This window comes from Stegodyphus dumicola, chromosome 1 (assembly GCF_044657685.1).
Source record: "Stegodyphus dumicola isolate Sdum_Otavi_A_Nest chromosome 1, ASM4465768v1".
In the NCBI taxonomy this organism is placed as follows: Eukaryota; Metazoa; Arthropoda; class Arachnida; order Araneae; family Eresidae; genus Stegodyphus; species Stegodyphus dumicola.
Window position 1 is genome coordinate 139,998,823 of NC_140768.1, and position 55,647 is coordinate 140,054,469.

At 37.2% G+C, this 55,647-nt stretch overlaps 1 long non-coding RNA gene across 1 annotated transcript; it reads right to left on the reverse strand.

Moving 5' to 3' along the window:
• Positions 1–28,081: 28,081 nt before the first annotated feature.
• On the reverse strand, positions 28,082–53,236 carry LOC146999276 (uncharacterized). The gene is made up of 2 exons (XR_015042384.1): positions 53,023–53,236; positions 28,082–29,654 (listed from the first exon to the last, which is right to left on the reverse strand). It is a non-coding gene; the product is annotated as an uncharacterized LOC146999276 (long non-coding RNA).
• Between the last annotated feature and the right edge of the window lie 2,411 nt (positions 53,237–55,647).

The window sequence follows — 55,647 nt, forward strand, 5'->3', positions numbered from 1 at the left end:
CGTTTATAAAATTTCGTAAAAGGGTATACAAACGCAAGATTCAAAAATAAAAGCAATCAAGAATTTCCCACCGCCCAACACCGCCAAGAAACTTTCTTCTTTCCTTGGGTTATATTCTTACTATCGGGCTTTCATAAAAGATTTCGCTAATATTGTTGAACCACTGTTAGTAATTAAAAGAAAGAAAAGTAAATTTACGTGGACAGCGGAAGCAAATACCGCATTCGAAAGATTAAAAGAAGCGCTCATCAATGCCCCTGTTTTGAAATTCCCGGAGGGGGACGAATACCTGGAAATTGCAGCAGATGCGTCGGACTATGCGGTGGGTGCGGTTCTTATGCAAAATAGCCATCCTCTGGCATTTTTTAGTAAAACGTTGAATCAGACACAAAGGAATTATACAGCTACAGAAAGAGAAACATTAGCCGTATTAATGGCTGTACACAAATTTCGAGTTTATTTCAGCAAAGCCCCAGTAACAGTCTTTTCGGATCATGCGGCTGTTGGTAGACTTTACTCGGGGAAAAACCTAACGCCCAGGTTATTAAGATGGGCTTTAAAACTCCAAGAATATAATCTAATAATAAAATATAAACCGGGTGAGGAAAACAATGTAGCTGACGCACTTATTATTATTTCTTTTCAGGTTCTTATTTTTATTTTACCGCCGGGTCGGCGTAGTTTGTGAGCGTCAAGAGCACGCAATTGTAATTTCTTAAGTTGAATAAAAAGGGACTTAGACCCTTAGCAAGACTCTGTCTAAATTCCAGTTTCAACAGTCACCTCTTGGTTGCGTGCAGGTTGGAGGCGCGCAACTCTACATTGCCGCGCGAACACTTGTCGAACGGAAATGGCCGAAAATCGGATGGAAGCCGCGGAACAACACCAAGAAATGGCAAGCCAATTGGAAGGATTTGGATACCTGGTCCAGACTTTGAGAGCGTCAATCAAGCCAAACGTCCATTTCGACGGAAAAAATTCGGTGGCGATATTTCTAAAAGGCCTAGAAAATCACTTTCAGCTCTACCCTGTGCCTGAAAGACAAAAAAATTCCATCGCCACATCTGCACTAAAAGGACAGGCCGCGCTATGGTGGAAGAATATAGGCAAATTTTTATTAGGGGAATTTGGAAGCCAGACATATACTTTTGAAAATTTCAAAAAATCGTTATTAAAGGCCTTCCCCATAGTGAAAGATCGAGCAAGGCTGGAAGCCGAACTATATAGTTTCTATCAACGGGATATAGAAGAGTTGACGGACTTTATTCTGCGAAAAATTAAGCTGACGGATATGCTGTATGGGAAGAAACCAGACGCGGAGATTATTGAAATAATCTTACCAAGATTGTTACCTGCTGTTCAAGACTACTTCGAAATTAGAAACCCAAGCACATTGCAGGAGCTCTTCGAATTGGCGGTGAAGTTTCAAAATCGCAGAATAGCGGAAAAAGCTAGAGGGGCATCGTATTCTCAAAGTACCCGAAGGAAATCTTCAAATGAGCAAACCAGAAATGCAAACCGCTCTTATAGGGAAAAGAGCTATCAAGCTAACTCATCGAACCTCGAAGGTCAAGGCCAAAAAAAGAAATTCGAAAACAAACATCCGCGTACCCAGAAGGCAGAAGTTGAAAGGAAAGCTTTAAACGAGTAGAGGGGCCTGTGAAAGCGAGGGTCCAGACCCCGGAAGTTTTAAAAAACCCCTTAAAAAGACATTTAAATACGGTCATCGTAAAAAACTCACGTATACCAATTATACAAGTCCTGGTTGGCGATGTACCAGTAGAAGCCCTCATCGATACAGGAGCAGAAGGTAATTTTATGAGCGATACATTCTTCAAAAAAAATTTTTATAGGTTACGATTATTTAAAAACAAAAACACAGAAATTATAGCGGCGCAGGGAAAAACCTGTCACTGCATCGGGAAATTATCATTAAACATACAGGTAAAAGAGGAAAGCCTCAAAGTATTAATTTTTGTAGTAAAACATTTGCAAAATCCTCTTATTTTAGGTATGGAGTTTTTAAGGGCCGCGAGGGTCAAATTGAATTGGTAGCTGTCATATAGTTACGCATGAGATACAGTTAACTGCCGACAAACCTTGTAGGACTTAACCGTATCGTTATGATGAACAAAAAGACCTAATCATCGAAGAACATATTCAGGAAATGTTAAAGAACAAAATAATAACGCCCATAAATAGTGAGTACGCGAGTCCAGTCGTACTATGTAGGAAAAAGAACGAGTTTCCTCCTTCGGATAAAAGGGCTTGGAGGTTTGCTATTGATTACAGAAAACTGAATAGTATTACTAAATTCCCAGTTTACCCTTTGCCGCTTATAAAGGAAATTATTAGAAAGATCAAATCTACTAGATATATGACTACTTTGGACTTAACGTCTGGCTACTATCAAATAGCTATGAGACCCGAAGACATACATAAAACCACGTTTATAACAAAATCGGGCACTTATGCATTTTTACGCATGCCCTTTGGGTTGTGTGGGGCCCCATCAACATTTCAGAGAGCTATGGACATTGTTCTAAAGCCTGTCCTAGGAAAATCGACTTTAATCTATCTAGATGATATAATTATAACGAGTAGTACGTTGGAACAACATATTAAAGATCTAGAAGAAGTTTTTAAATTATTAAAAGAGGCCGGTCTTACAATTAACGCCTCAAAATGCAAGTTCGCAACTAAAGAACTTAAATATCTCGTTTATAAAATTTCGTAAAAGGGTATAGAAACGCAAGATTCAAAAATAAAAGCAATCAAGAATTTCCCACCGCCCAACACCGCCAAGAAACTTTCTTCTTTCCTTGGGTTATATTCTTACTATCGGGCTTTCATAAAAGATTTCGCTAATATTGTTGAACCACTGTTAGTAATTAAAAGAAAGAAAAGTAAATTTACGTGGACAGCGGAAGCAAATACCGCATTCGAAAGATTAAAAGAAGCGCTCATCAATGCCCCTGTTTTGAAATTCCCGGAGGGGGACGAATACCTGGAAATTGCAGCAGATGCGTCGGACTATGCGGTGGGTGCGGTTCTTATGCAAAATAGCCATCCTCTGGCATTTTTTAGTAAAACGTTGAATCAGACACAAAGGAATTATACAGCTACAGAAAGAGAAACATTAGCCGTATTAATGGCTGTACACAAATTTCGAGTTTATTTCAGCAAAGCCCCAGTAACAGTCTTTTCGGATCATGCGGCTGTTGGTAGACTTTACTCGGGGAAAAACCTAACGCCCAGGTTATTAAGATGGGCTTTAAAACTCCAAGAATATAATCTAATAATAAAATATAAACCGGGTGAGGAAAACAATGTAGCTGACGCACTTATTATTATTTCTTTTCAGGTTCTTATTTTTATTTTACCGCCGGGTCGGCGTAGTTTGTGAGCGTCAAGAGCACGCAATTGTAATTTCTTAAGTTGAATAAAAAGGGACTTAGACCCTTAGCAAGACTCTGTCTAAATTCCACTTTCAACAGTCACCTCTTGGTTGCGTGCAGGTTGGAGGCGCGCAACTCTACATTGCCGCGCGAACACTTGTCGAACGGAAATGGCCGAAAATCGGATGGAAGCCGCGGAACAACACCAAGAAATGGCAAGCCAATTGGAAGGATTTGGATACCTGGTCCAGACTTTGAGAGCGTCAATCAAGCCAAACGTCCATTTCGACGGAAAAAATTCGGTGGCGATATTTCTAAAAGGCCTAGAAAATCACTTTCAGCTCTACCCTGTGCCTGAAAGACAAAAAAATTCCATCGCCACATCTGCACTAAAAGGACAGGCCGCGCTATGGTGGAAGAATATAGGCAAATTTTTATTAGGGGAATTTGGAAGCCAGACATATACTTTTGAAAATTTCAAAAAATCGTTATTAAAGGCCTTCCCCATAGTGAAAGATCGAGCAAGGCTGGAAGCCGAACTATATAGTTTCTATCAACGGGATATAGAAGAGTTGACGGACTTTATTCTGCGAAAAATTAAGCTGACGGATATGCTGTATGGGAAGAAACCAGACGCGGAGATTATTGAAATAATCTTACCAAGATTGTTACCTGCTGTTCAAGACTACTTCGAAATTAGAAACCCAAGCACATTGCAGGAGCTCTTCGAATTGGCGGTGAAGTTTCAAAATCGCAGAATAGCGGAAAAAGCTAGAGGGGCATCGTATTCTCAAAGTACCCGAAGGAAATCTTCAAATGAGCAAACCAGAAATGCAAACCGCTCTTATAGGGAAAAGAGCTATCAAGCTAACTCATCGAACCTCGAAGGTCAAGGCCAAAAAAAGAAATTCGAAAACAAACATCCGCGTACCCAGAAGGCAGAAGTTGAAAGGAAAGCTTTAAACGAGTAGAGGGGCCTGTGAAAGCGAGGGTCCAGACCCCGGAAGTTTTAAAAAACCCCTTAAAAAGACATTTAAATACGGTCATCGTAAAAAACTCACGTATACCAATTATACAAGTCCTGGTTGGCGATGTACCAGTAGAAGCCCTCATCGATACAGGAGCAGAAGGTAATTTTATGAGCGATACATTCTTCAAAAAAAATTTTTATAGGTTACGATTATTTAAAAACAAAAACACAGAAATTATAGCGGCTCAGGGAAAAACCTGTCACTGCATCGGGAAATTATCATTAAACATACAGGTAAAAGAGGAAAGCCTCAAAGTATTAATTTTTGTAGTAAAACATTTGCAAAATCCTCTTATTTTAGGTATGGAGTTTTTAAGGGCCGCGAGGGCCAAATTGAATTTTCAGGACAGTTCTATTGTGCTGGAGATGGACCAGAGGGTGGTGGAACCTGTGGAACAACCGCTTAGCCATTTGAATGACCATGAAAGTCAAGCCATCCAACAAGTGGTGAGTACTTTTTCAAATTTGTTTTCAGAAAGGCCTGGTAGCTGTCATATAGTTACGCATGAGATACAGTTAACTGCCGACAAACCTTGTAGGACTTAACCGTATCGTTATGATGAACAAAAAGACCTAATCATCGAAGAACATATTCAGGAAATGTTAAAGAACAAAATAATAACGCCCATAAATAGTGAGTACGCGAGTCCAGTCGTACTATGTAGGAAAAAGAACGAGTTTCCTCCTTCGGATAAAAGGGCTTGGAGGTTTGCTATTGATTACAGAAAACTGAATAGTATTACTAAATTCCCAGTTTACCCTTTGCCGCTTATAAAGGAAATTATTAGAAAGATCAAATCTACTAGATATATGACTACTTTGGACTTAACGTCTGGCTACTATCAAATAGCTATGAGACCCGAAGACATACATAAAACCACGTTTATAACAAAATCGGGCACTTATGCATTTTTACGCATGCCCTTTGGGTTGTGTGGGGCCCCATCAACATTTCAGAGAGCTATGGACATTGTTCTAAAGCCTGTCCTAGGAAAATCGACTTTAATCTATCTAGATGATATAATTATAACGAGTAGTACGTTGGAACAACATATTAAAGATCTAGAAGAAGTTTTTAAATTATTAAAAGAGGCCGGTCTTACAATTAACGCCTCAAAATGCAAGTTCGCAACTAAAGAACTTAAATATCTCGTTTATAAAATTTCGTAAAAGGGTATACAAACGCAAGATTCAAAAATAAAAGCAATCAAGAATTTCCCACCGCCCAACACCGCCAAGAAACTTTCTTCTTTCCTTGGGTTATATTCTTACTATCGGGCTTTCATAAAAGATTTCGCTAATATTGTTGAACCACTGTTAGTAATTAAAAGAAAGAAAAGTAAATTTACGTGGACAGCGGAAGCAAATACCGCATTCGAAAGATTAAAAGAAGCGCTCATCAATGCCCCTGTTTTGAAATTCCCGGAGGGGGACGAATACCTGGAAATTGCAGCAGATGCGTCGGACTATGCGGTGGGTGCGGTTCTTATGCAAAATAGCCATCCTCTGGCATTTTTTAGTAAAACGTTGAATCAGACACAAAGGAATTATACAGCTACAGAAAGAGAAACATTAGCCGTATTAATGGCTGTACACAAATTTCGAGTTTATTTCAGCAAAGCCCCAGTAACAGTCTTTTCGGATCATGCGGCTGTTGGTAGACTTTACTCGGGGAAAAACCTAACGCCCAGGTTATTAAGATGGGCTTTAAAACTCCAAGAATATAATCTAATAATAAAATATAAACCGGGTGAGGAAAACAATGTAGCTGACGCACTTTCTCGTATAAAACTGGACATTGAAGGAAATGAACTTAAATGCGCTGTGTTGACTTCAAAAATTTTAGATTCTAGAGATATGATTATCACTGAACTGAAAGCTGATCCTGAATTTGGAAATATCTATGCATATTTGAAAGACCCCGAAAGCTTTGAGCACACAGATATCGATGCGATAAGAAATAGAGCAGAAAACTATGAAATAATAGATAATTTATTATTTTATACGAAAACAACAAACGAAAATCTCGAGTACAAACCAGTCATCCCAGCCTCGCTTCGATTAAGCATTTTGAAGGAATTACACGACGCGAAAACAGCGGGTCATTTAGGGGTCAGAAAGACTTTAAAAAGGGTACGCGAGGCGGTATATTTCCCGCAATTATACAAAATAGTAACTGCTTATGTCAGGTCCTGCAATCAATGTCAGTTAATAAATGATATTAATTACAGCCCGGCTGGGTACTTAAATAGCATTCGCGCTACATTTCCGAATGAAATTTTAGGCATAGATCTTCTTGGTCCCTTACCCCAGAGCGAGTTAAATAAAAATCGTTTTCTTTTAGTAATTGTAGATCACTTTTCAAAATGGACAAAAATTGTTCCACTTAAACGCGCGTCAGCCAAAACAGTCGCAGATGCATTCTTACACAGATACATTTTAAAATACGGTGCACCGATAAAAGTCATTAGCGATAACGGAAAACAATTCATTAGTCAAATATTTGAAAACATATGCACTGGACTTGGCATACGCCATATCAAAATGGTTCCGTATAGACCACAGGCAAACATAGCAGAAAGAGTGAATAAAAACATTGTAAAAATAATTCGCAGTTACGTTAGCACACATCACAAGCGCTGGGATGGCTACATAAAATCAATTAGCTTATGCTTTAAGAACGGCAAATCACGATACTACGGGAAAAACCCCAGCAGAATTGTTTTTAGGCCGAAAGTTAATTACGCCTTTAGATAAATTATTCTTTGTGCAACAAAGAGAGCAAGAGTTTAAACAGAAAGATGTGCAAAAACTTATTGATCAGGCGCTTAAAAGCTCGGATACGGCAATAAATAAGCAAAAAATATATTACGATAGAAAACGCCGTGAAGCAGATTTTAAAGTTGGGGATAAAGTATTGAAGCGGAAATTTTCTTTATCAAGTGCCCCAGACAATTTTACTGCAAAGTTAGCTCCAAAATTTGAAGGCCCCTATGTAATTCAGGAAATCAAAGGGGTCGTATTGTACCTTAAGAACGAGAGAGGGGAAATCTGTAAAGCAAGTCCCGACCAGGTGAAAAAATACTATAATCAAAATGATTTTGAAATCCTTAAAAGTTTCTTGCAGGACTCAAGCCTAAAAAAAGTAGAAGGTCCAGAAATAACGACAACCTTTCCACCACCCAAGAAGCAGAGAACTGAAGAGAGACCTAGCCCTCGTACAAACCAGGCGACGGTACCGAAAAGAAAAAACGAAAATTTTCAGACTCCAGCATTTAAGAAAAACAAGAATGCAAAGCCACCACGTAAACAAACCTTGGTAAAGAGGAAAACACCACCTACAACGTATCGCAGTAGAAATTATACATCAAGGAGAACGCTCCCAGGGCCAGAGAGTCAGGTGCAAACAAGGCCGCCGTTCCGGAAACTAAAAAGACAGCAGGAGGAACGAAAATACCAGCAACAACAGAAGAAATTCAAGAAGGACTCCTGACCGGAGGACGTCAAGACCAGCCGTACAAGGGCAAAACGAAAAAGACAGCAACCCGACGATTGCTACGCCAAGAGGCCAGCATGCAGAGGACGCAAAAGAAAAACTAATGTGGACGACACTCGGAGGTCAGTAAGGAGAAGATTGATGTCCATGAAACCTATAACGTGGGAACAGTTTTGCCAGAAAAGAATGACGGAGTTTCAATCATCGAAAACTCAAAGATAAGTTAAAATCTTCTATAATTTTTTTTTCTTTTGTTCCGAAATGTTATGCGTAAGTACGAAGTTCTATGTTTTGACGAAAGTCAATATGTCTCGGTTGAGACTTAGTTTTGTTTTACTTTATTTAGCTAAGGCAAAAGTATTATTTTCTTTCAGTATAAAATCTAAGAACAAGCATTTTCTGTTGGTCGAAAGACTAATTCTGTTATGTTAAAGCCAAAATTTGGCCGAAGATAAAAATAACTTCGTATTCTTGTATTAATAAGAATTTTAGTTTCAGTGCCGCTAGCTTGGCGAAGAATGAGTAAAGTAAAAATTTATTTTCTCCTATTTATTTTACGTAAATACTTGAAAGTTATGTAAAAGTAGAATGTAGTCTAGAAGCATAAAATTTTAGATGCTAAAAGTAAATGCTCAAAAGCAATAAATTCAAAATTTAAGTATTAAACTGTAGATAAAATCATGATTTAGAGCGAAAGCCTGCATGTTTAAAGATGAATGAGGGGGGAGTTAGAATGAATGTGTTTTGTAGGGTTCTCAACCTACACTTGAATTTTTAAGAATGTTAAAGTAGTAATCGAGTTGTAGAATGTCGAGTAAGGTGTGTCTATTTGGTCGTTGAATTCTAACAAATCATGGTGGTTAGGGGAAGTGTTGTAAGACTAAAACACGAATATTGCCGTTTGACACCACAAATGGTGGAGAGCCAGGGTAAAATTAAATTAATGTTTGAATAATTCAGTGAATGTGAATTAAGCAGTAACTAAGGAAAACGAATCGTTTAAAAACAAAAATTTATTCAGTGTCAAGAAAGTGTAAATTATAATGTATTTAGAAAGATACTGATACTTATTCCTTCCAGATGCTGGAAGGAAAAGAACAAGATTGATTGCTGAAGTCCAGGAAATGTTGCTGCAAGAAGAGAGATTTATATAAGTATCTACAGAAATTTAGTATACCTTTTGTTACATAAGATTTTTTTTGTGTAAACGAGGCTCTTAAGAGTTAGTTCAGAATTGTAGAAACCTTACAACAGGTCGTTTGTAGGACCTGCTTCCAAGTTTTCCAAATTCTGGCAGCGGCAAATGTAGGGTTTATATTTATTTTAACTAACATTTATTTTAAGTTTAAACTATTTTTCCTGTCAAGCCTTACTTTCCCCTGGAACTGCCAATGCCAGAGTATGTAAATTTTAGTAGAACGCGCAAGGATTCAAATTATCAGCGGAAGTATTCTGAGTTAAATAGAAAGGAAACGAGTTCGATGTGTGCTTTTCTTACATCACGAGCGCGGAGGTAGTTAGCCAGAAATTGAAGAACCCCGCGTTTCGGCCTGTGTGCTTGCCTCGGAGAATTGGTAATCGCTCAACGTGATATTCAAAGTTTGCTGAATTAGCAGCGGTATTGTAAAACGCGGTGAGGTTAGTTACGTTTAGAGAGCCTCGTAGTTAGAGTTTTGTTATTATTTCTTCTCAGGTTCTTATTTTTATTTGACCGCCGGGTCGGCGTAGTTTTTGAGCGTCAAGAGCACGCAATTGTAATTTCTTAAGTTGAATAAAAAGGGACTTAGACCCTTAGAAGACTCTGTCTAAATTCCAGTTTCAACAGTCACCTCTTGGTTGCGTGCAGGTTGGAGGCGCGCAACTCTACAACCTTCTAGTGTACTGTGTAGATGGCATGACGATAACAAGTATCTGACGACGTCGATCCTGTGACAGTAGCATTCTTTTAGGTAACGGTAAATTCCCTTCATACCTAAATAGATTTAAAATGCAAGAAAACGCAATCTGTTTACTATGCGAAAAGCTGGGAAATAACAAGCACTATGTGGAAGAGTGTGAATTATCAAAAGACCTTAGGAATAGCAAGAAGGACTTTAAAGACCTGGTTTCTAATGGAAATGAAGCAAAAAACATAGCAAAAGAGATCATGGAAATAATTACTAAAAACCTGGTTGCAACTGGAATAGAACAATAACAAAGAACACCTAACACGGCTGCTGCTGGAGACTTCGTTTATTTATGTTGTGTTGCCCTATTTGTTTTTTCTTCGTGGCCGGTTTAGAAAAGCCATAAGGCGAGTTTGGGCTTGCCAGGAGGGTGAATCGCGCCCTGCCTACCTACCTATACCTATGCTCTGTAACATACCTACCTATACCTATACCCTGCGCCTGTGACAGGGTATTGGTATAGGTAGGTATACTCTGTGACAATAACGACCATTCCAAGGTTTTATGCACTGTAGACCCTCTGAACGTAAGTAGAGTTTTATACGAAGAAGCTTGATGACTGCGATTCTTACTGTGAAGCAGTCAGTCTTTCATAGCCCCGGAAAGTCAATCTGATGATGCAGTTTGGAAACGGAGATTCTGCAAAGACATTTCTAAACGCTATACCTCCCATGCTGGCATGTCACACACAAATGTTTCAGGCATCAAAAATCAAAACTGAGGGGCAAAAATGCTTGCTCCTGATATACTAGCCAGATTTCAGTAGAAATGGAGCAATGTATCTAGTGGCCACATTGTGCAAAAAATAGCATTTAATCAGGAAATCCCATTTCCATGAAAGCATAAACTATGCAATGCCATTTTTAAAGTTCTGAAATATTCACTTTATATGGGAGCACGAACATGCCTTCCTATAGTTAATGACTGATGTGCTCTAACAGCTGGGGTTGTAATTAGTTAGTACTTTTTCGATACGGAGACAGTGACTGCTGATGCCTATTCTCACATGTTGAAATCACTGATCACATTTCTCTTGATGACATTTCGCTTTCAACAGATTAGTGCAAGCGCATTTTGCTTGTACTGCACTAATTTCTAAGAAAGTTTTATTCTTTTCCGCTTGGCAAACTTGTTTGTTAATTTTTAGTTTTAGTCTTGTTCGATTTGGGAGCAATTCCGGTGCTCTGGCTAGGCCAATAGCTAGACAGACCCGACTTCGGGGGAAAATAAACAGTCTTCAAGAAGACTAGAACCATTGTTTATTCGGTGGTAGGTTTAGGCTCGGCAGGGACCATCTGGTGCTGTCTTGTCTCTCCCTTGGTTGTGGGGCGCTACATGGTTTGATATCGAAGGTTGTACTTAGAGGTTTGGCTCCCCTTGGTCAACGCTGGGGGACGATCGATGTCAAACAAGCGGACTTTGATGCTAGATGGATGCGCAGCCATCCACCGCTGACTTTGTGTACAAACCCAAGGGGATAATTTTTGTGAATCAAAACTTTGTGTATCCCTGACTTTGTGTACAGAAACCCAGAAGAATTGTCCCCCTGGGCTGACCGGGGGGTTATGCCTCCTTGGATCGCCTCTATGGGTTGGGGCGATGTAAGGCTGCCTCGTATACCTGCCAGGTCTGGGTGTTCCTTCCTCCTATTGCACCGTGTCTAAACATTACCGATTTCAACTTGAGACAAGAGATTTCTAGGAAAGAGCATTAGGTTGATACTTCTCTTTCGATATCATTTCAATAGTTGCTTTCATAAATATTTTCTTTTATTTTTTAGCTATATATGCTATTTCAATCTCTTGACGAATCTGTGTCAAGTAACCATTGAGAAACGTTATTTTCCAATTTAAAAACTTTATTATTCTAGTAATTTCAAAATATGTTCTTCAAAAGATGCAAAATGTCTCATTGAAAGCTTGATTCGAATCTTAACGTGTTCACTTTGAAAAATTAGGAGAAACCTTTTTGTATAGTAAAATTTCTGGAAAAAAAATGTGCCTAACATTCGTGAATTATTCTTCTTATTGAGAAGTGATTTTCTGGAATTGAATCGCCTGTAATGAATTCTGCTGCATTATTTATTATAGAATAGAAATGAATCTATGGCTTTTGGAAGAGGTCTCCATCGTCTTGTAAAATGCCCGTAAAATCATTGGGTTTTACGACTCAAAATCATTTGTACTCTAAACATTTGTATAATTACCAAGTCTTTTCCTTAAAAAAGCTCTATCCTTGTCTTTAAAGAAAAAAAAATTCATTCTTTTCAGCATGTTATAAGGTATTTCTCCCGCCTTCTTAGCTTGCTTTTGTAGTGTAGTGGTCTGCACGCTGGGCGTGTAATCCAGAGCTCCGTGGTTCGATTCTCGACGACAGCATTGCTCATTTTTCATCTCTCATGCTTCCAATTAACCTGATGTCTCTACAATGTTACTTTCTTTTATAGAATATACTCCTGATAATATTGCCTAATAGGTAAGCCTGAAGCTATTTAAAACTTACAAATGAATCTCTTGTAAGCTCTTTATTTCAACACTTCGATTTACATGTTTGTAAAGACGATGAACTTTAATTTGTATTCTATTTGTGTTCTATCTGATTTAAGCAAACTCTCTAACTTGTTAAATAAAGATATCATAGTTGTTCTAACTTATGATTCTTTAATAAAACTGTGCTGAATAGAGGATAGTGTGCTCAAATGCCTTAACAGTGTTGAATACACGACATATTACTAAAATATGCATTATATATTTTTTATTTGAATCACGATGTTATTATTTTAAACACTCAGAGCTCTGGCTTATAATTATTTATCAAGAGTCTTTATCCTCACATGGTTCTAAACGATTTCTGTCTTTTCTTTAGAAGAACCACAAGACTTTACTGCTTGTATACTCAGCCTTTCCGACTTGAATTATAAGGTCTTAACCCCATTTGCGTTTGTTTTGGTTTATGCCAGAAAGCTTATATTGCCAAACGATTTTTTTCTTCTTAACGAATATGACTATCGTCCAGTATGCAGGTTTATTTATGTGCTATTAGAAATATTGTACAGTTTTAAAAGGGGTAACTAGGAGATATTTTATTTCAGTTATTATCAAAATGTACGCTGTGTCCCTGCAATTGTTCCCAGGAAGCGGTATTCAGTTATCGTTCTTACACATTTGAAATAAACACGGTGTAGGGTTTATATTTATTTTAACTAACATTTATTTTAAGTTTAAACTATCTTTCCTGTCAAGCCTCACTTTTCCCTGGAACTGCCAATGCCAGAGTTTGTAAATTTTAGTAGAACGCACAAGGATTCAAATTATCAGCGGAAGTATTCTGATTTAAATAGAAAGGAAACGAGTTCGAGGTGTGCTGTTCTTACTTCACGAGCGCGGAGGTAGTTAGCCAGAAATTGAAGAACCCCGCGTTTCGGCCTGTGTGCTTGCCTGGAAGTATTGTTAATCGTTCAACGTGATATTCAAAGTTTGCTGAATTAGCAGCGGTATTGCAAAATGCGGTGAGGTTAGTTACGTTTAGAGAGCCTCGTAGTTAGAGTCTTGTCTTTAGTTTCTTTTCAGGTTATTATTTTTATTTGACCGACGAGTTGGCGTAGTTTGTGAGCGTCAAGAGCACGCACTTGTAATTTATTACGTTGAATAAAAAGGGACTTAAACCCTTAACAAGGTCTTTTATCCAGTTTCAACAGTCACCTCTTGGTTGCGTGCAAGTTGGAGGCGCGCAACGCTACATTGGCGCCCGAACACTTATCGAACTGAAATGGCCGAAAATTGGATGGAAGCCGCTGGACAACACCAAGAAATGACAAGCCAATTGGAAGGATTTGGATACCTGGTCCAGACTTTGAGAGCGTCAATCAAGCCAAACGTCAATTTCGACGGAAAAAATTCGGTGGCGATATTTCTAGAAGGCCTAGAAAATCACTTTCAGCTCTACCCTGTGCCTGAAAGACAAAAAGTTGCCATCGCCATATCAGCACTAAGAGGACAGGCCGCGCTATGGTGGAAAAATATAGGCAAATTTTTATTAGGGGAATTTGGGAGCCAGACATATACATTTGAAAATTTCAAAAATCGTTAGTAAAGGCCTTCCCCATAGTGAAAGATCGAGCAAGGCTGGAAGCCGAACTATATAGTTTCTATCAACGGGATATAGAAGAACTGACGGACTTTATTCTACGAAAAATTAAGCTGACGGATATGCTGTATGGGAAGAAACCCGATGCGGAGATTATTGAAATAATCTTACCAAGATTGTTACCCGCTGTTCAAGACTATTTCGAAATTAGAAACCCAAGCACATTGCAGGAGCTCTTCGAATTGGCGGTGAAGTTTCAAAATCGCAGAATAGCGGAAAAAGCTAGAGGGGCAACGTATTCTCAAAGTACCCGAAGGTTATCTTCAAATGAGGAAACCAGAAATGGAAATCGCTCTTATGGGGGAAAGAGCTATCAAGCTAACTCATCGAAACTCGAAGGTCAAGGCCCAAAAAGAAAATTCGAAAATAAACATCCGCGTACCCAGAAGGCACAGATTGAAAGGAAAGCTTTAAACGAGTAGAGGAGCCTGTGAAAGGGAGGGTCCAGACCCCGGAAGTTTTAAAAAAACCCTCAAAAAGATATTTAAATACGGTCATCGTAAAAACTCACATCTACCAATTATACAAGTCCCAGGTTGGCGATGTACCAGTAGAAGCCCTCATCGATACAGGAGCAGAAGGAAATTTTATGAGCGAAAATTTCTTCAAAAAGAATTTTTATAGGGTACGATTATTTAAAACCAAAAATACGGAAATTATGGCAGCGCAAGGAAAAACATGTCACTGCATCGGGAAATTATCATTAAACATACAGGTAAAAGAGGAAAGCCTCAAACTATTAATTTTTGTAGTGAAGAATCTGCAAAATCCTCTTATTTTAGGTATGGAGTTTTTAAGATCCGCGAGGGCCAAATTGAATTTTCAAGACAGTTCCGTGGTGCTGGAGATGGACCAGAGGGTGGTGGAACCTGTGGAGAAACCGCAAGTGGACCTTAGCCATTTGAATGACTATGAAAGGCAAGCAATACAGCAAGTGGTGAGTAATTTTTCTAACTTGTTTTCAGAAAAGCCGGGAAATTGTCAAATAATTGCGCATAAGATACAATTAACTGCCGAAAAACCTTGTAGGAGTAAACCTTATCGGTACGACAAACAAAAAGACGTAATCATCGAAGAACATATTCAGGAGATGTTAAAGAATAAAATAATAACGCCCATAAATAGTGAGTACGCGAGTCCAGTCGTACTATGTAGGAAAAAGAACGAGTTTCCTCCTTCGGATAAAGGGGCTTGGAGGTTTGCTATCGATTACAGAAAACTAAATAGTATTACTAAATTCCCAGTTTACCCTTTGCCGGTTATAGAGGAAATTATTAGACAGATCAAATCGATAAGATACATGTCTACTTTGGACTTAACGTCTGGCTACTATCAAATAGTTATGAGACCCGAAGACATACATAAAACCACGTTTATAACAAAATCGGGCACTTATGCATTTTTACGCATGCCCTTTGGGTTGTGTGGGGCCCCATCAACATTTCAGAGAGCTATGGACATTGTTCTAAAGCCTGTCCTAGGAAAATCGACTTTAATCTATCTAGATGATATAATTATAACGAGTAGTACGTTGGAACAACATATTAAAGATCTAGAAGAAGTTTTTAAATTATTAAAAGAGGCCGGTCTTACAATTAACGCCTCAAAATGCAAGTTCGCAACTAAAGAACTTAAATATCTCGTTTATAAAATTTCGTAAAAGGGTATACAAACGCAAGATTCAAAAATAAAAGCAATCAAGAATTTCCCACCGCCCAACACCGCCAAGAAACTTTCTTCTTTCCTTGGGTTATATTCTTACTATCGGGCTTTCATAAAAGATTTCGCTAATATTGTTGAACCACTGTTAGTAATTAAAAGAAAGAAAAGTAAATTTACGTGAACAGCGGAAGCAAATACCGCATTCGAAAGATTAAAAGAAGCGCTCATCAATGCCCCTGTTTTGAAATTCCCGGAGGGGGACGAATACCTGGAAATTGCAGCAGATGCGTCGGACTATGCGGTGGGTGCGGTTCTTATGCAAAATAGCCATCCTCTGGCATTTTTTAGTAAAACGTTGAATCAGACACAAAGGAATTATACAGCTACAGAAAGAGAAACATTAGCCGTATTAATGGCTGTACACAAATTTCGAGTTTATTTCAGCAAAGCCCCAGTAACAGTCTTTTCGGATCATGCGGCTGTTGGTAGACTTTACTCGGGGAAAAACCTAACGCCCAGGTTATTAAGATGGGCTTTAAAACTCCAAGAATATAATCTAATAATAAAATATAAACCGGGTGAGGAAAACAATGTAGCTGACGCACTTTCTCGTATAAAACTGGACATTGAAGGAAATGAACTTAAATGCGCTGTGTTGACTTCAAAAATTTTAGATTCTAGAGATACGATTATCACTGAACTGAAAGCTGATCCTGAATTTGGAAATATCTATGCATATTTGAACGACCCCGAAAGCTTTGAGCACACAGATATCGATGCGATAAGAAATAGAGCAGAAAACTATGAAATAATAGATAATTTGTTATTTTATACGAAAACAACAAACGAAAATCTCGAGTACAAACCAGTCATCCCAGCCTCGCTTCGATTAAGCATTTTGAAGGAATTACACGACGCGAAAACAGCGGGTCATTTAGGGGTCAGAAAGACTTTAAAAAGGGTACGCGAGGCGGTATATTTCCCGCAATTATACAAAATAGTAACTGCTTATGTCAGGTCCTGCAATCAATGTCAGTTAATAAATGATATTAATTACAGCCCGGCTGGGTACTTAAATAGCATTCGCGCTACATTTCCGAATGAAATTTTAGGCATAGATCTTCTTGGTCCCTTACCCCAGAGCGAGTTAAATAAAAATCGTTTTCTTTTAGTAATTGTAGATCACTTTTCAAAATGGACAAAAATTGTTCCACTTAAACGCGCGTCAGCCAAAACAGTCGCAGATGCATTCTTACACAGATACATTTTAAAATACGGTGCACCGATAAAAGTCATTAGCGATAACGGAAAACAATTCATTAGTCAAATATTTGAAAACATATGCACTGGACTTGGCATACGCCATATCAAAATGGTTCCGTATAGACCACAGGCAAACATAGCAGAAAGAGTGAATAAAAACATTGTAAAAATAATTCGCAGTTACGTTAGCACACATCACAAGCGCTGGGATGGCTACATAAAATGAATTAGCTTATGCTTTAAGAACGGCAAATCACGATACTACGGGAAGAACCCCAGCAGAATTGTTTTTAGGCCGAAAGTTAATTACGCCTTTAGATAAATTATTCTTTGTGCAACAAAGAGAGCAAGAGTTTAAACAGAAAGATGTGCAAAAACTTATTGATCAGGCGCTTAAAAGCTCGGATACGGCAATAAATAAGCAAAAAATATATTACGATAGAAAACGCCGTGAAGCAGATTTTAAAGTTGGGGATAAAGTATTGAAACGGAAATTTTCTTTATCAAGTGCCCCAGACAATTTTACTGCAAAGTTAGCTCCAAAATTTGAAGGCCCCTATGTAATTCAGGAAATCAAAGGGGTCGTATTGTACCTTAAGAACGAGAGAGGGGAAATCTGTAAAGCAAGTCCCGACCAGGTGAAAAAATACTATAATCAAAATGATTTTGAAATCCTTAAAAGTTTCTTGCAGGACTCAAGCCTAAAAAAAGTAGAAGGTCCAGAAATAACGACAACCGTTCCACCACCCAAGAAGCTGAGAACTGAAGAGAGACCTAGCCCTCGTACAAACCAGGCGACGGTACCGAAAAGAAAAAACGAAAATTTTCAGACTCCAGCATTTAAGAAAAACAAGAATGCAAAGCCACCACGTAAACAAACCTTGGTAAAGAGGAAAACACCACCTACAACGTATCGCAGTAGAAATTATACATCAAGGAGAACGCTCCCAGGGCCAGAGAGTCAGGTGCAAACAAGGCCGCCGTTCCGGAAACTAAAAAGACAGCAGGAGGAACGAAAATACCAGCAACAACAGAAGAAATTCAAGAAGGATTCCAGACCGGAGGACGTCAAGACCAGCCCTACAAGGGCAAAACGAAAAAGACAGCAACCCGACGATTGCTACGCCAAGAGGCCAGCATGCAGAGGACGCAAAAGAAAAACTAATGTGGACGACACTCGGAGGTCAGTAAGGAGAAGATTGATGTCCATGAAACCTATAACGTGGGAACAGTTTTGCCAGAAAAGAATGACGGAGTTTCAATCATCGAAAACTCAAAGATAAGTTAAAATCTTCTATAATTTTTTTTTCTTTTGTTCCGAAATGTTATGCGTAAGTACGGAGTTCTATGTTTTGACGAAAGTCAATATGTCTCGGTTGAGACTTAGTTTTGTTTTACTTTATTTAGCTAAGGCAAAAGTATTATTTTCTTTCAGTATAAAATCTAAGAACAAGCATTTTCTGTTGGTCGAAAGACTAATTCTGTTATGTTAAAGCCAAAATTTGGCCGAAGATAAAAATAACTTCGTATTCTTGTATTAATAAGAATTTTAGTTTCAGTGCCGCTAGCTTGGCGAAGAATGAGTAAAGTAAAAATTTATTTTCTCCTATTTATTTTATGGTAAATTGTAAAAATCATATGTATTAAAATTTTGTAAATATACGTAAATACTTGAAAGTTATGTAAAAGTAGAATGTAGTCTAGAAGCATAAAATTTTAGATGCTAAAAGTAAATGCTCAAAAGCAATAAATTCAAAATTTAAGTATTAAACTGTAGATAAAATCATGATTTAGAGCGAAAGCCTGCATGTTTAAAGATGAATTAAGGGGGAGTTAGAATGAATGTGTTTTGTAGGGTTCTCAACCTACACTTGAATTTTTAAGAATGTTAAAGTAGTAATCGAGTTGTAGAATGTCGAGTAAGGTGTGTCTATTTGGTCGTTGAATTCTAACAAATCATGGTGGTTAGGGGAAGTGTTGTAAGACTAAAACACGAATATTGCCGTTTGACACCACACATGGTGGAGAGCCAGGGTAAAGTTAAATTAATGTTTGAATAATTCAATGAATGTGAATTAAGCAGTAACTAAGGAAAACGAATCGTTTAAAAACAAAAATTTATTCAGTGTCAAGAAAGTGTAAATTATAATGTATTTAGAAAGATACTGATACTTATTCCTTCCAGATGCTGGAAGGAAAAGAACAAGATTGATTGCTGAAGTCCAGGAAATGTTGCTGTAAGAAGAGAGATTTATATAAGTATCTACAGAAATTTAGTATACCTTTTGTTACATAAGATTTTTTTTGTGTAAACGAGGCTCTTAAGAGTTAGTTCAGAATTGTAGAAACCTTACAACAGGTCGTTTGTAGGACCTGCTTCCAAGTTTTCCAAATTCTGGCAGCGGCAAATGTAGGGTTTATATTTATTTTAACTAACATTTATTTTAAGTTTAAACTATTTTTCCTGTCAAGCCTTACTTTCCCCTGGAACTGCCAATGCCAGAGTATGTAAATTTTAGTAGAACGCGCAAGGATTCAAATTATCAGCGGAAGTATTCTGAGTTAAATAGAAAGGAAACGAGTTCGATGTGTGCTTTTCTTACTTCACGAGCGCGGAGGTAGTTAGCCAGAAATTGAAGAACCCCGCGTTTCGGCCTGTGTGCTTGCCTCGGAGAATTGGTAATCGCTCAACGTGATATTCAAAGTTTGCTGAATTAGCAGCGGTATTGTAAAACGCGGTGAGGTTAGTTACGTTTAGAGAGCCTCGTAGTTAGAGTTTTGTTATTATTTCTTTTCAGGTTCTTATTTTTATTTGACCGCCGGGTCGGCGTAGTTTTTGAGCGTCAAGAGCACGCAATTATAATTTCTTAAGTTGAATAAAAAGGGACTTAGACCCTTAGAAGACTCTGTCTAAATTCCAGTTTCAACAGTCACCTCTTGGTTGCGTGCAGGTTGGAGGCGCGCAACTCTACAACCTTCTAGTGTACTGTGTAGATGGCATGACGATAACAAGTATCTGACGACGTCGATCCTGTGACAGTAGCATTCTTTTAGGTAACGGTAAATTCCCTTCATACCTAAATAGATTTAAAATGCAAGAAAACGCAATCTGTTTACTATGCGAAAAGCTGGGAAATAACAAGCACTATGTGGAAGAGTGTGAATTATCAAAAGACCTTAGGAATAGCAAGAAGGACTTTAAAGACCTGGTTTCTAATGGAAATGAAGCAAAAAACATAGCAAAAGAGATCATGGAAATAATTACTAAAAACCTGGTTGCAACTGGAATAGAACAATAACAAAGAACACCTAACACGGCTGCTGCTGGAGACTTCGTTTATTTATGTTGTGTTGCCCTATTTGTTTTTTCTTCGTGGCCGGTTTAGAAAAGCCATAAGGCGAGTTTGGGCTTGCCAGGAGGGTGAATCGCGCCCTGCCTACCTACCTATACCTATGCTCTGTAACATACCTACCTATACCTATACCCTGCGCCTGTGACAGGGTATTGGTATAGGTAGGTATACTCTGTGACAATAACGACCATTCCAAGGTTTTATGCACTGTAGACCCTCTGAACGTAAGTAGAGTTTTATACGAAGAAGCTTGATGACTGCGATTCTTACTGTGAAGCAGTCAGTCTTTCATAGCCCCGGAAAGTCAATCTGATGATGCAGTTTGGAAACGGAGATTCTGCAAAGACATTTCTAAACGCTATACCTCCCATGCTGGCATGTCAAACACAAATATTTCAGGCATCAAAAATCAAAACTGAGGGGCAAAAATGCTTGCTCCTGATATACTAGCCAGATTTCAGTAGAAATGGAGCAATGTATCTAGTGGCCACATTGTGCAAAAAATAGCATTTAATCAGGAAATCCCATTTCCATGAAAGCATAAACTATGCAATGCCATTTTTAAAGTTCTGAAATATTCACTTTATATGGGAGCACGAACATGCCTTCCTATAGTTAATGACTGATGTGCTCTAACAGCTGGGGTTGTAATTAGTTAGTACTTTTTCGATACGGAGACAGTGACTGCTGATGCCTATTCTCACATGTTGAAATCACTGATCACATTTCTCTTGATGACATTTCGCTTTCAACAGATTAGTGCAAGCGCATTTTGCTTGTACTGCACTAATTTCTAAGAAAGTTTTATTCTTTTCCGCTTGGCAAACTTGTTTGTTAATTTTTAGTTTTAGTCTTGTTCGATTTGGGAGCAATTCCGGTGCTCTGGCTAGGCCAATAGCTAGACAGACCCGACTTCGTGGGAAAATAAACAGTCTTCAAGAAGACTAGAACCATTGTTTATTCGGTGGTAGGTTTAGGCTCGGCAGGGACCACCTGGTGCTGTCTTGTCTCTCCCTTGGTTGTGGGGCGCTACATGGTTTGATATCGAAGGTTGTACTTAGAGGTTTGGCTCCCCTTGGTCAACGCTGGGGGACGATCGATGTCAAACAAGCGGACTTTGATGCTAGATGGATGCGCAGCCATCCACCGCTGACTTTGTGTACAAACCCAAGGGGATAATTTTTGTGAAACAAAACTTTGTGTATCTCTGACATTGTGTACAGAAACCCAGAAGGATTGTCCCCCTGGGCTGACCGGGGGGTTATGCCTCCTTGGATCGCCTCTATGGGTTGGGGCGATGTAAGGCTGCCTCGTATACCTGCCAGGTCTGGGTGTTCCTTCCTCCTATTGCACCGTGTCTAAACATTACCGATTTCAACTTGAGACAAGAGATTTCTAGGAAAGAGCATTAGGTTGATACTTCTCTTTCGATATCATTTCAATAGTTGCTTTCATAAATATTTTCTTTTATTTTTTAGCTATATATGCTATTTCAATCTCTTGACGAATCTGTGTCAAGTAACCATTGAGAAACGTTATTTTCCAATTTAAAAACTTTATTATTCTAGTAATTTCAAAATATGTTCTTCAAAAGATGCAAAATGTCTCATTGAAAGCTTGATTCGAATCTTAACGTGTTCACTTTGAAAAATTAGGAGAAACCTTTTTGTATAGTAAAATTTCTGGAAAAAAATATGCCTAACATTCGTGAATTATTCTTCTTATTGAGAAGTGATTTTCTGGAATTGAATCGCCTGTAATGAATTCTGCTGCATTATTTATTATAGAATGGAAATGAATCTATGGCTTTTGGAAGAGGTCTCCATCGTCTTGTAAAATGCCCGTAAAATCATTGGGTTTTACGACTCAAAATCATTTGTACTCTAAACATTTGTATAATTACCAAGTCTTTTCCTTAAAAAAGCTCTATCCTTGTCTTTAAAGAAAAAAAAATTCATTCTTTTCAGCATGTTATAAGGTATTTCTCCCGCCTTCTTAGCTTGCTTTTGTAGTGTAGTGGTCTGCACGCTGGGCGTGTAATCCAGAGCTCCGTGGTTCGACTCTCGACGACAGCATTGCTCATTTTTCATCTCTCATGCTTCCAATTAACCTGATGTCCCTACAATGTTACTTTCTTTTATAGAATATACTCCTGATAATATTGCCTAATAGGTAAGCCTGAAGCTATTTAAAACTTACAAATGAATCTCTTGTAAGCTCTTTATTTCAACACTTCGATTTACATGTTTGTAAAGACGATGAACTTTAATTTGTATTCTATTTGTGTTCTATCTGATTTAAGCAAACTCTCTAACTTGTTAAATAAAGATATCATAGTTGTTCTAACTTATGATTCTTTAATAAAACTGTGCTGAATAGAGGATAGTGTGCTCATATGCCTTAACAGTGTTGAATACACGACATATTACTAAAATATGCATTATATATTTTTTATTTGAATCACGATGTTATTATTTTAAACACTCAGAGCTCTGGCTTATAATTATTTATCAAGAGTCTTTATCCTCACATGGTTCTAAACGATTTCCGTCTTTTCTTTAGAAGAACCACAAGACTTTACTGCTTGTATACTCAGCCTTTCCGACTTGAATTATAAGGTCTTAACCCCATTTGCGTTTGTTTTGGTTAATGCCAGAAAGCTTATAATGCCAAACGATTTTTTTCTTCTTAACGAATATGACTATCGTCCAGTATGCAGGTTTATTTATGTGCTATTAGAAATATTGTACAGTTTTAAAAGGGGTAACTAGGAGATATTTTATTTCAGTTATTATCAAAATGTACGCTGTGTCCCTGCAATTGTTCCCAGGAAGCGGTATTCAGTTATCGTTCTTACACATTTGAAATAAACACGGTGTAGGGTTTATATTTATTTTAACTAACATTTATTTTAAGTTTAAACTATCTTTCCTGTCAAGCCTTACTTTCCCCTGGAACTGCCAATGGCAGAGTTTGTAAATTTTAGTAGAACGCACAAGGATTCAAATTATCAGCGGAAGTATTCTGATTTAAATAGAAAGGAAACGAGTTCGAGGTGTGCTGTTCTTACTTCACGAGCGCGGAGGTAGTTAGCCAGAAATTGAAGAACCCCGCGTTTCGGCCTGTGTGCTTGCCTGGAAGTATTGTTAATCGTTCAACGTGATCTTCAAGTTTGCTGAATTAGCAGCGGTATTGCAAAACGCGGTGAGGTTAGTTACGTTTAGAGAGCCTCGTAGTTAGAGTCTTGTCTTTAGTTTCTTTTCAGGTTATTATTTTTATTTGACCGACGAGTTGGCGTAGTTTGTGAGCGTCAAGAGCACGCACTTGTAATTTATTACGTTGAATAAAAAGGGACTTAAACCCTTAACAAGGTCTTTTATCCAGTTTCAACAGTCACCTCTTGGTTGCGTGCAAGTTGGAGGCGCGCAACGCTACATTGGCGCCCGAACACTTATCGAACTGAAATGGCCGAAAATTGGATGGAAGCCGCTGGACAACACCAAGAAATGACAAGCCAATTGGAAGGATTTGGATACCTGGTCCAGACTTTGAGAGCGTCAATCAAGCCAAACGTCAATTTCGACGGAAAAAATTCGGTGGCGATATTTCTAGAAGGCCTAGAAAATCACTTTTGGTGGTGGAACCTGTGGAGAAACCGCAAGTGGACCTTAGCCATCTGAATGACTATGAAAGGCAAGCAATACAGCAAGTGGTGAGTAATTTTTCTAACTTGTTTTCAGAAAAGCCGGGAAATTGTCAAATAGTTACGCATAAGATACAATTAACTGCCGAAAAACCTTGTAGGAGTAAACCTTATCGGTACGACAAACAAAAAGACGTAATCATCGAAGAACATATTCAGGAGATGTTAAAGAATAAAATAATAACGCCCATAAATAGTGAGTACGCGAGTCCAGTCGTACTATGTAGGAAAAAGAACGAGTTTCCTCCTTCGGATAAAGGGGCTTGGAGGTTTGCTATCGATTACAGAAAACTAAATAGTATTACTAAATTCCCAGTTTACCCTTTGCCGGTTATAGAGGAAATTATTAGACAGATCAAATCGACAAGATACATGTCTACTTTGGACTTAACGTCTGGCTACTATTAAATAGTTATGAGACCCGAAGACATACATAAAACCGCGTTTATAAAAAAATCGGGCACTTATGCATTTTTACGCATGCCCTTTGGGTTGTGTGGGGCCCCATCAACATTCCAGAGAGCTATGGACATTGTTCTATAGCCTGTCCTAGGAAAATCAACTTTAATTTATCTAGATGATATAATTATAACGAGTAGTACGTTGGAACAACACATTAATGATCTATGAGAAGTTTTTAAATTATTAAAAGAGGCCGGTCTTACAATTAACGCCTCAAAATGCAAGTTCGCAACTAAAGAACTTAAATATCTCGGTTATAAAATTTCGCAAAATGGTATAGAAACGCAAGATTCAAAAATAAAAGCCATCAAGAATTTTCCACCGCCCAACACCGCCAAGAAACTTTCTTCTTTGCTTGGGTTATGTTCTTACTATCGGTCTTTCATAAAAGATTTCGCTAATATTGTTGAACCACTCTTAGTAATCAAAAGGAAGAGAGGTAAATTTACGTGGACAGCGGAAGCAAATACCGCATTCGAAAGATTAAAAGAAGCGCTCATCAATGCCCCTGTTTTGAAATTCCCGGAGGGGGACGAATACCTGGAAATTGCAGCAGATGCGTCGGACTATGCGGTGGGTGCGGTTCTTATGCAAAATAGCCATCCTCTGGCATTTTTTAGTAAAACGTTGAATCAGACACAAAGGAATTATACAGCTACAGAAAGAGAAACATTAGCCGTATTAATGGCTGTACACAAATTTCGAGTTTATTTCAGCAAAGCCCCAGTAACAGTCTTTTCGGATCATGCGGCTGTTGGTAGACTTTACTCGGGGAAAAACCTAACGCCCAGGTTATTAAGATGGGCTTTAAAACTCCAAGAATATAATCTAATAATAAAATATAAACCGGGTGAGGAAAACAATGTAGCTGACGCACTTTCTCGTATAAAACTGGACATTGAAGGAAATGAACTTAAATGCGCTGTGTTGACTTCAAAAATTTTAGATTATAGAGATATGATTATCACTGAACTGAAAGCTGATCCTGAATTTGGAAGTATCTATGCATATTTGAAAGACCCCGAAAGCTTTGAGCACACAGATATCGATGCGATAAGAAATAGAGCAGAAAACTATGAAATAATAGATAATTTATTATTTTATACGAAAACAACAAACGAAAATCTCGAGTACAAACCAGTCATCCCAGCCTCGCTTCGATTAAGCATTTTGAAGGAATTACACGACGCGAAAACAGCGGGTCATTTAGGGGTCAGAAAGACTTTAAAAAGGGTACGCGAGGCGGTATATTTCCCGCAATTATACAAAATAGTAACTGCTTATGTCAGGTCCTGCAATCAATGTCAGTTAATAAATGATATTAATTACAGCCCAGCTGGGTACTTAAATAGCATTCGCGCTACATTTCCGAATGAAATTTTAGGCATAGATCTTCTTGGTCCCTTACCCCAGAGCGAGTTAAATAAAAATCGTTTTCTTTTAGTAATTGTAGATCACTTTTCAAAATGGACAAAAATTGTTCCACTTAAACGCGCGTCAGCCAAAACAGTCGCAGATGCATTCTTACACAGATACATTTTAAAATACGGTGCACCGATAAAATTCATTAGCGATAACGGAAAACAATTCATTAGTCAAATATTTGAAAACATATGCACTGGACTTGGCATACGCCATATCAAAATGGTTCCGTATAGACCACAGGCAAACATAGCAGAAAGAGTGAATAAAAACATTGTAAAAATAATTCGCAGTTACGTTAGCACACATCACAAGCGCTGGGATGGCTACATAAAATGAATTAGCTTATGCTTTAAGAACGGCAAATCACGATACTACGGGAAAAACCCCAGCAGAATTGTTTTTAGGCCGAAAGTTAATTACGCCTTTAGATAAATTATTCTTTGTGCAACAAAGAGAGCAAGAGTTTAAACAGAAAGATGTGCAAAAACTTATTGATCAGGCGCTTAAAAGCTCGGATACGGCAATAAATAAGCAAAAAATATATTACGATAGAAAACGCCGTGAAGCAGATTTTAAAGTTGGGGATAAAGTATTGAAGCGGAAATTTTCTTTATCAAGTGCCCCAGACAATTTTACTGCAAAGTTAGCTCCAAAATTTGAAGGCCCCTATGTAATTCAGGAAATCAAAGGGGTCGTATTGTACCTTAAGAACGAGAGAGGGGAAATCTGTAAAGCAAGTCCCGACCAGGTGAAAAAATACTATAATCAAAATGATTTTGAAATCCTTAAAAGTTTCTTGCAGGACTCAAGTCTAAACGAAGTAGAAGGTCCAGAAATAACTCCAAGAAGCAGAGAACTGAAGAGAGACCTAGCCCTTCTACAACCCGGACGACGGTACCAAAAAGAAAAAAGAAAAACTTTCAAACTCCAGCATTTAAGAAAAACAAGAAGGCAGATGCACCGCGTAAAGAAACCGTGGTAAAGAGCAAAACACCACATACTACGGATCGCAAGAGAAATTATACATCAAGGAGAACGCGCCCAGGGCCAGAGAGGCAGGTGCCAGCAAGGCCGCCGTTCCGGAAACTGTAACGGCAGCAGGAGGAACAAAAATACCAGGAACAACAGAAGAAATTCAAGAAGGACTCCAGACCGGAGGACGTCAAGACCAGCCGTCCCATGGAAAAACGGAAACGACAGCAGCCCGACGATTACTCCGCCAAGAGGCCAGCATGCAGAGGACGCAAAAGAAAAACTAATGTGGACGACACTCGGAGGTCAGTAAGGAGAACATTGACGTCCATGAAACCTATAACTTGGGAACAATATTGCCAGAAAAGAATGACGGAATTTCAAGCATCGAAAACTCAAAGATAAGTTAAAATCTTCTATATAATTTTTTTTCTCTTTTGTAAAGAAATGTTATGCATAAGTACGAAGTTCTATGTTTTGACGAAAGTCAATATGTCTCGGTTGAGACTTAGTTTTGTTTTACTTTATTTAGCTAAGGCAAAAGTATTATTTTCTTTCAGTATAAAATCTAAGAACAAGCATTTTCTGTTGGTCGAAAGACTAATTCTGTTATGTTAAAGCCAAAATTTGGCCGAAGATAAAAATAACTTCGTATTCTTGTATTAATAAGAATTTTAGTTTCAGTGCCGCTAGCTTGGCGAAGAATGAGTAAAGTAAAAATTTATTTTCTCCTATTTATTTTATGGTAAATTGTAAAAATCATATGTATTAAAATTTTGTAAATATACGTAAATACTTGAAAGTTATGTAAAAGTAGAATGTAGTCTAGAAGCATAAAATTTTAGATGCTAAAAGTAAATGCTCAAAAGCAATAAATTCAAAATTTAAGTATTAAACTGTAGATAAAATCATGATTTAGAGCGAAAGCCTGCATGTTTAAAGATGAATTAAGGGGGAGTTAGAATGAATGTGTTTTGTAGGGTTCTCAACCTACACTTGAATTTTTAAGAATGTTAAAGTAGTAATCGAGTTGTAGAATGTCGAGTAAGGTGTGTCTATTTGGTCGTTGAATTCTAACAAATCATGGTGGTTAGGGGAAGTGTTGTAAGACTAAAACACGAATATTGCCGTTTGACACCACACATGGTGGAGAGCCAGGGTAAAGTTAAATTAATGTTTGAATAATTCAATGAATGTGAATTAAGCAGTAACTAAGGAAAACGAATCGTTTAAAAACAAAAATTTATTCAGTGTCAAGAAAGTGTAAATTATAATGTATTTAGAAAGATACTGATACTTATTCCTTCCAGATGCTGGAAGGAAAAGAACAAGATTGATTGCTGAAGTCCAGGAAATGTTGCTGTAAGAAGAGAGATTTATATAAGTATCTACAGAAATTTAGTATACCTTTTGTTACATAAGATTTTTTTTGTGTAAACGAGGCTCTTAAGAGTTAGTTCAGAATTGTAGAAACCTTACAACAGGTCGTTTGTAGGACCTGCTTCCAAGTTTTCCAAATTCTGGCAGCGGCAAATGTAGGGTTTATATTTATTTTAACTAACATTTATTTTAAGTTTAAACTATTTTTCCTGTCAAGCCTTACTTTCCCCTGGAACTGCCAATGCCAGAGTATGTAAATTTTAGTAGAACGCGCAAGGATTCAAATTATCAGCGGAAGTATTCTGAGTTAAATAGAAAGGAAACGAGTTCGAGGTGTGCTGTTCTTACTTCACGAGCGCGGAGGTAGTTAGCCAGTAATTGAAGAACCCCGCGTTTCGGCCTGTGTGCTTGCCTGGAAGTATTGTTAATCGCTCAACGTGATATTCAAAGTTTGCTGAATTAGCAGCGGTATTGTAAAACGCGGTGAGGTTAGTTACGTTTAGAGAGCCTCGTAGTTAGAGTTTTGTTATTATTTCTTTTCAGGTTCTTATTTTTATTTGACCGCCGGGTCGGCGTAGTTTGTGAGCGTCAAGAGCACGCACTTGTAATTTATTACGTTGAATAAAAAGGGACTTAAACCCTTAACAAGACTCTGTCTTTTATCGAGTTTCAACAGTCACCTCTTGGTTGCGTGCAAGTTGGAGGCGCGCAACGCTACAACGGTGATCATAACATGTGAAAAATCTCTCTGGATTTCACTTAATTTCAGCTTTGAAAATTCCTTATATATTTTGGTCTTTCTTATTTACCTAAATACAATATTTCATTGAATTATTAATTATCAGATAATTATTTTTCGTCAAAATATAGAGTGAGCTTAAAAAATGGTCTCTGATTTCGAAAGGATAGAACTTTAAATACCAAAAGGACTATTCTGCTCAAATTTTTACAATAATTACATAAACTCAAAAAGCCTTTTGTGATATTGATTAGAATCACGAACTCTTGATGTGCGTATCACTTGTTATGCAGGGAGCAGCGAAACGGTAATCTAGATCATTCAAACATCCTGAAGCGTATCCGTTGTGGTGCAGTTAACAACTGCGTGGATGCAGTCCTGTAGGTCATTCGGAATTTATGGTAGTAAAAGTTCATAAACCATGCGCTTCACGAACCTCCAAAGCTAAACGTCATGCACGATGAAGTTAAAATCGTGGCCACTTGCAAAAACTCCTATCATTGGGTCCAGCTCATCCTGCCATCGAGTTGGCAGATTGTTTTTGTCTGGCAGATCACAACACTGCTTGTTTTGGCAAGTTTTAACACGCAGGTGCTTCTTTTATATATTTATTTGTTGCAGGATAAGCGCCATTTACGATGCCACTGCCCTCTTGCTGCCCAAGTCAGGACTAGAGAATCTGAAACCAAAGATATGAAAATGCTTTAATTGAGCTTTGAACAAAATTTCATCAAAATATTCAAGTAACTATTAGTTATATGACATCTTCAAATCAGGGATAGTTTCTATACTCTCTCTATACTTTCATTTGGAAGCTAACCTTTTCTCCAGTGTTTACATTTTTGATATTTTTCGAAGATCATCCATTTAAAATTCTTCAGATGATTTAATGCGGATCAGACGGTATAGTGGTTAGGGAAACCTACTGCGGAACTGAAGGGCCCGGATTCGAATCCTGAAGAAGGCATGGATGTTTACAAATGTATAGTGTCTTTGCGGCATGGGGGTGCTCTAAATATATGGCAAGCCGAAAGTCGTCTCATGTGGTTTGGTGGTAGGTGAGAAGGGTGGGAGACCCTCGGACCACGCCCCGGGCACTATCCCTCAAAATTGCCGTGGAAGTAGAACTCCAACCTCCCTGAGGCTCTGTCAACCATTCTTCCATGAGTGGCAGGACAAGACAACAACAATGGATGATTTAATTTTACTGTTCATTTTTCAAATACGAAAGGCGGCTGGAATAGAATACCCAGAAATTGTTTCATGGGTGTTTGTGTGAAGCCTTTTGAATTGCATAAGATGTTACCTGGAAAGCAAGATTATGTTATTACTAAATATTTTTATAAACCTGCAAAATATTCTTCCTCCTCGTATGGAGCGCCGCTAACAAAATCCTGAAGTGTAGGGAGAGTATTTGTAAAATTCGGAAATATTTGCAGAATGCGGAAGATTTTCCGGGAAATGATGGTGAATTCCAACGCGGTATTGACCCATACAAACATCTATCACTTTATATTTGATCATAGGTGGATGACTTGATTGTCAATGACCTGACATATGTCAGCAGCATTATCAGTTACCAAATCATTTCCAAGTTCGTGAAGTTAATTCATTTTAAATTCCTGTTTACCAGATTTTACGCTTTTTTATGCAACAAAAGAAAATTACATGCCTGATTTTTGCATCGCTTTAAAGATACTTGACACAATTGCTTAAAAAATTAGACAAGTTTTTATAACAGAAACAAAAACAAAAAATTAAGTAAATTGATACAAAAATTAAACAAATAATCTTATTTCGGCTTTTTTTACAATGCTGTAATGCTCATATAAAAAAATCACGCTGATAAAAAAAATAATCACACTGATCAGTTTTTTTTTTTTTTTTTTGTTGTTGTTGTTTTGTTTTGGAAATATATAAGTTCGCTAGTACGTCGTGGTGATAGAGCTTATGTAGTTTAGAGTGATAACAAAGTAAGAGGCATTTTGAAATAGAATTTAAAGTATGTTACTGACGCATATGCAGATTATTATTGCCACTACATGACGTCAAGCACGTTTTATGTGACGTAATCTCTTTTTTCAGGGATCGAAATTTTATGTGGCATTACAAACGATGACGAAACTGAATTCTATGAACGCAGTAAACGTTGTTTATTAATAGAGGAAATGCCAAATGAAGTGGCTGAAAATGTGGAAATGAGTTCTCATGCCATTTCTTCGGTTTATATATTTGCTGTTGTCCCTGAGATTTATGATTTAATTGTACTTCCTGAGATTTATTTGCATTTAATGTTTCGAGAAAGTTTCAAGAACCACTAATTATTTCCTATTAGTATTTCAGTACATATTGTTAATTTAATTAAATAATAACTACAATAATCATCCAAGTAAAGATGTCTACGCAGATGGAATGGAAGTCTATAACTATTGTATAAATCAATATAATATTGCTGCATTTGACGTGTAAGCACTATTAAAATTAAAATTAAAATTAAAAAAAAACCGCAAAATCATGTTTTGAGACTAATAGCCCTTTTTAGCTCACACGAATAAGTTTTCGATAATAAATAAAAGATGATTGTCGCTTCTCATTAAGTCCCCCCCCAAAAAAAACTGAAGGCTTTCAGCTTTTATATTAGGCCCAAAGGAGTTTTTCTCCATTTACACCGACAAAAATGTTTTGGGAACGTTTGGGCTAAAAATATTTAGAAACAGCATGCCTTTAGAATTTCCGATAGACAGTCTCGCGCGCTGGAGATAAAAACATTTTATTCCGTACAGTTTGCTGCCACTGTTGGCTTTAAAATCGTTGAGTTTTTTTAGTCAAAAAATTTGTTAAAGTTTAAAAAATATGAAATAGATAATAAAACAAATTTGAAATTCAAGATTTGAGCTTCCAGGTGCCCATGTTAGAATGGAGGACTACACTTTTCAAAATTTGATGCGTCTAGGTATCGTTATTTTTTCACAGTGCGAAAAACATTAATAAAATACACTGTAAGCGATAAGCGATAAGCAACGGAGGACGTGGGCACTGTCCCTTTACCAAAAGGTTAATCGGTATAGCACCACGTCCACCTATATCTAGAGCCTAAAGAGGAATCACAATACGCCACGCACCGGGCGCCCAAACCCAAAGCCAAATTCAACTCGAGGGCAGTCCAACAAACCAAATGCCCACGAAAGACAGTCCCAACAACCGCCCAGGCCCCACATTTATTAAATAAAATAACAAAAGCATACAGGGCCTAACAAGGGCGAGTTTTGACAATAAGCAAAAATTTTACAAAGGTGTAATACACACAAATATAGAATATACATAGGCTAAAATACAGTCTGATGTTGGGCAGCCCAATAATATACAATGAGTAAAATATAGACAGTAGAATTAAACTTAATGACAATATAATATAAAAACAGAGAACATAGTGACATAATGAATGTAAATGATTACAGCAATACACAGAGGATATACCAAAAGAAATAATTATATAAGAATACAATAGCCATCAGTGTGTGACTGGAAGTACTGATACATGGGAAATGCGTAAAGCATTCAGAATTCGACTTAATTCAGAAGACTAACAACTGGATCGGGATACATTGCATAGCCAAGTACATATATTTGACAAAGCAACATATTGAAAGTCAGTGTAATAAACTAGATATTCGCTATAACAAAGTCATGTTACAATACCGCAGGTAGTGATGTGATACAGAAGAAGTAAGTAGCGTACAATATAATTTGATCTCGATACGCATTCAATCCCTATAGTACAACAATAGTTAGGAAAAAGGAATATGTCATACAAAATATATTTAGCAGGCAACTGTGTTTAAGATATACAAATGTCGATACATTGGTTACTACCAATTATGGTACAGGACTCGTACCACACTTAGTAATAGAATGTAATAACGGTACAATACAATTGATCACGTGGTATTGTGGGAAAAACATGCAATAAGGCTAATTATACGATTATGAGGAATAAAAATAACATATTTAACCTGCATAAAAGTTAACGAATATAGGATACCATACAATACTATACAATATTACAATACAATACAATACGAAAAAAATTAACATATTTAAAATGTACTAAAAGCCAACTGATATAAGATACTATACAATACTATACAATACCACAATACAATACGATACAGTAGATACAATACCACAATACAATACGATATACGAGGGCCATCCAGGAAGTAGATTACGTTTCCGTCTGTGTCCGCTAGGGGCGGGGCTAGCGCGGCCATCTTGGGGTCAGAGCGTTGCGCAGCTCAGTCTGCATCTAGCCGTGCTAGTGAGAGGTTCGTGCTGTGCTCCGTTCAGATACTGTGACGGTTTGAAATGTCTGCGTTAATTGAAAATCCCGCGAGCTGCGAGGTGCGCTCAGTAATAAGGTTTCTGACTGCAAAAAACTGTAAACCGATAGAAATCTATCGGCAGCTTCGTGAAGTGTATGGGGACAACATTATCACTGAAGGTGGAGTGCGTCAGTGGGTCATAAGATTTCAAAATGGCCGAACCAATGTTCACGACGAAGATCGAAGTGGGAGACCCAGCATAGTGACCGCTGAACTTCTCGAAAAAGTCGATGCTAAAGTCCGTGAAAATCGAAATTTCACAATAACGGAACTTTCTTTGAGTTTTCCACAAATTTCGCGAAGTTTGTTGCACGAAATCATCAGCGAAAAGCTTGGTTACCACAAGTTTTGTGCAAGATGGATTCCAAAAATCTTGACAGAGGACCACAAAAATCAGCGAATGGCTGCAGCGTTGAACTTTTTGGACGCTTACCATAAGGATGGTGACTCTTTACTCGATCGCATCGTTACTGGTGACGAAACATGGGTGAAACATGTGAACTGTGAAACGAAATTGCAATCAATGCAGTGGGGGCACACAAGTTCTCCCCAAAAACCCAAGAAATGCATGCAAACAATGTCGGCAAGGAAGATGATGGCGACTGTTTTTTGGGACAGAAAAGGTGTAATTTTGGTGGACTTCCTGGAAAGAGGCACTACAATAAACTCTCAAAGGTATTGCCAAACTCTCCAAAAACTCAGAAGAGCAATTCAAAACAAGCGCAGAGGAATGTTGAGCTCTAAGATCTTGTTGATTCACGACAACGCCCGGCCCCACACGGCAAATGTCACTCGTAAAGTTCTTGAATCTTTTAAGTGGGAGTTGTTTCCTCATCCGCCGTACAGTCCCGACCTGGCACCGAGCGACTTCCACCTATTCCCAGCAATGAAGAAGTGGCTGGCTATGCAGCGTTTTGATGACGACGCACAGCTGCAAGAAGAGGTAACGAAGTGGTTGAAGGCGCAAGCGGCCGAATTTTTCGACGAAGGAATTTCCAAGCTCGTACATCGCTACGATAAATGCCTTAATTTGTATGGTGACTATGTAGAAAAGTAGTATTTGAGTGTGGCTTTCATCTGTATATAATAAAATTTGTTTCCTATACTTTGTTTATTTTTTTATTCCAAAACGTAATCTACTTTCTGGATAGCCCTCGTAGTAGATACTATACAATACTATACAATGAAAATACAAAATACATTCAGTGTTGGTGACACAAAAATACATTTAAAATTGTCATGACACCAGTGATGAAAATACAAAATACATTCAGTGTTGGTGACACAAAAATACATTTAAAATTGTCATGACACCAGTGATCCTAATGCAGCAAATAAATTGATGCAGTTACCTGCATAAAAGTTAACTAATATAAGATAGCATACAATACTATACAATACTATAATACAATACAATACAAAAGCTAATTAAACGGTTATAATGAATAAAAATTAACATATTTAACCTGCATAAAGCCAACTGATATAAGATACTATACAATATTAAACAATACCACAATACGATACGATACAGTAGGTACTATACAATACTATACAATGAAAATATAAAATACATTCAGTGTTGGTAACACAAATATACATTTAAAATTGTCATGACACCTGTGATCCTTATGCAGCAAATAAATTGATGAAGACAGTTAAATGTGTTACTATATATTTGCAAAGGATGAAATATAGACTTAAGTATACCACAAATTATGAACATATATTATACAGTGAAAAACACAAAATACATGCATTTTGCCACAAGGAGATGGTATAAATACATATAATGTTGGTATAAATATAATGGATATATTTAAAACAATGGATAATGGTTGGATATGTTATACAATGAAAATCTCTAGCGACCCCAATACATTCTGTGTTATTATTACACAGAGAATTAAATGTATGATAGTACATGGGCAATTGATGAAAAGAAGACAGTGACAGTATAATGTATAGCCAAATATGCAAGTATATGGTATACCGATGTTTAGCAGCAACTGGCAAACAATGTATCATTAATACGCACAACTAGATATGCCAAGATATTATATACTATTATACAGTGAAAAACACAAAATACATTCAATGTAGATATTATCATAGTGCATTATGAGGGAATACAGACAGTTATATGTATGATAATACATGGACAAAAGATAAAAATAAAGACAATAACATTATTATTCATAGGTAAATATGCAGATTTAATATATTCAGATATTTACCAGCACCTGGTAATAAATGTACTATAAGTACATTGATAGCTGCTATGGACAGCAAAGAGATTATTAGGACGGGACATATGCAACAGATAAATATGCGAATTCAATATATTCAGATATTTAACAGCACCTGGTAATAAATGTACCATAAGTACATTGACAGCTGCTATGGACAGCAAAGAGACTATTAGGACAATACATATGCAACAGATAAATATGCAAATTCAATATATACACATATTTAACAGCACTTGATAATAAATGTGCATATGCAAAAGATAACATTATTATTCATCGGTAAATAGGCAAATGCAAGATATACAGATATTAAACGGCACCTGGTATTAAATGTACCATAGGTACAGGGACAACTGGTATAGACAATATTACCTGATTGCACTTAGAAAAAGATGCTGAGAGGGAAAATACAAATATTTGACTGCTGCTATACACAGCGACTTATAACAGATGGATTACAATGGTTACAAACACTTCAAAGCATAAAAGTAGATGGGTTACAATAGGTTATAATATATACAACCTGTTGAAGAAGTTGAATCATATGTCGATATTATAAGGCACAAAGATCAAGTCCAAGATTCATCAGTTTGTCAATTAAACGGACTATCTTTTTGACTTAATGCCGCTGCTTAATCAAAAAACGACTAAAGGCAGTCCTATCCGTTGGTATCCGTTGGTGGAAAAGGAATATGGAATTCAGTAGTAAGTGGACAATCGATTAGATAGTGTTCTGGATTGCCCAGTTGTCCACAACTACAGAGTGCTGAGGAAGAGAGTCCATGTCTCTCGAAATATAAGGGAAAAGGCCCATGGCCCGTAATGTAGAAGATCAGCTGTGGTGGCATGATTAATAAGTCTAAATCTACTTTAGGGACATGGGCAAATGCTCAGTGACCAGTTTCCTCCGAACTCCATGCATTTTGCCACAAGGAGATGGCTGTGAGAAGTAAGTGACGCCTTAGATTAGATACTGGGCGTGAAACCGTCAAGGTCTGTGTTATCTCGTGATTCTGTGCTGCTTCTTTAGCAAGCCTATCGACAGTTTCATTACCGTAGTTCCCCACATGAGCTTTTGTCCATTCTAAACAAATGCGTAGATTTTTATGTCGAGACAAGCTAGTTTGAATGTCCACAATAATGGGGGATGAATGCAGAGGATTTAAAATGGCATACAATGTGGAGAGACTATCGGTAAGAACATAGGAATGTGAATATCGATTATTAATGATTGTTTGTATGGCTTGTCGAATAGCAATAGCCTCACTCTGGAAGACGCTGTTAAAAGAAGACAGATGACATTTCCACTGGTGAAGAGTTGTCTGATCTAGCAGTATGGCTATATATGCACAGCTAACCTGATCTTCCAGTTTAGAGCCATCAGTATAAAAAACCAGATCAGCATGAGAAACTTGATGACTCGGTTTGAAATTAACTTTAACTCCCGTTCTATAGAGGGAGGGGTGTTGATCTTCTCTGTTTATTGCTGCTTTGTAATCCTGGGAGGAGAAAGAGTGATCTCCAAACTGAACTGAACAGCCAAGTTATCTAATCAACTGATAAGCTGCGTCCTTTTCAACTGCAATAGGTAAAGGCAAGACTCCAGCTGCAACTGCAAGGGCGTTAGTTGGTGATGTGTGGAAGGCACGAGTGATATTTAAGAGAAATGGTCTCTGTATACTATTTAAATGTCGGACTTTGCGTCCTTGCATTGGTGCTGCCCAAATTGCATCACCATATGAAACAATCTTTTCAGTTACTGTTGCATATAAAACTTTAAGAAGCTGTGGATTTAAGCCCCAGTGAATTCCCTTCATAAGTTTAAGGCGTTGAGCAATCACAGCAGTACGCTTCTTGAGATCTAAGACATGGGGAATCCAATTGAGTTTGTCGTCGAAAATAATTCCAAGGTATCTAAGTTAACGTTTAATACGAAGTCGCTTGCCATTTATGTATATTCTCGGCTGACGAGTCATAGAACCACCCTTCTTAGGAATGATCAGAATTTGCGATTTCTCTTCAGAGATTTGCAATTTAAAATCTTCACATCTAGTCTGAAACAAAGAACAGGTCTCCTGTGAGTTTGCTTGAAGTTGATCACGAGTCCTACCTCGCACTATGAACGCAGTATCATCGGCATAAGTAACCACAGTAGTATGTTCAGGCCATGGCTGCTTAAGGATAAGATTGTATGTCACATTCCAGAGAAAGGGGCCCGCACATGAACCCTGCGGGCACCCTCGAGTCTGACATCTAATGTACCAAGCCTCCATTATAGGAAATGATCAAATGTCGATCAGACAGATAATGTGCAAGAGTATTATATAAATTGCGGGGGCAATTGGCATCTCTTAATGCATATAGAACTGCCGGCCACCACAGCGCATCGAAGGCGCTCTTTAAATCCACTGAGATAAACGCTGTGTGGTGGCCGGAGAACTTATTACGCAGGATGGTATCTTGAACTTTAAAGCATGCAGTGTTGATCTTTTGTTGCGAAAACCGTACTGAAAAGGACACAGATAATTTGTTAAGTGCAAATGAAATCTCAATCGTCCCATAAGAAGTTTTTCAAAAGTTTTGCCAAAAGCTGACAACAAACAAATAGGGCGATAAGAATCGGCTCGGGCTGGATCACGGTGTTTCTTTAAAAATAAGATGGTGTTTCTTTAAAAATAAGATCACCTGGCCAATTTTAAAACATTGAGGAAAAGTGCAACTATTGAAAAGCTTATTAAACAGGCTTTGGAAGAGACTGAGATTGGTGCTAATAATCAATTTGACAATATAGTCAACACCATCTGGATCCGGTGCGCGCTTATTAGGGAGTTGGCGTAAGACTTGCCGAATTTCTTGAGTAATAAAAATAACATCGTCTGGTGTTTGAAGACTAGAAGTTAAATTTCGAATAGTCTGATGAAAGGAGGAATCAGTTGAATTATCTGTAGAAAAAACCATGTCAAGGACTTCTGATAGAGTTGATTCAGTCAGGTGACTATTAGGACTAACCGTAGGTAAAAGATGGAAAGTTGCTGGCTTAAACAGCTTGTCGGTCGCAATCTTATGATGAATACCATAAACAGATGTTGTCTCGGAGCAAAATTTGCGCCAGCTAGTTAATTTGGCACGTATAATCATTTGTTTGTAACATGCTCTTTCCTGTCGGTAAAGAAGCAGAGTATTGGAGCTGATATTATCTCGACGCTCTTACTTTAGCCGACGTCGAAGAGCTCTTCATTTTTGTTGTTGAGTACGAAGCTGAGCATTCCACCAATTTAATGCACATAACTTCTTAGTGATACGAATAGTCAAAACACTATCACATACTGTTCGAATGGTAGCCATAAGATCCCTAGTAAAATTTTGTAGATCTTCACGAGAATGCAGAGATTGAAGACGAGAATGATAAGAGGCCAAATTGGCTTGAATGGCTGCAGTAAACTGTCTGACCTTTCGGCCAGGTAAATTATAACGCCGTATGATGGAGGTGGCTGTAGTTCCTGCGAGTGAAAAACGTATATAGTTATGGTCTGATAGACTTAGACCCTCAATTACTCGCCAATCTTGAAGAAGAGAGGCCATAGGCAAAGTAGACAAAGTCAAATCTGGCCAACCATGTGATTGTTGACGATCAAAAGTCGGAGGAGCATCATGTGAGTTATGTTTCACAAGATTAAAACTGGATATAAAATTTTCCAGAAGTCTACCCTTTACGTCCGTAGTAGCATATCCCCACGAAACATTATGAGCATTAAAATCACGAGAAAAGAGCAAATTTGGAATTTGAATTGAGGTCAGTAAATCTTACATCGCAGAGAGCACAGGTTCGATTTCTGAAGAAGGTGAGGAATAAATGGAAACCAGAAGGACTGTCAGATGATGAACTTCCAGAAGAACAGCAACAATATCTCGCTGCGCAGTGACAAGTAAAGGAGACCAGGAAGGATCACAATTGACAATAATTGCACGGGGTGAAAGTAAAGGATCTTCCTTTTGATATAGTATCCAGTGCAGTGGAAAGCCAACCGCCTTACCATTTAGACAATACGGCTCCTGGATTAAGATGAAGTCAATATGCTCGGAAGTAGCATATTCTACAGTCTGTGCCGTCGCAGCTCGAGCATATTGAAGGTTTATTTGCAGACATTCCGTCGGTAAAGCCGTAACCATCGAGACTCAAGGCCTCCGCACTACTTTATGACGTCACAGTCGTCGATCCTCTAAAAGCGAACATCGCCCGATAAGAACTGTGCTCCCTCCCGTATTTCTTTAAACTTTGTTTTTATATATACGTTTCATTCCGATGCTAGTCAAAGAATAAATTAGCAGTGATATTTCAATTGCAATAAATATTTTTATATTTTATGATTTCCAAAGAAAATTGAAAAATAACATGAGAATTACCTTAAGCAAACATAAAGGGAAAAGTAAAGGTTTAAACAGAAATAAACAATTAAACAAATTTCATTCAAAAAAAGACTTTTTTCAAAATTCCCTTTTTATTTTAAATAGATTAAATACAAATCATATACACAGATAATTAATCATAAATAAAATTCACTCATGTTGTTTAGGTTATGCATATTATTTATAAAAATGAACAGAAAAATTACTTGAATAAATATTTGAGGAAAAAAATAACAAAGGCGAAAATATACAGAATTTTTCCTACGTTTAAGAATTTCCTTACTATTAAATTCTCAAAATGAAATAGCAATATTCATATGCATTACAATAGAATCAATATTCAGTTTGTAGAATCAAAATACTCAATATTGTCTTACATTTAAAATAATGTATGTGGATAAATTACATTATGAACAATTTGTAAAAAAATAAAAAAATCCACTGCAATTTTTATATTCAAAATAAATATTAAAAATATTGTACTTTAACAAAATTAATTTTTTTTTTTTTTTTTTTTGTCCACTGAATAAAAAAATAAATTATATTTCATCTTATTCTATTTTGTAAAGTTAATTGATTTAGAAAGTGAGTGGCTCATATCTAAATATAACATAAAGGAGATGAATGAGTTGTAAAGGAAAAAAAAAAAAAAAAAAGAAAGAAATACACTAGTGCATTTTATTTTTCATAATCTGAAATATGCATCATGTTAATGTGAATAATTTTCTTCTTTTACTGCAATTTCTTTTTTCATTTAAATTTTGCAAATGTGTGTCATTTTTCACTTTACAGTAATTATTTAACAATATATTTGTTGAAGACCAAAGGATCATATTTATTATTTTGTTGTTAGAGTGTCCCAATTCACAGTTTGTTTCTTCAAATAGTTCTTCATTTAATATGATATTGCTTGTAATTGAAATAACAACATTACGCTGATTTGATGAATTTAAGAAAAGGCATTCATATTCACTACACAGTTTTTTAATAACAATATAATTAACTAAGACAATATTTAAAACACTGTCATTGGGACAATAAAGTCTACCCCTATCTAGATTTTTGAAGTAATCAAAGTATGCATGTTCAATTGTTTTGTCTCTTAACATTTTTTTTCGCAAAAATTACATACGAACAGCTGTCTAATGCTTATATTATACTGACTTCCTGATAATTGCCTATACAAACCAAATCGAGACTCCAAATTATCAGTCTGAAATTTGCCAGGCAATATGTAATTAAGATTTAGTTCAGAAGTACAATATGATGTTACTTCAAGCAATGAATAGGTACTTAATTTTAATGCAGAATGAGTTTCTTTACTGAAGATGCCCGTATCACAATCGAATTTTTCCCAACGCTCTAACCAATCTGAAAAATAATGTAAAAATATTTTTTTCTCATCATTTTCCGAATTTGTTAGCGGGTTTTGATATACATTGTTTAAACGCATGCCTTTGTTAGGCGATTTAACGTTAACTATATTCCACCATATTACAAATATTTTAATAAAATCAGATGTGTCTTGGAAATGTGCAATATTATTTTGTTTACCTATTTCTAAAAGGCCATTCTTTACATAATCACTGAAAACTTGTAACACAAGTTTAACATTTTGTTTCTCAAGATAACACCTTTTAGGTGAGGAGAGGGATTTAATGCTTTATATGATAAATTAAAACCATATTTTACCAAGGAGTTAAATTCAAGTTTATGCATTTTTTTAAGTGCATTCCATGATGCTGTTTTCAAAGAGGTTTGATTAATATCATTAAATGATGGGAAATACATACATTTTTCACCTTTTTGATTGACCCAGTTGTTACGAACACATTTCAATAAGTGAACAGTATCAACTAAATAAAAAAGAGGTCTAGAATTGCCACAGGGGTGAGGATATACAATTCGTATTTGGGGAGGTGAAACAAAGAATGACATACATTTTCTGTTAATAGAATTATTATCCGTTACGACACATATTACAAAAAAACCAATTTCTTCTAAACCAATAATAATTTTTTTTTACAATTTCATGTATTATTTCAGCATTTATTTTATTGGTCGGCAATATATGAATGACATCTTTGTATTTTGAACTTTTGGGCCACTTTTATAATTTCCTTTATACCCGGGAACGCAACAAGGATGAGGCATTCTTCATTCCTGTTTGGAAGCTTAGCTTATATACTATTTTTAATTAATTACCAGTCCTGGAACAAAATAACAACCGAATCAAAGCGCCCGAATACAAATGAAGCAAGTTAACGCCGCGCGAAAACATGTTTGGAGTCTCGGCGGTTAGATCGAGCTCTGTGACGTCACGAGCTTTCAGGGGAGGGAGTGCGGAGGCCTTGAGTCTCGATGGTTACGGTAAAGCTCGTTGCAGAAGAGTGGTATTAAGATCTTTTTGTATATGATCCAATGACGAATCAGATACTAAGTTACCTGATGCTAGACTGTAAGGATTGAAGTTAGTAGTCTGTGTTTGCCCTGATCAGCTGGACGCGACGTTGATACTCTGGACAATCGGGGTGGTAGGCGGGATGGGCGAAGTCATGTTTGGTACCGTAACTATTATTGGCTTCGCCACAGTTGATACATTCAGGTGTTTGAGCTGTGCAATCTTTGAGCCCGTGATCTCCTGCACAGTAGGAGCAGTATTTTCGCTTACTCTTGCATTCTGTTTGCACATGGCCATATTGCTAACAGGAGTAACATCTTTTAATTCCAATAAATTCAGTGGCTCTGTGAGCTTGCCAGCCGACGAAAAGTTTTCGCCGACGCATGACCGCAACAAAACCTGGGGAGTCACATTCAATAATCCATTTAATGTATCCCTTCCGTCGCTCCCTGAGACGGAATAGCATCGTGAATGCTGTTTCTGGCAATCCCGTGGCTCCGCTGAGTTCTGAAAGTACTGTTTCCGGTGTGATTGATTCCGGTAAATCATGGATAGCAATTCTTGGTTTTCGTCTGATTGGTCTACTGACATCTGCCGGTACATCAGAGCGCGTGAGTTCTTGTTCGAGTGTCGCAACATCATCAGGGGTTTGACAGAAGACCTCCAAGCCTCCGTTATTTATTTTACTAATACGATCTATTCCGACTTTAAGTTGTGAGAGCGGAACTTTGGTATTAAGCTGTTCTTTAAGCGTATCACTAGTAGTGTCAGCATTAGGACGAATAATAAGGCTAGGCTTTTTAGGTTGTCGAACAATATCCGCAAAAGATGGAGCAAGAGCCAAAGCCTGATCAGTTGTAGATGGGAGAACAGGTGACTGGAAAGAATGTTGTCGAACCGCTTCACAGCAAAGTATGGTAGATGTATTGACTTCAGCGTCCACCAGTTCTGGAATAGGTAAGCCCTCAGGCCCCTGTAAGGCCAAAATTTGCAAAGTTGTCAGAGATTGTAACAGATGCTCTCGAAGGTCCGAAGATAAGAGGATTCTGCCCCCTCTGCTGGTGGTAGCTACTTTGCGTATATCAGCACAGAGTAGTGCAATTTTTTCCGCATAAGGTAAGTCAGAGTCTAACAAATCGGGTGCACTAGTAGCCCCCTGTGATGTTTCTCTGGCAGTTGTTAAAACAGATTTACGAGTCATTATAAAGTAGTAAAGAGCAGTAATAAAACATAGACTAAAAGTGCAATGTCCAAAAGTCACTAAGAACGATCAGGTTAAAATGTCTATGTGACACGTGACAACAGAGAATAATACAAGCAAAATTCCTGTATAACTAATCAATATACACAAAGTAATGTTTAGACAGCAGAATGACTAAAATTTTAACTGACTCAAATACATATCGAGGTATATTATCAGCAGTTAATAGCAATACACTAAATATAGGCAGAGATTATAGATTTCAATCTTCACAATATGAAACAACTAAGTCCAGTAAAATTAATTAAATTACATTAAAAAAATATATACATATATAAAGTGATACAATGCTTAAGGAATATTATATGACAGTTGAGAAATCAAGAAATATACTTAAAACACTATTTTAATCAATACAAATGTCAATAAACGAAAACCGAACACTTGTCGAGTGAGATTCGACAATAGCCTAATGACGAGAACTGGATCTCGACAAAAAGTTCAACTTCTCGACAATGTTAAAAATTTCGCGAAAATCAACTGCCAAAAGGACAAACCCTTTGGAGCTAACACATATGAAAATACAGTTAAGCCTATTTATATACAGGGTGAAATTTAGCAGAAGTGCACAAAAACATAGCTATTATATCCTATCTCGTTAAATATCAATACAAGATTATATTAAGTAATACAAAAAGATAGAACTTAAAATTTAACACATTTTGATCAAAACCCGGTATAAATATCTCTAAAATTTGAAGAGTTATGAATTTTTGAAAACAATTGTCTAATCTCTGGACTTAAGCAAAAAGTTAAGCCTACGTCATTAGGTTACTTTTAAGCAGAAGACATGAAAAATGAACAATGCCCTCGCCGGTTTTACCTGCACCTCTTTAATAATACGTGCTCAGTGTGCTACCGTTGCACCACGAAGGCATCCTGGAAAGAGAGAAAAAATACCTCATAACATTCATGCAGATGCTTAATTTGATTTTTTAAAATTAAGTACAGGGCGATAATATTTAGTGCCGACAATTTCAAAAGTGATACAGCCCTTTATAATGATTCGACGCAAAATGCCGTTCGAAACTAATTATTTTTAGTCCCTTTTGGCTAAAAATGTTCTGTGACGATTTCATTAAAAAAATTTCGAATTTCAACTTTAAATTTAACTTAAAATTTTATCATTGCTTGAATCGGTATTGGCTTGTTTCTCAGATGTTTATATATAAATTTATATAAACATCTGAGAAACAAGCCTCAACAAGCCTCAAAACAAAGTACTCAAATTTACGTGTAGATTTGGTAAATACAGTGTGCCATTTCGTAGCGATTGTCTGTAAAATACGACCTGCAGAACCCACCTATAGATAAAAAGTATTTCAGTGTACAGTACAATACAGTGTGAAACACTTTACCTCCTTACAAAAATGCTCTTAGGTGGCGAATTGAGGTAACTTTTTCAAATTTGCAAGTGTTAGTAGTCACTGTGTTGTTATTGTTCTTATGCTCACTTGTCTGACAGTAACATCAACCCAAACCCATCAAGTTCCTCGTGGCAAGTAACTCAAATTTACACCTGTCGTTGGCAATAGGCTTGAGCACCTTACAGGTGACAGTGTGGTTTACCTCAGTTCCGCCCCTTAATTTTGATGGAGAGCAACCCGGGGGGGGGACGGCTCCGAGTGTCTCCCACCTCTCTGTCCTTCCACAAACCACATGAGAACTTTCGGCTCACCGAATATTGAGAGTGCCGCCATACCGCACCGACATTATACATTTATGAACATCCATGTCTTCTCCGGGCCCTTCGGCACGGCAGTCAGCGACGCTAACCCCTATACCGGTTGGGCGGCAGCTGGCGGTATGAATGCCATATACCCTCCCTTTTATTTCAGATCGCCTATCTGACTCCTGATCAGAAGGTTGCATGTTCAAATCACCTCCGGATCAACAGTTTGAGATTTTGAGATAAGTATTAAACATCAATTTGTAAACAATAAATTCTTTTAATAAATCAAAATATGTACATAGTATTAGAAAAACATTAACTTCAGCAATGAACAGAATGTGTACACAAACTTGAAAATCAGAGGGAAGAGTTCTTTTTCACAACCCCGCAGAATCGAGATTCTTAGTGCGCGTGCTCTAGAGCATGCGTCAGCAACCTTTCGGTCCTCGAGGTCGCAAAATAAAATTCAAAGTTCTTGGCGGACGCCACCCATTCCAAGCTTCACAATCAAGCATCAAACGTCATATTGCGAACTAGTTTTGTTTAAAAGATATATCTCAGTTGAAGTAAATAGCAAATATTTATAATTTATGCTCGTTAAATAAAATTTTTTTTGATATGTCAATGTGAAATTTGTATTTGTAATTCGTCTGCTAACTCATTATAATCGACAATATAATTTGAGTTGCATGCTCTTAAACAATTATCTAAGTGCAAATCATTAATTTTCGAACGATACTTTGACTTGAAATAAGTCATATTCGAAAACAACGTCTCACGATTATAGGTATTTGATCAATAAGAATTCATATTTACCGTACATGGCTTTAAAATAGGATGTTGATTTTTGTTTAGCAAGCCCAAATATATCTTATTAGTTTCAAAAGATTTTAAAATAACATCATTTTGCAAACTTATTATCTCTAATTCTAAATTTTCCATATTGTTAAGATGAAAATAGTTAAAAATTGCTGCAACCTTGTTATCTCCATCAGTAATAAATATTAAATAGATTTATAAAGAATTTTAAAATAAGTCCTAAATTCGCAAAGTCAGCAAATCGAGAATCAAATTCAGTTTGCAATGCATACACAATTTGAAGACATGAGTCTGTATTCCTATTACGCTCTTTCAGACTTTCTATCATTTTTTTGGTATTGGTGAAATGCGTTAACGATTTTCTTAAGATATGAGACCTATACAATTCCAACATTGACTTGAAGCTGTCATGCTCAAGCATGTTTTCCTCGCTCAGCTAAACAATCTCAGTGTGCAAAAAGAATGTCGGTAAATTGTGTAGCTTTGCCATCTTCCAAAAAGCAGTTTAAATAATCTATGTTGTACTCCACTTGTCTTCGTTACTGAATTGATTATTTTTATAACAATAGCGATTACATCTTGGAATCCAATGATTTTTGCTCACAGTCATTGTGGGTGCATAATGCAGTGATATACAATAAATTTTGGGGGAAAAAAGGATTTTGTTGGCATAAAACTATGAATCCAATATTATTCCCTGTTGTTGCATCAGGTTCTTCTATTTACAATAAAATCAATGTAAAATTCCTTACCTGCTGCATCTTCAGTGTTCCCGACGCCAGGCTTCTAACAATTACGTTTTACAGTAAGGGTTTCTATTAGAATTAACAGGCCATTTTGTCTTTCACTTATTTGTTCAAGTAAAACACTAATATAGACTATTTACAAGGTAGGTGATAATTATTTTAAGACAGTACATTTTAATTGTTCTTCTGAGTCTGAAATTTCGTCTTTACGCTCCTCAGAGCGGTTCCAATCTGGCCTCGTTCTCAGAACTCAATTAGAGAAAAAGTAGAGAAAGAGATGCCCGCCATCTAGTGGCAACAATGGGACATCCTTCCCACCTTTTGATTTTACCTCGATAAGATGGGAAAATCCCAATCTATTCTCTTCTTGTTGTCGCTGCCGACAAACATTAAGTTATTTTTGTTGATAGTCCGAGTAGATCGTTTAGATGGTTTTTGCACTAGGATAGCTAAATATTCATCACGAAATCTTTTGCGAAAGTGTTCTCTTAAGTTCTGTAAGAACTTGTATCTTTTTGTCAGATTGATGGCATCCATGTAGTCTAAGTCTGGTACTCCGACGTCGTACACAGCTTGTAGAAACATTGAAGGAGTTAGTGCCGTAAGATCATTTGGATCTTCTGAAAGGTACGTAAGGGGTCTTGAGTTAATCACTGATTCGATATCACAAAGTATAGTCAACATTTCCTCGTAAGAGACACAGGACTTTCCGAGAACATTTCTCAACATCTTCTTCACTGTTTGTACCAACCTCTCCCACCAACCGCCCCACCATGAAGCAGTTGGGGGATTAAACTTCCACTGTATTCTCATACTAGTTGAATGACATTCTATTTCTTTCCAATCTACCGATCTTAACAGATTTTCAGTTCCAGCGAAATTAGTGCCATTGTCGCTGTAAATAATACTTGGACGACCTCTTCTGGCAATAAATCTTCTTAATCGCAAGATGAACGCATTTGTTGATAAACTTTCTATCAGATCAAGATGTATCGCGCGATAGACTGCGCAAGTAAAGAGCAAGATCCATGCCTTTTTTTCTTTCCTTAAATAAAGAGGACCGGCTACATCGACTCCGGTCACTTCAAACACCAGAACATATCTAACTCGATCTTCAGGAAGAGGTGCTTGAACAGTCTCTATATTCTTTGCGCTATATCTTCTACAGCGAACACACTTCATAAGAACTTTACGTACTGTTTTTCTTCCTCTCAGGACCCAGAATTTCTGTCGAATATTGGCTAGTACGAATTGCACACCAGCGTGGGATAGTCGCAAATAGTAATCTAAAATTAACCTATGAACTAAGTATGATTTGAGGGCAATACAATTGGACAGAGAAAATTTTCTTCTTCCTCTCTTCTAGTAATCAGCCCACCAGCGGCCGAGCGGTAAAGACGCTGAACACTGGTAGTTCGGTCTGAGGTTCGAATCCCGCGAACGGGCTGGCTGCATGGGCGTTTTCGTGGTTTTCCCCATGTGTAACGTGTATACGAGCCAGTTTCCCTTAGAAAGTCCTCCACGAAAGGCATCCCTCCCTTTAGGCAGATAGCCCTCGTGTGCTTTGCCATAATTAAATACACCACACCACCACTCTTCTAGTAATCTTGGTCTTTAACCGAATAAGGCCATCTGAGTCAAAAAAGGTACAAAGGTTTCTAACTTTAAGTTCTTTGACAAATGCTTCTATCTGCATTATCTTGCATATTTTCTTTTCTACGCTTTCTATTTCAGGGATAGTGAGTTCTCCTGATTGTTTAGAATCTGGTCTTCTGCAGTTGTTTATAAATCTGCATATCCAAGCAGTTATTCTTAACATTTTGTGGTAAGATGAATATTTCAAGAAAAAAAAAAATGTTCTATCCTTTGCGTATTTAGTGCAAAAATGACTGATTTCCTTTTTCTGAAATCACTATTTCCATGTCCGGTATTTCCCTTTGTCTAGGCCATTCTTCTTGATTTTTCTTCAGCCAATCGGGGCCCTCCCACCATCTAACTATTAAAAGTTGTTTGGCTGTGCAACCTCTTGATGGGAGGTCAGCTGGATTTTTTGTTCCAGCAATATGTTTCCACGTTTTTGGATCCGTCAGTTTCCTAATCACCCTGACTCTGTTTTCCACAAAGACAGCCCAGACAAGCTCTTCTCTTTGAATCCACGTCAAAACTGTTGTAGAATCCGTCCAAAAATGCGTTTCCACATTTTGCCATTGTAAACCATTTAAAACAGAAGAGCATAGTCTGGCACCTATCGTGGCAGCTGTCAATTCCAGACGAGGGATCGTAATAGATTTCACGGGAGCTACTCTAGACTTCGATGCCAACAGATGAACTTCAACTCCAGAATTCGTCACAGTTCTCAATAAAACTGCAGCAGCATACGCTACTAGCATCACAGAATTATTACTACTAGCATCACAGAATATGTGAATGCTGCAGAACTTCCTATTATCCATGCTGGAATGTATTAAACGTAGTAGGGATATTTCTTTTAAGAGAAAAAGGCTTTTATACCAATTCACAAAATTTTGTTTTGTACTCTCGTCGACTTCAGTATCCCAAGAAATTCCTGTTTTCCATAGGTTTTGCAACAATATTTTAGGATACAAAAGAACAGGACTCATAATTCCAATAGGATAAAATATTTTGTACGTTACAGCGAGAAAATTGTTCTCTTCGTTATTATATCCATTTCAAAATCTTCTAGCCAATTCAAAGTTAAATTATCTTTCTGAGAGTTCCATAACAGACCCAATACGGGTGAAATAGTTTCCTGTTTCAAGTTATCTCTGTTATGTAATCAACCTCGAAGATTAAACTTTCCTTCATACATAATTTCTCGAGATTTTTCGATGAACTGGATCATCTCGGATTCTTTGTCAAAACTGGCAACAACGTTATCTACTTAGAAGCTACGCAAGAGTTTAGCTATCATCTCCGTATCATATGGAGACTTTTTCATGTACTTTTGTAGATAGAATTCTATAACAGCTGCCAAAAGGAAAGGACTACTCTTAACCCCAAATACTACTCTAGTATGACGAAATATTTTCGTTTTCTTTTCTTCTACATCATTCCACCAGAAAAACAGAAGCCAGTCTCTATCTTGAGGCTTTACACTCACCTGTAAGAAAGCCTTCTCAATGTCTGCTATAGCAGCAAACTTGCCTTCACGAAATCTCAACAAAAGAGAAGGAATTAGTTCTATCAAATTTGGTCCACTCTCCAAACACTGATTTAGAGAAGGAGACGATTATTTCTTCGCAGACGCATCAAACACCGGTCGAATTGGTGTTGGCTATTTTCTTTGATCACCGGTCTATGCGGCAAATAATGTTCATAGTCAACCGCTGTATTTTCTTTAACTTCTTCGATCACTCCTAAGTTACACCAGTCATTAAAAACTACATTGTATGAAGATAATAAATTTTGAGATAGAAGTTTCTGGGTGGTAGATTGTAGACGTTTCAAAGCTAAATCCTTGTGGGTGGAGAGTGGTACATGATTCTCCGCCCACGGAAATGCGACTTCATAACGCCCTTCTTCGTTTAGAGATACAGAATTTTGGAACTGCAATTTTGCTTGCAAATCCCTTTCCTCTCTACTCTTCTTTGTAACTGGATCTGTTATTCCGATAACATCAAGCCTCCACAGTTCTGACAGCGTGGCATCAGAAATGTGTAAAGATAACGAAAGCGTGGGAAAGGAATTTTCTATTTCATAATTGTCAGTGTTCGCTTTCCCCATGACTGTCCACCCAAGTCTTGTACTTACAGCAACTAATCTTTCCCATAGAAGAGCTTCGATTTTACCTGTAAATAAATTTGCAGCAACATCTGCCCCTAACAACAAATGAATCTCTTGAGGGTTCTCCTGGAATAATCTGTTATTTCCATTTTCAAAAACATCACTGACGTAAATTCCTCTTCTTCTAAGTTCCCAAATCCAGTGTATATTTTTGATTTTAGGGACCGAAGAACATGTTTTTCTTTCATCCAATACATTGATTTCGCAATTATACCGTTTATTTACGCTACCCAATTTTATTCTATAACGTTTATGTTTTTCCGAAACTTCTATGCCACCGAAAAGTCCGTGGGTTACACTTTGTTCACCTAAGCTTCTTAATTGTAACTTTTCTGCTGCATACCTGCTTATGTATGAGTTTTGACTTCCGGTGCCAATTAGCGCTCGAACAAATTGGTTATTTCCTCTTCCATATATGCGAACAACTAAAGTTTGCAAATATACTTCTGAACATCCTGCTTGATTTGAAAGTACTTTATTTTCTATCTCTTCGTCTTTTTTAATTTCCGAAACCTCGACAGAAAGATTTTGTTTATCACACATAATAATTGCATGCTGTTTTTTACAAATAGAACAAGTTATTTTTGTTCTGAACTTTCGCGCTAAATGATGTGGTTTTGACATTTATAGCAAACACATTTCCTTTTTAAAATGTCCCTTTTTTCATGTAATGATAAGCCGGAAACGAAACTACAGTCATAAATCTTGTGGAATTGATTACAGAAGACGCAATTCATATTTTCCTCCCTGCATTGGGATTTTGTAAACAAATCTGTAGCGGTCGGAATCTTCGGTTTATTATGTCTATTTGTGAGACCACATGCGCTTTTCGTTGCAGGGGGGGGAAGAAGACTGTCGCCGATCGGATACTTTTTGCTGTTGCGAGACCGTTGACCTTGTGCGTTCGCGAGATGATGTGGTGTGGTGTGTTGAGTTATGGCAAAGCACACGAGGGCCGTCTGCCTAAGAGGAGGGATGCCTTCGGGGAGGACTTTCTAAGCGAAACGGGCTCGTATACACGTTACACATGGGGAAAACCACGAAAACGCCCATGCAGCCAGCCCGTTCGCGGGATTCGAACCTCGGACCGAACTACCAGTGTTCAGCGACTTTACCGCTCGGCCGCTGGTGGGCCGTTCGCGGGATGAAAGTTCTGTGTGTAAAAATGACATTAAATCTTTTATGTTATAACCGGTGCCAACATTTTCTGTTCTATGAAATTCAAGCGTTAATTCTGAAGGCAATAACTGAAAAATCATCGGACACAGCAAAGCGCTGTGAGATTCCGATACAAAATCTAACGCTTCGAGACATCTAATCTGTGTTTGTACTTTATCATACAAGTTACGAAATGTTTTTATGTCATTCGCATTTTTTAATGATTCAACATTCAGCAAATTATTCATGTGCGCATTAATAAGAATGTCTCTCCTTCCAAAACGGTCGTGTGAGATTTGAATTGCTGAATCATAATGTTTTGGCGATAACGGAAGTCCTTGAACGCAACTAGCAGCTGTTCCTCCTAAATATGCTTTCAGGTAATTAAATTTGTCTACTTTGTTCAATGATTCGTTATTATGTATTGAGGACTCAAAACTATTCCAAAAAGTAAGCCATTGACTACTGTTCCCATAAAATACGGGAATCGAAAGTTTTGGTAATTTAACATTAGGTGTATCTTTTATATTTTGCTGAGTGTTCGGTGCATTTAAGTCATTATCCTGGACCGAAACTGCTGAAATCTTCGCACTTAAGTCATGATTAAGTTCTTTAATCCGTTTCTTAAGCCTGAATTTCCATAACGTTATCTTCTCGCGATATTGTTCTGTAATTTCGAATTCATCTGCACTCAGAATTGGTTCAACTTCTACATCGGTATTAGATAGTGTTTCGTTTTATCATTAAGCTGTTCTAACAATTCTTCGAGCTCATTAATACTAACTTCTGATTTATTTAATTCACTTTCGATTTTTTTAAACAGTTTTGTAACGGCAGTTCTTAAAATACTTCTTTTCTTTTTTAATTGATCTACTTTTTCTTCTGCCATTATCTTCTTAGATTCAAACACTTACACAAAATACACGTCTCATGAAAAAGAAATATTTAACTCTTACTTAGAAAACAAAATTATTCTTCTGCTGAATACTTCAAGAACAAGTATTAAAATCTTAAATTTTAATATTCAGCTTTTGAATTCACTTTATTAAAACTTTTCAAAAAACCTGGCGTCCCTGTTCGGGCGCCATAAAAATGGTGCATCAGGTTCTTCTATTTACAATAAAATTAAATTTAAAATTCCTTACCTGCTGCATCTTCAGTGTTCGCGACGCCAGGCTTCTAATAATCACGTTTTCCAGTAAGAGTTTCTATTAGAATTAACAGGCCATCTTGTCTTTTACTTATTTATTCAAGTAAAACACTAGTATACACTATTTACAAGGTAGGTGATAATTATTTTAAGACAGTACATTTTAATTGTTTTTCTAAGTCTGAAGTTTCGTCTTTACGCTCCTCAGAGCGGTTCCAATCTGGCCTCGTTCTCAGAACTCAATTAGAGGAAAAGTAAAGGAAGAGATGCCCGCCATCTAGTGGCAACAATGGAACACCTGTCATGGCTAGGGCACCGTCAGTTGTTATTGACGATAATTTCTCAATTTTTCTTAGCTTCAATCAAAAACGTTTCTATTGCACAAAATAAATTCTTTCCTCGCGTGCGCTCTTTAAGCGGTAAGATTTTAGGCCATCTTGACACTTATTGCCAATTGTGCTGTATCTGTTTTATCTTTCGATTGGCTCAATTATAAGGAAAAATTGCATATTTGTTCATACCTTTTATAAGTTAGCGTGGCCTGCGATTATTCTAATTCTTCTCGTAGCAGTTCGAGCTGACAACTACGTTGCATTTATAAACGAAACAATTTCTTTTTTCTTCCTTGTACGAAGTAAAAAGGAAGTATTGTAATCGCGAAAAGTTTCAGGCAGCATATTTCAATGAAAATATCCATTTTGACGGCTAAAAAATGCAATTTAACGATACTTTTGCGTGCTATCAAGACTCCTTTCTTCAAAAAAAAAAAAAAAAAAAGTATATATATATAACTGCTTTAAAATGAATTCTGAAGAGAATTTTTCGTGGGGTCTGTACAAACGTATGTACGTACGTGTCTCGCATAACTTAAAAACGAGTAGCCTCAAAACGTTGAAATTTTGTATAAAGGACTGCTATAACATGTACATGTGCACCTCATATTTTGGTTGCAATCGGCAGAACCAAACGTATATAAATATATTTATATATATATCCACTCTACTACCCGGCTCAGTGATCTCAGTTTCTTTGTACATTTTTTGCTTTAAAAATGATTGAATTATGTTGTTCTTATCTTCCGGTTAAGGTTTTTATGCCTTTAGTAAATCTGTATGTAATATTTTTAAAATTATCAACAAATTTAAAATTGTTTAAGTGCCGCTAAGCCTAATAATTTTTTGGTGGCGGCCATTGCTTGTTTACATTTGAAACACCAGAATAGTGGATTTGTTGCCAATCTAGAGAAACTTAGTCTCGCAACAACAAAGATAACGCCTTCATTTATTATTGCGAATTAAATCATGCTTAATCCTTTCTGGAATTTTTTCGAGGAAATAAGTGTTTAAGATTTACTTCGTAATTTTTAATACAGAAATTTTGAGTTTTTACGTATTTTTGCCTTGTCGCCAAGTGAGAACTGAATTAATTGAATGAGAAATACTCAATCGTCTGTGAAAAACTGTTTCTTTTCTGTTTTGTTTGCTTAATTTCTTTTAATCATTGTTCTAGCTTTATTATAGTATTTCAATAAAACATGTAGCAACGATTAGATAATTCTTTAAATGATATAAATTTTGTGCATTCTGATTTATAATATGAACGAAATATAATACTGTTAAGTGAACCTAGCGCCAGCTATGGTAAACAAATAGAGTGAATTTTAAAGAATGCATTTATTTTATTGTGGTTTATACGCTGTCGGCGAAGTAGATTTAATTCAACCCAATAAATTTTAATAGAATGCAAGAAAAATGCGTATAATTTAATATTCCGTACAAGGAAATCATGTGGTGTACACATCAGATTTTTTATTTTTAGAATCTGCAAAAAGTACGTCTGCAGATTCCGGCATGGCTTCTTTTTTTATTCCTCCATGTGTATATGGCTTTTTTTTTTTTAGCAAGTATTTCTCTTTCATATAAAACTTAGCCTCATTCAACATGTATTGAAGCTGCGGTTAAAAAAAAAATATGGATTCTAGGAGTAATTTCCCAGGATGATAGAGTTAATTTCTTTGATCCTGTTAAAATTAATAACAGTGTGCAGGAAACACTCAAAAGTGTTTCAGGGAGTAAAATAAAATTTTTAAATGCAGGATAATGATTTGGTTTATTTCATTTTGCCAGAGAACTTTAAGTCTATCTGCCTAAGAGGAGGGATGCCTTCGTGGAGGACGGACGTTCTAAAGGCCGGTTTACATTTCTCCGGGTGACTTTCGGCGAGCCCCTCGTCCGAGCGTCTCGAAACGTGTGAACGGACCTGAAATTTGATAGATTGTTTACACCAGTCAGAGCCGGACTGACACCTCGCCTCCATTTGTTTGCAAAATGGATACCAAAGTGGCAGTTGGTGTGCTTGAAGTTTGCGAAGCAGTTTCCAACGAATTAATTTCTGTTTTAGGGGAAAAAAATAAGAAAAGGAAATCAAAACGTGACTGGGTAGCTCTCCGTGATGAATTGGGAGCATTAAGTCAACTTGTAAATGAACTTCGAGTCGAGGATATCTCAAGTTACAAAAACTTCATCAGAATGAGTGAGGAATAACTTGAAACTTTATCGGAAACGCATATAGCGCTTCGGTTTTTGGGGACGGATGACTCCTACAGTTCTCTGCAGTATTT